General features: G+C 43.2%; 2 long non-coding RNA genes and 1 other non-coding gene across 3 annotated transcripts in view; 2 read left to right on the top strand and 1 right to left on the bottom strand.

The window, feature by feature from the left end:
• LOC140456809 (uncharacterized) overlaps positions 1 to 2900 on the top strand; it is a 3615-nt gene extending 715 nt beyond the window's left edge. The window contains exons 2-3 of the long non-coding RNA XR_011953145.1: positions 1 to 86; positions 2825 to 2900. The exon at positions 1 to 86 is cut by the window's left edge and continues 21 nt beyond it. This is a non-coding gene — a long non-coding RNA (uncharacterized lncRNA). The remainder of the gene's footprint in view (positions 87 to 2824) is intronic.
• Positions 2901 to 18189: 15289 nt separating this feature from the next.
• LOC140456808 (uncharacterized) lies at positions 18190 to 56677 on the top strand. Its single transcript, XR_011953144.1, has 7 exons — positions 18190 to 18265; positions 20755 to 20862; positions 23954 to 24062; positions 29121 to 29227; positions 54436 to 54561; positions 55258 to 55318; positions 55592 to 56677. It is a non-coding gene; the product is annotated as an uncharacterized lncRNA (long non-coding RNA).
• Positions 56678 to 62547: 5870 nt separating this feature from the next.
• trnai-aau (transfer RNA isoleucine (anticodon AAU)) lies at positions 62548 to 62620 on the bottom strand. Its single transcript has one exon. It is a non-coding gene; the product is annotated as a tRNA-Ile (tRNA).
• Between the last annotated feature and the right edge of the window lie 9469 nt (positions 62621 to 72089).

Here is a 72089-nt window from a genome sequence, read left to right as displayed (position 1 = left end):
GCCCTGTTGCTTGTGGAGAGGGTGATGTTTGACTTTCTTGTACAGCTGCAGTTTGTGTGGTGAAGGTGCTCCCACAATGTGGTTGGGTAAGTGGCATTATAGATTGTTCATTCAGCAACAGTGATGATTTGAAAATAATGTCCAAATCAACAACAATTTGTATTTTTATTATGATGCTTATAATTTCACAAAAATGCTCGAGAACTTTAGACATAAGGCCAGAGATGGAGATATTAGGTCAGGTGACCAAAAGCATTGCCAAAAAGCAGGTTTTGAGGGATGTCTTAAAGGTGGAAAGCAGACCTGAGAGGTTTTGGTTGTGAATTTCAGACCATGCTGCTTCAGCAACTGTAGAAACAGCTACACAGGTGAAGTAATGAATTAACAAATGGTTGGGAGTCTCAAAGAAAATAGGTTGTCGAGGTCTCAAAGTGTGTGTGGTGCAGGGATTATTATAGTCAGGAATTAAATCAAGTGTGAGAATTTTAAATTGAGGGATATTGGCCAGGTTAGACTAGATTGGGTTGGGGTATCTGATCAGCATGAATGGGTTGGACCGAAGGGTCTGTTTCCTTGCAGTACCTCTCTATGGCTGTATGCTGTTGTTTATAATTAGGAGCCTTTTGATGAATCAACAAGCAGAGATTTAGACTTTCTTGATATTACAGGGAGGTTGAATGTGGGAAGCTGGCCCTGAGTGTGTTTGGATAATGAAGTCTGGAGATAACACACGATGGATGAGAGATTTCATAAATGAGCTGAGATGAGGGTGGAATCAGCTAGAATTAGTGATCTTGGAGTGGGACTGGGCTGTCACCCTCACCTCGCCTCTGGGATTCAGTTAGTTGTCAGGTTGTGAATTAGGGCGGTAACACAATCGGGAGCTGAGTGGCCCTGGTGGAGCCTAAAATGAGTGTCACTCAGCTGACTGTTGCTGAGCAGTTGCTGCTTGGTAGCCCTGTTGATGACATCTTCCATCACTTTACTGCTGATCGAGTGTGGACTGATAGATGGAAATTGGCTGGGTTGGATTGCCCTCTGTTTTTGCGTTGAACATCCCTGGGCAATGTTCCACATTGTCGATAGGTGCCAGTGCTGGAGTGGTACTTGGCTTGGTGGGTGTCCGGTTCTGGAGCACAAGCCATCAGTATTATTGCCAGAATATTTGCAGGGCCTGTAGCCTTTGCACTACTGAACCATTTCTTGACGTTATTCAAACTGAATCAAACTGGCTTAAAACTCACATCTGTGATGTTATAAACCACTGGAGAAGGCTAAGATGGACCATCCCACTTTGCACTTCTGGCTGAAGATTGCAGCAAATGCTGTCACCTTATCTGGTGCATGGATGAGTGAGGCCCCTCCATCAGTAAGGGTGGGGATATCTGTGATGCTTCCTCCAGTGAGTTGTTTAATTATCCATCACCGTTCACAACTGGGTGTGGCAGAACTGCAGAGCTCCGATCTGTTCCATTGGATGTAAGATCACTTAGCTCTATCATTTGCTGCTGATGCTGTTTGATGTGCAAATAGTCCTGTTTGATAGCTTCAACAGGTTGGCACTTCATTTTTAGGTCTGCCTGGTGCTGCTCATGGCATGCCCTCCTTTCCTGTCCATTGTGATGGGAAGTGCAGGATTTACAAACCCATGAGATTACAGATTGTGCTGGAGAACAGTTATGCTGCTGTTGATGTCCCACAGTGCCTCATAGATACCCAGTTTGAGATCCTACATCTCTTCAAAGTCTGTCCCATTTAGAACAGTGATAGTGCCACTCAACGCAATGGAGGTTTTTCTCAACTTTAAGGCAAGACTTGTGACTCCAAAAGGAATGTGTGATGGTCGCTCGTACTGATACTGTCATGGCCAGATGCATCTGCCGCTGGTCAATTTATAACAATGAGATCAAGTATGTTTTACACTCTTGTTGGTTCCCTCACACCCGCTGTAGACTCAGTTGAGCAGCTATATCCTTTCGGACCTGGCCAGCTCAGTCAGTAATTCTGTTGCAGAGCTAGTCTCGATTGTGGACATTGAAATCCTGTACCCAGAGTAAGTTTGACTCCATTTTATTGCCTCAGTGCTTCCTCCAAATGTTGTTCAACATGAAGCAGAAGTGATTCATCAGCCAAGGGAGGCCGGGACATGGTAATCAACAGAAGCCATGAGACTTCCTGGTCTCCGGAGTCAATGCTGAGTACTCCGAGGGCAAATCCTCCCTGTCTGTACACCACTGTGCCACCAACTCTGCCTGATCTGTCCTGCTGGTGGGACAGGACATATCCAGAGATTTCAGGAGAAAGTGAAGACTGCAGATGCTGGAGATCAGAGTCAAGAGTCTGGTGCTGGAAAAGCACAACAGGTCAGGCTGATGAAGGGCTTAGGCTCGAAACGTCGATTCTCCTTCTCCTCGGAATGCGCCTGACCTGTTGTGCTTTTCCAGCACCACACTCCCGGTATCTAGGGATGGTGATGGTGGTGTCTGGTCATTGTCTGTATGGGATGATTCCGTGAGTATGACTATGTCAGGCTGTTCCTTGACTAGTCTGTGAGACAGCTCTCCACATTTTGGCACCAAAAACCATATCTTAGTGAGGAGAACGTTGCACCTTCGAGAGGGCTGATTCTGTGGTTGTAATTTCTGGTGCCTTGTTAGTTGCCAACTGGTCCATCCAGTTTCATTCCTGGATTGAGACTTTGCAGTGATTAATACAGTGAGTAGCTGGCTGGGCCGCTCTCAGGTTGGCAGGATTTGTTTCGCCATTGACAATGGTTTCATGGAGATCAGGAGATTCCTAATACGTTGTTTTTTCTTGAATTCAGATTCCACCATCTGCCAAGATGGGATTCGAACCAGGACTTCAGTCGTTTGTTTAAATATTCTGGATAAAACCTAAATACATCAGGTTTGTTCACTCATTTTAAATATCACTAACCCTGGTTTTGTTTCTTTGTAAAACACTGCCCATCATCCTGTCTCCTCCATCCTCCCCTCCAACAACGAGTGAGGATCACATGGAGTTTCTCTGTCACTAAGACTGAGGTAATCCGATCTGCTGTTTCTCTCCCTCCCACTAGCCCACTGAGCCCAACTGCCTCACGTGGTGTTCCTGGTTTTTGTCCTAAACCTCCATCTTTCTCCAGTGTCTTGTCAAGCCTTATCAGAGCTCACCTTGACCCTTTACCCTAATCTCGTTAAACTCACTTTCCAACTCTCTTTCCTCCACTGCCGCCTCATCACTCCCCTTCGCCAATTCATCGATATTGTTCCTTGTTCTGTCTGTTGGTCTTTTCTGGTTGTGTCCTTCTCTCCCATTCTGTGAAAAACTAATATTTGACCTCACCGCTGTTGGAAAATCCTGCTCCGTCTCCACTCTCCCTTTCCTTTCTGAATTCCTTGCATTTGGTGTCCCTCAACGATCTATCCTTGGTCTCTCCTGTATCTCACGTACATAGTGCCAGGAGGTGATATCATCCAAAAACACTGTGTTCGGTTTCACATGTACACTGACGATGCCCAGCTCTCCCTCCCCATCATCCCTCTCCATTACTCCACTGTTACTCAGTTATCAAACTGCTTACCACGCTCCCACTACTCGATTAGCTGCTGTTTCCTCCAATGAAACATTGTCACGGTTAAACTTATTGCCTTACCTTTACCTTTCTGCTGAGCCCCTCCCTCCCACTGGGAACTCTCTGAGGGAGAATGACACTCTTCACAATATTGCTGTTATATCTGACCTCAAAATGACCTTTTGATCATACATCCACACCATCACAACATCAGGAATTCCAATCTCTTAAACGTTGCTTTTCTCCACCTCGCCCCAGCTCCATTGCTACTAAAACCCCGTACCCGCGTCTGTGTCGCCTTAAACTTGAATCCAAAACAGAACCCTTGATTCCGTGACTAAAAATCTGGTTTCAGACTCCCCTCTCAGTATTTACCCTCAGACACATCCCCTCTGTATTTATCCTGCCAAACCCCTTAAGAATCCCATCTGTCTCAATGAGATCACCTCTCTTTCTCCAAAATCCAGTGAGTAGAGTCCCAACCTTTTCAGCCTTTATTTAAAAGATAATCCCTCCAAACCAGGGATCATCTCATTGAATCTTCCCTGAAATGCCCCCAATAAAGTGACACATTTCCTTATCTAAAGGGACCAAAACTGCTCTCATTTCTGCAGATATGGTGGTCTCACCAGCACTCCTACACGTTACTCTCAGGTATATACTCCAAACTCTAATACTGAAAACTTTTGAAACAAAACATTCGATTCCCGTTCCTGATTCCCTGTTGTAACTGTGTGGTAGCTTTCTGTGTTTCCTGAACAATTACCCCGGTCCCTTTGTGGTGCAGCTTTCTACAGTTTCCACCATTTAAATAGTACTTTGTTCTTTATTATCTCCTCCAAAATGAGCAACTTCCCATTTTTCCCAAGTTACTCCCCATCTGGCAACTTGTTGCCCCCTTCTCCTGTGCATCTCTCTCTTTTCATAATCCTCTTAGACCTTTCCGGTTATGCCTTTTCTAGGAGATATCCCCCCTTCCCATTCTTCCGAACATTTACTGGGAGCATGGGCAATGGGAAGCAGGCAGAGTTGCCATCTTTTTAGCGATATGCTTTGGAGTGATTGGGAGGATCTTCCTACCCATTGGTCAGGATGGAGACAACTTGCCCATCGTTAGGCATTAGCCTTTCACACCCATGTCTTATTGATGAGGCAGAGCGGCAGCACGGAATGAAAGAAACGAAAGTCATTCTTGTTCCCCATATCCCACTGACGCTTGGATCATTTTCTCCAATGTGTCAAAGAACAGCTGTGTTCAGTCACATGAGATCTCAAGTTGGAATCTCCTAGAAACACACAGATTTCCCTCTGAGTTGACTGCTGATGTCCTCAAGGGTAATATGTACAGTAATCCTGGGCCACGAGGAGGGGATGGTGTGGGTTTCTAACTTGAACTGATAGTGACAGATTTTATAAACTTGTATTACAGGATATTACAGGTGGACATTCAGATGGTAATCTCAGTTAATGTTTTGCCAAACTCTGATTGAATTACTCAGTATATCAGGATCTGGATATTCGCATTGTGTGTGTGAGTATTGTGTTCCAGATCAATCCCATTTGCTGCTTAAAAATTCTCCTTGGAATCATCGCATTCTCTCAAAAGGTCTCCACAAACCTTCAATGTGTCATGTAATCCTTTTATGATGACCTGATGAGTGTAAGGTTTATTACTCGAATGTGTAATTTTTGTATAAGGATGTCTCGGAGAGGGAGCAGAATATTCTTAAAGGGGAGAATAACCATTTTGAAGGGAGGCTGTTGTTTATTGGTATCAATGACATAGGAATAGAAGAGTTCACATTGTTGGATCATTGGAATTTCTTGTGGGGTAGAATTGACCTCCATCAGAAGGATGGATTGTACTGGCACTGGAAGGGAACAGTTGCTAGTGCTATTCAGGAGGCATTAAACCAGTGAAGGAATGTGGGTAAACCCAGAGAGAGAGTGAGGGAAGAGCTCAGTCTGAGGCTGGTACAGTTCAGACGTCAAACAGTCAAGGCAGGCAAAGGCATGGCAGAGAACGAGGTAGGACTGAGCAGTTACCCTGCATTTATTTCAATGCAGGAGGCCCGATAGGTCAGGCAGATGAGCTCAAGGCATAGTTTTGAACATGGCACTGGGATATTATCGCAATTACAGAGGCATGACTCAGGGATAGATAGGGCTAGCACCTTAATGTTCCAGTGTATGGATGCTATAGCAAAGATAGAAAGGGGGCAACAGAGCAGGGGAAGTGGTATTTTTCATTAGGTATAACATTACAGCTGGGTTTCAAGAGGGTATTCCTGGGAGTATATCGAGGCAAGTTATACAGGTGGAACTGAGAAATAAGAAAGGGATGATCTCCTTACTGGGATTGTATTATTGATCTCTCCTCACCCCTTCCCCAATAGTCAGCAGGGAATTGAGAAGCAAATTTACGAAGACATCACTTATCTGTAAGAATAGTATGGTTGTATACAAGACTTGAACTTTTTTATTCATTCACAGATTGAGGGTGTCACTGGCTGGGCCCAAAGGGCAGTCACATTGTTGTGGGTCTGGAGTCACATGTAGGCCCGACCTGTTTAGAATGGCAGATTCATTCCCTGAAGGATATTAGTGAATCTGATGGGTTTTTTTTTCGCAACAATCGACAATGGATTCATGGTCTTTCATAGATTCCTAATTCCAAATTTGTATTGAATTCACATTCCACCATCTGCCGTGGCAGGATTCCCACCCAGGACTCCAGAACGTTATCTGGGTATCTGGATTATCCATCGAGTGATAATCTCACTAGGCCATTTGGCAGGGTGAGTGACTGAGGTATCCGTAGGACAGCACATCAGCACCAAAGATCCCATGGTCTCTGCAGAACTTAGAAAGGGCTGGGAGGGAAATATATTCCTGGAGGTGGGGTCTGACTGTAGGTAGCAGAAATGGCAGAGGTTAATGCGCTGTATCTGGTGATAAGTGAGGTGGCAAGTGAGGACCGGTGGATTATATTCTTCTTGTGGTTGAAGGGGTGGTGTAAAGGCGAAGGTGCAGGAAGTGGAGGATATGCATTGAAGGGCATTGTTGATCACGTGGAAGGGAGATGTGGTCCTTGAAATAGGAAACCTTTCTGGGATGTCCTGGAGTGGAATTGCTTCTCCTGGGAGCAGATATGCCAGAAGCAGAGGAATTGAGATTACAGGATCACGTTTTTACAGGAATATACTCGAGGGTAATCAGGAGAGTAAAAAGGGGACATGACATATCTCTAGGAAATGGTTTAAGGAGAATCGAAAGAGATTCTTTTATCCTTGATGTATTTGTAGAATAACCAGGCAGAGAATAGGGCACCTTAAAGATCAAGAAGGCCATCTATGTAACAACAGGAAGTGGGAGAGATACTAGGCTATTCTGTTCTAGAGAGTTTGGAGAAATAATAGTGATAATTAGAAAAGTGTCCATATTACAGAGGAGGATGTACTGGATCGTTGCAAGATGTATCCCAGAAATTTGTGGAAAGCTAGGAAAGTGATAGCAGTGCCCCTCCCTGAGATATTTATATCATCGTTTGTGACAGATGAGGTGCTGGAAGATGTGTGCCATTATTTTAAAAAGTGGTAAGGAAAGGCCAGGGAGCAAGAGGACAGTCACCCTGACATCAGTGGCAGGCAAGTTGTTGGAAGGGATTCTGAGGGATAGGATTTACATGTATTTGCAAAGACGAGGAATGATTAGTGATAGTCAACGTGGCTTTGTGTGTGGGAAAGTCTCTTTCTCTAACTTGATTGAGTTTTTTTGAAGGCAGACTGTGGACGTTGTCTATATGGACACTGAACAATGTTACACAAAGCAGACTGGTTAGCAAGGTTAGATAACATTGAATGTTGGGAGAACCAGACATTTGGATACAAAACTGGCTTGAAGGTAGGCGGCAGAGGGTGGTGATGTAGGGTTGCTTTATGGGCTGGAGGCCTGTGAGCAGCAGTGTGCTGCAGGAATGGATATAGGGTCCTGAAAGAAATGACTTGGATGTGAATATGAAGTATGGTCGGTAGGTTTACAGAAGACACCAAAATTGGAGGTGTAGTGGACAACGAAGTAGGTTAGTTCAGAATACAACAGGATGTTGATCAGATGAGCCATTGGAGCAAGGAATGGCAGATGGAGTTCAACTTGGATAAATGTGAGCTGTTGTATTTTGGAAAGGCAAATCAGGACAGGACGTATGCACTTAATGGTAAAGTCCTTGGGAGTGTTGTTGACCAAAGAAACCATGGTGTGCAGTTTCATTGTTCCTTGAAAGTGGTGTTGCAGGTAGGAATGCGAGTGAAGGTGGCGTTTGGTACACTTATATTTATTGGTCAATGCATTGAATACAGAAGCTGGGACGTCATATTGTGGCTGGACAGGACATTGATTAAGCCATTCAGGAATTTTGTTTTAAGTTCAAAATTCCCTGTTGTGGGAAGGGGGTTGTGAATCTTGAAAGAGTTCAGACAAGATTTACAATGATTTTGCCAGGTTGGAGGATTTGAGTTAAAGGGAGAGGCTGAATAGGCTGGGGTTAATTTCCCTGGAGAGTCAAAGACTGAGAGGTGATCTTACGGAGATTTATAAAATCACGAGGGGCGTGGATATGGTGAACAGCCAGAGTCTTTTGCCCCCAGGTTAGATGGGTCCAAAACAAGAGCACATGGGCTTAAGTTGAGAGGGCAAAAATTTAAAAGGGATCTAAGGGGCCACGTGTTCAAGCTGAGCTGTGTAGAATGAGCTGCCAGATGAAGTAGTGGAGGCTGACAGAATTACAACATTTAAAAGGCATCCGATTGGGTATATGAATAGGAAGGGCTTCGAATGATACGGACCAATAGCTGACAAACCGGACCCCATTAGTTTAGGATTCCTAGTTGGCATGGACCAGTTGGACCAAAGGTCTGTTTCTGTGCTGTACATCTCTGACACTAATAAATGAAAATAAGAAGTGTTCCTCTTTTGTGGAGAGCTAGCAGAAGCACAGATAATTATCCTTGGAGCTGAGAAGGTTAAGCAATGATTTCAACCAGGTGCAGATTTGTTTCCAAGGTATTTAATTTACAGAAAGAGAGAAGAATTGTTAACAACGTCACAATTTTAATAACTATTTTCAAGTAATTGGCAACTAATGCAGGATGAATATGTGAATATTATTTTATTCAGTAAATTCTGAGCATCTGGAACAGTCTGAATGGCAGCTGGACACAGATTCAGCAGTTATTCATAAACTGAGTTGGAATTTTACTTTTTAAGGAAAGATTTGGGGGGCTATGGGCAAATGGGAGGGGAGTTGGGACAGATTTGCAGCATCTCCAGAGGGAGGGAGTATAGCCCCAATGGGCTGAATAGCCCCCAGCCCCTGTGCTCTGTGATACTGCCCCATTCACTGTGAATGATGAAGCTCATCCCAGGGCAGAGAGGGAGGATACCACCACTCACCTCACAATGGGCCTCAGATGATTGATGTCAGCGCAGGCCAATAGGAGGCAGAGGGTGGGACTGGAGGACCAGGCAGGACCAGTTTGTCTTCCAACCAATCTGAGTGAATGAGGGTATCCTTAAGGCTGGAATTAAAGAAAGGCACATGTAGCAGAGATTTGAGAAACTGGAGAAGATTAGAGATAGGGAGCGTTCTGTGGCTGGAGAGGCATCATATCAATAAGGAAGAGTTGTGAGGCTGGATGAGGTGACAGTGATCGGGAGAGTTGTGAGGATGGAGGAATTTGGAGGTAGTGAGAATTAGAGTCCTAATGTTATACAGCAAGGAAACAGGCCCTGTGGTCCAACCAGTCCATGCCGAACATAATTCCAAACTGAACTAATTGTACCTGCCTCCGCTTGGTCCACATCCATCCAAATATTTCCTATTTATGTACTTATCTGAATGTATTTTAAATATTGTAATTGTATTCACAACTACCACTTCCTCTAGAAGTTCATTCCACACGTGTAATTTTTTTTTAAAACACCCTAATGTCTTTTCTCAAATCTTTCTCATCTCTTCTCAAAATGAATGCCCTCTCTCCCGGCCATTCACCTTTATCTACACTCTTCACGATTTCATAAACCTTTTAATAAGGTCACCCCTCAACCTCCTACACTCCAGTGAAAAAAGTCCCAGCCTCTCCTGATAACACAATCCCTCCATTCCCATTAACATTCCAGTAAATCTCTTCTGAACCTGCTCCGATTTAATGATATCCTTCCTATAACAGCATGACGAGAGCTGGGTTTAGAATTCCAGAAGAGGCCTCCCCAACATCCTGTACAACCTCAATATAACGTCCTAATTCCTATACTCAAAGGTCTGAACAATGAAGGTAAGTGTGCTTGAACACCTTCTTAACCACCCAGTCTACATGTAACACAAACTTCAAAGACGTGAAGCCCTCGGTCTCTTTGTTGCATATCACTACTCAACGCCTTACGTTTAATGAGTGTACGTCCCGCCTTCGTTTGTTTTATCAAGATGAAATATTTTGCATTTATTCCAATCTAAAAATCCTTTGAGTATAAAGGCAGTAGGAGTATAATTAAGAGGGAAATCGGGAGGCAAAAAGGAGACATGAGATAGCTTTGGAAAATAGGGTTAAGGATAATCCAAAGGGCTTTTATAAATACATGAGGAACAAAAGGATAACTAGGGAGAAAATAGAGACCCTCAAAGATCAGCAAGGCAGCCATTGTGTGGAGCTGCAGGTGATGGGCAAGATGGGAAACAAGTATTTTGCATCAGTGTTTACTGTGAAGAAGTACATGGGAGATATAGAATGTGGGGAAATAAATGGTGACATCTTGAAAAAAAGTCCATATTACAGAGGAGGTGGAGGTGCTCAATGAGTGGCTAAGGAGCTGGTGCAGGGGAAAAGGATTCACATTTTTGGATCATTGTGATCAACTCTGGAGTAGAATTGATGGATTGTACCTGATTTGGAAGGTGTCTAATATCGAGGCAGGGAGACTTGTTAATGCTACTCGGGAGGCAGTAAACCAGCGAGGAGTGGGTGTGATCGCAAATAGATAGTGAGAAAAGAGGTATCTCTGAGGGGTACAGTTCAGAAGGTAAATAGTCATTGCAGGCAAGGGCAAGGCACAGAACAAGGTGGGATTTAGCAGTTACACTGCATTTATTTCAATGCAAGAGGCCTGACAGGGAAGGCAAATGAGCTCAGGGTATGGTTTTGAATATGGCTATGGGATATCATGGGTATTATGGAAACGTGGCTCAGGGATGGGAAGGACTGGCAGCTTAATGTTTCCGGGTATAGATGCTATAGGAAGGATAGAAAGGAGGACAAGAGGAGGGGGAGTGGCATTTTTGATTAGGGACAGCATTATGGTTGTGCTTAAGGAGGACATTCCTGGGAGTACGTACAGTGAAGTTATTTGGGTGGAACAGGGAAATAAGGAAGGGATGATCTCCTTATTGGGGTTGTTGCGTGGGTTTCATCTGGGTGCTCTGGTTTCCTCCCACAGTGCAAAGATATGCTGGGGAGGTTTGATTATCCTGGTTGAATTGCCCACAGTGTTCAGGGATATGCAGGTTGGGTGGATTATCCAGGCTGAATTTCCACAGTGTTCAGGGATGTGTCGGTTGGGTGGATTATCCAGGCTGAATTTCCACAGTGTTCAGGGATGTGTCGGTTGGGTGGATTATCCAGGCTGAATTGCCCACAGTGTTGAGGGATGTGGAGGTTGGGTGGATTATCCAGGCTGAATTGCCCACAGTGTTGAGGGATGTGTCAGTTGGGTGGATTATCCAGGCTGAATTGCCCACAGTGTTGAGGGATGTGGAGGTTGGGTGGATTATCCAGGCTGAATTGCCCACAGTGTTGAGGGATGTGCAGGTTGGGTGGATTATCCAGGCTGAATTGCCCACAGTGTTCAGGGATGTGTTGGTTGGGTGGCCCTGGGAAATGGAACGTTACAGGGGGAGGTGAGGAGGCTCTGAGGGTCAGTGTCGATGTGATGGGCTGAATTGTCTCATTCCCCACTGTCGGGATTCTCTGATAATTCTACTAGTTTTAAAAAAGTTACAGAAAATAATAGACCATATCTATAAGTTAGGTTTCTAAATTAGACAAAGGCCAATTTTGACAGCACAAGGGAAGCACTTTCAAAATTTGTTTGCGGGAGGTTATTCCCAGGGAAAGGGATGGCTGGAAAGTGGGAACATAAGAACATAAGGAATAAGAGCAGGAGTTAGCCAACTGGCCCCTCAAGCCTGCTCTGCCATCCACAAGGTCAGGGCTGATCTTTTCATGGCCTCAGCTCCACATTCCTGCTCTCTCACCATAACCCTTAATTCTTTTCCTGTTCACAAATTTACATTTTGCCTCAAAGGCATTCAAGTTGATAACATCAAATGCTGCACTCGGCAGGGAATTCCACAGATTCACAACCCTTTAGCTGAAGAAGCTCCGCCTGAACTCAGTCCAAATCTGCTCCCCCTTATTTTGAGGTTATGCTCTCGTTTCAACCGTCCCCAGTGGAAATAACATTCCAGCTTCCATCTTTCTTACCCCCTTCATAATTTTATTTTTTTGTCTCCAACCTCCCATTCTTCTAAATTACAATGACTATAGAACCAATTTTCTCAATCTCTCCACATACGCAAACCCTCTCAACTTCCAACTCAAACTAGTGAACCTCCTCTGTTCTCCCTCCAGTGCCAGTACACACTTGCTAATGTAAGGACATCAATCCTGTACACAGTACTCCAGGTGTGGCCTCCCCAGCACTCTGTACAGCTGCAGCATAACCATCCCTCTAGCAATGAAGGACAATATTCCCTTCACTGCCTTAATTACCTGCTGCACCTGCAAACCAACTTCCTGTGATTCATGCACAAGGACACCCAGCTCCCTCTGTACAGCAGCCACTGCATGTTTTCACCATTTCATCATCCAGTTTGCTGTTCATCCAACCAAAATGGATGACCTCACATATCACAACTTTGAACTCCATCTGCCAGACCCTTACCCACTCACATAACCTATCTGTATCCCTGTGCAGACTGACAATGCCCTCTGCAGACATTGCTCTACCTCACCTTCGTATCAAATGTGAACTCTGTCGCCATACACTTGGTCCTCAACTCCAAAACATTTGTGTAAATTGCAAACAGTTGTAGTGCCAACACTAATCCAAACACCCGTTTATCCCCATTCTTTATTTTTTGTTGGTTAACCGATCCTGTATCAATGATAATACATTACCCATAATGCTGTGCATCTTTACCTTATACAGCAGCCTTTTGTGTGGCAACTTGTCGAATACCTTCTTGAAATCCAGGTACACCACATCCACCGAGTCCACCTTGTCCAACGCGCTCGTCCTATCCTCAAATAATTCCAGTAAATCCTTAAACATGACCTATCTTTCCTGAATCCATGCTGTATCTGCTAAATGAGACAATTTCTACCCAGATATCTCACCACTAATTCCTTGAGAGATTCAAGCATTTTCTCCACTACAGAAGTTAAGCTAACGGGTCCTTTTTGAAAAACAGTGGCACTGCATTTGCAGCTTCCAGTCTGTCAAAACCATCCCAGAATCCAACAAATTTTAGTGAATTATCACGAGTCTATTTGTTATTGACCCCCCCTCCCCCCTCCCCCCTCCCCCCTCCCCCCTCCCCCCTCCCCCCTCCCCCCTCCATCTCCTTTAGTCCTTGGGATGCAATCCATCAGGGCCAGGAGACCCATCTACCTTTAGGCTGTTATCTTTCCCAACATTACCTCATTACTGGGAATGATTGCCTCTCTGTCCTCCCCTGCCATTGCCTCCATAGGCCTGCAACAACAAGAGTACACAGACAGTATATTCCTGTTAAGGCCAAGGATGGTAGGTGTAGAGAATGCTGTCTGTCGAAAGAAATTGAGGGCCTGGTCAAGAAAATGAAGGAGGCATATGGCATGTACAGAGAGCTGTGTTTGTGTGAATCCCTAGAGGAGTATAGGGGCAATAGGCGTATACTCGAGGTAAACCAGGTGGGCTAAAAGGGGACATGAGATAGCTTTAGGAATTAGGTTTAAGGAGAATCGAAGATGATTGTACAAATACGATAAGGACAAACAAGTAACCAGGCAGAGAATAGGTACCCGCAAAAATCAAGTCTGTCTGGGACCGCAGGAGGTGAGAGAGATTCTGTATGAGTGGAGAGGTTTTACGAACAAAATATGCACATCGGAAAACACAAATTTGAACGTCCCAGTCTCGTGTTTTCAGTAAACAAGGAATTGCCTCAGTGTGGCTGCAGGCATGAGTGCGCGCCGCCATCTTTATTTGGGGCAAAAATTCACTGGACACGTGTGGAGCCACCAGCTTTGTAGGGGGCAAGGTGCAGCCAGGTGCATGTGCAGCCTTTCTCTGGGACAGAGTCATTGGGCAGGATTTACACAGAGCACATTCAAACTCAGAAATGGATGTTTATTTCTGGATTTGTTTTGTCATTCATTTAAATGATTTGGTATCGTAAATGAGTTTGCAGGTCATTCAAAATTGGAGGTATTGTGGATAATGAAGAAGGTTACCTCAGATTACAATGAGATATTGATCATATGGGTTTAATTTAGATAAATGTGAGGTGCTGCATTTTGGAAAAGCAAATCAGGTCAGGACTTATACACTGAATGGCAAGGCCCTGGAGACGGTTTGTGGAACAAAGAGACCTTGGACTGCAGGTTTATAGTCCTTGCAAGTCATGTTGCAGGCAGATAGGATGGTTAAGAAGGTGTTCAGTGTATTTTCCTTTATTGGTTCGAGCATTGAGTATAGGATGTGGGAGGTCATGTTGCTGTACAGGACATTCATTAGGCCACTTTTGGAATATTGTGTGCAGTTCTGGCCTGCCTCCTATCAGAAGGGTGCTGTGAAACTTGAAAGGTTTCAAAAAAGACTTACAAGGATGTTGTTAGGGTTGGAGGATTTGAGCTGTCGGGTGAGGCGTAAAAGGCTGGGGCTGTTTTCCCTGGAGTGCTATAGGCTGAGTGGTGATGTTATGGAGGTTTATACAATCATGAGGGGCATGAATAGAGTAAATGAACAAGGTGTTTTCCCTGGAGTGGTGGTGTCCAGAAGTAGAGGGCATTGCTTTAGGGTGAATGGATAAAATTTCAAAGGGGCCTAAAGGACAACTCTTTCATGCAGTGGGTGGAATGAGCTGCCAGAGGAAGTGGTGGGAGGCTAGTACAATTAAAATATGTTAAAGGCATCTAAATAGACAGATAATATGATTAGGAAGCATTTACAGGGATATGGGCCAAGTGCTGGCAAATGGGAATAGATTAGGTTTGGATCCCTGGTTGGCAAGGATGAGTTAGACCGAAGGGTCTATGTCGGTGCTCTACATCTCTATGACTGTGGGATCATAGCAGCTTGCACTGTTGTGCTTCATCTCTGGGCTCCCTCATGACCACTTTGTCAATATCTAGCTTGCTCAGTCTTGAACAATGGGTGTATTTTTGGTCTGTTTAGTATTTTACCATTACTTTTACAGACATTTTTGTAAGTTAATTTTTCACTGCCACCCAGCCCCTGACCATGTGCTGCTTATTAATTTTTTTCTGGAAAATCTTTGACAGTCAAGAATTCTTTTTTCCAATAAGCAAGTGCATTTTCCTTCTATTTCGAACTATCAAATTCGGCACCATTTTCATTCCCTGTAATCCATTTTGCACTCCCTGAAACATCAACTGTGTTTCTCCTTCCACAGATACCAGTGATTAATGCCAAAGCCCTGCTGCCTGTGGAGAGGGTGATGTTTGACTTTCTTGTACAGCTGCAGTTTGTGTGGTGAAGGTGCTCCCACAATGTGGTTGGGTAAGAGACATTACAGAGTATTCATTACAGCAACAGACATTTGAAGATAATGTTCAAATCAAGAACAGTTTGTAGTTTTATTATCCTGCTTATAATTTCATAAAAATATTATTGGGAACTTTAGACATAAGGCCAGAGAAGGATGATATTAGGTCAGGTGACCAAAAGCATTGCCAAATAAGCAGGTTTTGAGGAATGTCTTAAAGGGGGAAAGCAGACCTGTGAGGTTTTAGCTGCGAATTTCAGACCTTGTTGCTTTGGCAACTGTAAAAGCAGCCACGCAGGTGAAGTAATGAATTAACAGGTAATTGAGCGTCTCGAACAGAATGGGTTGTCGAGGTCTCCAAGGGTGTGAGATGCAGCGAGCTAGGGATAATCACAACCAGGAATTAAATCAAGAGTGAGAATTTTAAATTGAGGGATGTGGGCCGGATGCTGGCAGGTGAGACTAGATTGGGTTGGGATATCTGGTCAGCATGGATGGGTTGGATTGAAGGGTCTGTTTCCATGCTGTACGTCTCTGTGGCTCTATGTTGTTGATTATGAATAGGAGCCTTTTGATGGATCAACAAGTTTTGGTACGAGGGATTACTTGGGCAGCAGAGATTTAGTTTTTCTTGAGATTACAGGGAGGTTGAATGTGGGAAGCTGGCCAGGAGTATGTTTGGATAATGAAGTCTGGAGATAACACAAGGTGGATGAGAGTATATGAGCTGAGACAAGGGTGGAATCAGCTAGAAATAGTGATCTTGGAGTGGGACTGGGCTGTCAACCTCACCTCACCTCTGGGATTCAGCTGGTTGTCAGGTTGTGAATCAGGGCGGTAACACAATCGGGAGCTGAGTGGCCCTGGTGGAGCCTAAAATGAGTGTCACTCAGCTGGCTGTTCCTGAGCAGCTGCTGCTTGGTAGCCCTGTTGATGACATCTTCCATCACTTTACTGCTGATCGAGTGTGGACTGATAGAGGGAAATTGGCTGGGTTGGATTGCCCTGTGTTTTTGTGTTGAACATCCCTGGGCAATGTTCCACATTGTAGATAGATGCCAGTGCTGGAGCGGTACGTGGCTTGGTGGGTGGCAAGTTCTGGAACAAAATCTATCAGTGTTATTGCCAGAATGTTAGCAGGACCCATAGCCTTTGCACTACTGAACCGTTTCCTGATGTTATTCAAACTCAACCGAACTGGTATAAAACTCACATCTGTGATGTTAGAAACCACTGGAGAAGGCTAAGATGGATCATCCCACTTTGCACTTCTGGCTGAAGATTGCAGCAAATGCTGTCATCTTATCTGGTGCGTGGATGTATGAGGCCCCTCCATCAGTAAGGGTGGGGATATCTGTGATGCTTCCTTCAGTGATTTGTTTAATTGTCCATCACCGTTCACAACTGGGTGTGGCAGAACTGCAGAGCTCAGACCTGTTCCATTGGATGTAGGATCACTTAGCTCTGTTGCTTGCTGCTGATGCTGTTTGATATGCAGGTAGTTCTGTTTGGTAGCTTCACCAGGTTGGCACTTCATTTTTAGGTCTGCCTGGTGCTGCTCATGGCATGCCCTCCTTTCCTGTCCATTGTGATGGGTGAGAGCAGGATTTACAAACCCATGAGATTACAGATTGTGCTGGAGTACAGTTCTGCTGCTGTTGATGTCCCACAGTGCCTCAGAGAGATCCAGTTTGAGATCTTACACCTCTTCGAAGTCTGTCCCAATTAGAACGATTATAGTGTCACTCAACACAATGGAGGTTTTTCTCAACTTTAAGGCAAGACTTTGTCTCCAAAAGGAATGTGTGATGTTCGCTCGTACTGATACTGTCATGGCCAGATGGATCTGCCGCTGGTCAATTCATAACAATGAGATCAAGTATGTTTTTCCCTCTTGTTGGTTCCCTCACCACCCGCTGTAGACTCAGTTGAGCAGCTATATCCTTTCGGACCTGGCCAGCTCAGTCAGTAATTCTGTTGCAGAGCTCGTCTCAATTGTGAACATTGAAATCCTGTACCCAGAGTGCATTTGACACCATTTTATTGCCTCAGTGCTTCCTCCAAATGTTGTTCAACATGAAGGAGAAGTGATTCATCAGCCAAGAGAGGACGGGACGTGGTAATCAGCAGGAGCCATGAGACTTCCTGGTCTCCGGAGTCAATGCTGAGTACTCCCAGGGCAAATCCTCCCTCTCTGTACACCACCTCTGACTGATCTGTCCTGCTGGTGGGACCCGGACATATCCAGAGATTTCAGGACAAAGTGAAGACTGCAGATGCTGGAGATCAGAGTCAAGAGTCTGGTGCTGGAAAAGCTCAGCAGGTCAGGCTGATGAAGGGCTTAGGCTCGAAACGTCGATTCTCCTTCTCCTCGGATGCTGCCTGACCTGTTGCGCTTTTCCAGCACCACAATCTCAATATCTTGGGATGGTGATGGTGGTGTCTGGTCATTGTCTGTAGGGGTTGATTTCATGAGTATGACTATGTCAGGCTGTTCCTTGATTGGTCTGTGAGACAGCTCTGCACATTTTGGCCCCAAAATCCAGATATTAGTCTGGAGGACGTTGCACCATTGAGAGGGCTGATTCTGTGGTTGTATTAAATGGTGTCTTGTTAGATGCCGAGTGGTCCATCCAGTTTCATTCCTTTGTTGAGACTTTGCAGTGATTAATACAGTGAGTCGCTGGCTGGGCCACTGTCAGATTGGCAGGATGTTTTTCGCCATTGACAATGGTTCTATGGAGATCAGGAGATTCCTAATTCCAGTTATTTTTTTCTTGAATTCAGATTCCACCACCTGCCAATATGGGATTCGAACCAGGACTTCAGTCGTTTGTTTTAATATTTTGGATAAAGGTTAAATACATTAGGTTTGTTCACTCACTTTAAATATCACTAACCCTGGTTTTGTTTCTTTGTGAAACACTGTCCATCATCCTGTCTCCTCCATCCTTCTCTTCAACAATGAGTGAGGAGCACATGGAGTTTCTCTGTCACTAAGACTGAGATAATCCGATCTGCTGCTTCCCTCCCTCCCACTAGCCCGCCAAGCCAAGCTGCGTCACGTCGTGTTCCTGGTTTTTGTCCTAAACTTACATCTTCCTCCAGTCTCTTGTCAAGCCTTATCAGAGCTCACCTTGACCCTTTACCCTAATCTCACTAAACTACAGACTTTCCAACTCTCTTTCCTCCTCCTCCCCATCAGTCCCCTCACCGATTCACAGACATTGTTCCTTGTTCTGTCTTTTCTGGTTCCGTCCTTCTCTCCCTAAATCCTGCTACATCTCCACTCTCCCTTTCCTTTCTGAATTCCTTGCATTTGGTGTCCTTGGTCCCTTCTGTATCTCATGTACATACTGCCAGGAGGTGACCTTGTGCAAAAGTGCCATGTTGGGTTTCACATGTACACTGACGATGCCCAGCTCTCCCTCCCCATCATCCCTCCCAACTACTCCACTGTTATTCAGTTATCAAACTGCTTACCACATTCCCACTACTCGATTAGGTGCAGTTTCCTCCAATAAAACATTGTAATGGTTAAACCCGTTGCCGGACAAATTCCTTCCCCTTAATGCTGAGCCTCTCCCTCTCACTGGGAACTATGCAGCAGAACTACACTCTTCACAGTATTGCAGTTATATCTGACCCCAAGCTGACCTTCTGATTAGACATCCACACAATCCCAAACACCAGGAATTCCAAACCGTTGCTTGTCTCCTCTTCACCCCAGCTCCATTGCTACTGAAACCCCTTACCGTGTCTGTGTTGCCTTAAACGTGACGAATCCGAAACAGATCCCTTGATTCTGTGACTGACTCAGAATCTGGTTTCAGACTCCCCTCTGTGTTTGCCCTCAGACACATTATTATTTATTCTGTCAAACCCCTTAAGAATCTGGTGGTGGGTCTGATTGTAGGTGGTGGAATGATGGCAGAGGATGATGTGTTGTATCTGGGTGGAAAGTCAGGACTGGGGGTGGGGGCGGGGGGTGTTCTATCCTTGTTGCAGTTGGAGGTGTGGGTTTCAAAGGCAGAGGTGCGGGAAGTGGAGGAGATAGAGTGGATGGTATTGACCATATGGGAGGGGAAATTGCAGTCCTTGAAATACGGGGCCATTTGGTCTGTTCTGGCCTCACTGGAACACTGCAGTAAGCATAAGACAGAGATGTTGGCCTGGGAACAGACTCATATGTTAAAGTGTTAGGCAGCTGGAAGCTCGGGATCTGTTTTTGCAGCAGAACGTGGATCATCAGTCGCCATTTCCGCCACCTCCACTGAGATGCTGCCAGACACAGGTTCCTGTCCCCTCCATTAACAGCTATGCACCCTCCCAGCCAGATCGTAATCCACTCCTTTGTCTTTCCAAATGTTCTGGTCTCTCTTTTGGTTCTGTCCCTGCCTATTATTTACTCTTTAACCCCTATCTCCTGCAGTACAAAGATGTGCAGGTTGGTTGAATTGGCCAAGCTAAACTTCCCATAATGCTCAGGAATGTGTAGGTTAGGTTCATTAGTCAGGAGAACTATACAGTAATATGTCAGGGGAATTGGTCTGGATGGGATACCCTTCGGAGAGACGCTGTGGAGCCTTTGGGCCGAATGGTCTGTTTCCACACTGTCAGAATTCTAATTTTCCCAGCTCCCATCGGATCTGAGGAAGGGCCACTGGACAGATTTCTGTTCCCACATGCTGCCAGACCTGCTGAGCTTTTCCAGCACCTTCTGCTTGTTGTTCCTGATTCACACCATCCATACACAGTCCAGGTTTGATTCAGACAGGGGGAGGATCCCACCACTGACCTCACAATGGGGTCCAGCTGATTGGTGGAAGCTTCGGACCAATAGGAAAAAATGGTGGGACTGGTGGACCAAGTGGAACCAGCTGGTCATCCAAACAATGGGAGTGAATGAGGGGCGTGGCTAGTGGGATGACACGTCACCAGTAACTCTGCCTGTGCAGTGCCACGTGACTCGGCCGTCGGTGAATGTGGGAGACGCAAACAGGGAAGGGAAGATTGGCCTCAGAGACAGGGAGATAATTAGTTACTTTAGACTGGGAAGTTTTAATTACACACTGCGTGGTTCGTAAATCTGAATTAGCAACTCTTAATCCAGCGTTTGCAGCAGATGGGAAAATGGCTGCGGCCCTCAGGCGGTGAAAGGTCCTGGGATATGGCCGCCATTTTTATTGGGGGTAAGGTACAGTGAGGCGTATGTGCATGTCCCCTTCCTACGATTTGGAGGGGGGGCATGCAACTTGAAGAGAGGCATTTACACATCAAGCACATACCAAGAAAAAAGTATGTCTTTATATTCTTCCTGCACTGACTGAGAGTTTTGTTTTGTGAATTCATTTCATAGGATATTAAATCAGAATAATTGAGCCTGGGATCTCAAAATCAAGTTTTTACAGTCAATGGAGTCATCAGGATCTGAATATCATTGGTATTTAACTGTGGAAGGAGAAAGGTTTGTCTGTTCTGTTTGTGAAAAAATATCTCCAATATTTTTGTTAAGCAGAAAGATGTACAAATTCATGGTTGGATCATCCTTTGGGTGTGTGCTCTGTTCTGGGCCCTGCAGCTGAGGAAGGAGGTATTAGCCTGAGAGGGAGCACAGATTTATCCAAATTCTCTTTGTAAGAACTCTCAAATTTAGACCCAATCACCCACTTCATGATGTTAACCTGTAAACTTCATATTTCCAATTACCTGCCAACTTCCCATTAAAAGTCCTTTTGGACTCAAATTCCAGTACCTTTTCAGGTGGAATGTTCCAGCTTCTGACAACTGTCTGTTCATTCAGAAACTGCTGAGGTCCATGTTGACTCTGGGGTTACAAAGGGCTGAATTGAAAGATGAGGTGCTGTCCCTGAGCTCCCATTGAGATGCATTAGAACAGTCCAGGAGGCTGAGGACAGTGTAGGTGTGAGCAGACAATGAAAATGACAGGGCTGCACTGTGAGGGCTGCTTGGCTCAATGAGAGTGTTCTGGAGTTGGGTGTAAACAGACTGATGTGAGATAGGGAGAAGGTGAAGCTGAAACTCAGTTTTAGTTCAGGCCGTTCAGAAATTCACATGGTCCCAATGTGAAAAGCCAGTTTTTAAGTGTTACCTGCGGAGTTCTTGTTAACAGTTTTTAAAGTACTTTTCCTGAGGGCAGTTGAGAGTTAACCACATTGCTGTGGGTCTGGAGTCACATGTAGGCCAGACCAGGTGAGGATGACCGTTTCCTTCCCTACAGGACATTAGTGAACCAGATGGGTTTTCTTACAATCAACAATAGTTTCATGGTCATCATTCTCCTTTCCATTCTAGATTGTATTGAATTCCGATGCTGCCATCAGCCATGTTGGGATTCTGTCCGTAATCCTCGGAACATTGCACATGTCACTTATCTGGCAGGAATACCATTAAGCCATTGCCTCCCTTTTTAGCAATGTTTAAAAGAAAGTTCCATCATTCTACGTGTACAATGTGAGATAAAATATTGCAATGTCCATGTGTCAGCCTCTCCAAAAGGTCAATCAACAGAAATTTGTTTGGGAGTGAAATATTTCACTTTTGGGGGGGGGGGGGTGTTTATGAAACAAAAATGAATCCAAATAAAAATCTTATGCCACGGACATGTAATTTCTGAAGCCGAAGGGCGATTACAGAGACAGGGAGGGTTGTGGGGCCAGAGGGGGACTGTTGTCCAAACATCACTGTGGTGTACATGGACTGCAGCATTTCAGGGAGGCGGTTAACCACCACTTTCTCCAAGACAAGTAAAGGTGGCCAATGAATACTGGTCTGGGCATCAAAGGCAACCCCCAGGGAATAAAACCAAGCAGTGACCTCTCTGAGCTGACTTGCTGTGAAGTTAAAAACCTCTCTGGAAATGGAGTGGGCAGAGAAGAAAAACAGAGACATTTCACAGCTGTCCTCAGAGAGACCTCACTCTTGGAAGTACTCAGAGCCGGGGATCAGCTCAGTGAGTTTCAGTCTCTTCAAATATCAATCTTAGTCGGTTTTATTTTATTAAATCTACAATAGTGAGTCAGGTGAGGATTTCTTTTTAATGTCTTATGGTCTCTTGATTAAATGTTTAAGATATAAAACGTAAGCATTAAGTTATTCTCGGGCAGTATTTTTCGAGCAGTAAGACTGTACCTTTGTCTTGGTCTGTAGATTGTTAAGGTGGAGAGATGGCCTGTTGTAGAGTGGCGTGCTGTTCCTGTCGGATGTGGGAGATTAGGGAGAGTTTCGATGACCCTGATGAGTATGCCTGCAGGAAGTGTGATTGCAAATCCTATTGGATCGCATGGATTGGTGGATGAGTGATTAAAGGCAGTGAGGAATTGACAGGAGCTGAGGGGTGTGATAGGTGGCAGTCTCAGGAATGCAGGATACTGCAGATACTGTCAGGTAGATGGGTTACCTCCAGGAAAGCTAGGAGGGGTAGGTCGGTACTGCAGGAGTCTCCTGTGGCTATCCCCATCTCAGACAAGGATACTGTTTTGGAAAATGAAGGTGGTAATAGACTTTCACGGGAAAGTCGCACTGACAGTCAAGTTACAGGTACTGAGACTGGCTTCTAACACAATGTGAGGTATATCCAGTTCTACACGATCGATGGTGATAGTCAGGGACACAGTCTACCGTTTCTGCTGACAGTGAGACATCAGAATGGGGTGGTGCTGCCCTGGTGCCAGTGTCAAGGATGTCTCACAGAGGGAGCAGAATATTCTCAAAAGGGAAAATACCCATTGGGAGGACATTGTATATTGGTACCAATGGCATAGGAAGGGGAAAGCATGGGGTCCTGACGAGCAGGGAGATTTGCTAGTGCCACTCAGCAGGCATTAAACCTGTGAGGGAGTCGGGGTAATCCTAAAGAGATGGTGAGAAAAGAGGCGAGTCTGAGGCTGGTACTGTTCACCAGTCAGACTGTCAAGGCAGGCAAGAGCAAGTCACAGAATGAGGTGCGACGGACCAGTTGCACTGCATTTATTTCAGTGCAAGAAACCTGACAGGTCAGGCAGGTGGGCTCAGGGTATGGTTTTGAACATGGCACTGGGATATTACCACAATTACAAAAGCATCACTCAGAGATGGACAGGACTAACTGCTTAATGTTCCAGGGTATAGATGCTATAGCGAGGATAGAAAGGGGCCTACAGAGCAGGGAGAGAGGTGTTTTTGATTAGGGATAACATTATGGCTGGGCTTCGGGAGGATATTCCTGGGAGTACCTCCAGGCATGTTATTTGGTTGGTACTGAGAAATAAGAAAGGGATGACCATCTTACTGGGATTGTATTGTAGACTCTCTCCCAATAGTCAGCGGGGAATTGAGACACAATTTTACCGAGAGATCTCAGTTATCTGTAAGAATAATATGGATACAATGATAAGTGGTTTTAACTTTACCAACATGGCCTCGGAGTGCTGTAGTGTTAAGGGCTTGGATGGAAAGGTATTTGTTCAGCGTGTACGAGAACATTTCAGATTCAGTTTGTAGGATGTACCTACTAGAGAAGGAACAAAACCTGACCTGTTTTCTTTATTCATTCACAGGATGAGGCAGTCACTGGCTCGGCCAGCATTTATTGCTGCGTTTACCCAGAGGGCGGATAAGAGTCAACCCCGTTGCTATAGGTCTGGAGTTCCATGCAGACCAGACCAGGTAAGGATGGCATTTTTCCTTCCCTAAAGGTCGTGAGTGAACCACATTGGTTTTTCCAACAATTGACAATGGATTCCTTGTCGTCACTAGGTTTTTTTTTCCCAGATATTTATTGAATTCACGTTCCAAAATCTGCCGTGATGGGATTCAAACCCGGGTCCCCAGAACGTTATCTGGGTCTCTGGATTAAGTGTCTAGCGATAATTTCACTCCGTCATCAGGACATGAGGCAGGGTGAGTGACTGAGGTATCAGTGGGGCAGCACATCAGCACCAAAGATCGCACAGTATTGTGGCTCAGTGGTTAGCGCTGCTTCCTCAGCACCAGGGACCTGGGTTTGATTCCAGCCTCGGGCGACTGTCTGTGTTGGAGTTGGCACATTCTCCCCAGTATCTGTAAGGGTTTCCTTCGGGTGTTCCAGTTTGCTCCCACAGTCTAAAGATGTGTAGTTTAGTTGGATGAACCATGTTAAATTTCCCATAGTGTCTCGATGCAGTATATGAGGTTTTGGGATGTGCAGGCATATCTCTGCTTGATGTGAAAAGATCCTTTTGGGGTTTTGGATAGATGTCAGAGGGAGGTATGGCCGCATGTTTTACATTACCCATGGCGGTAAGGGAGGGTCAAGGGTGTGGAGCGTGGGTTGGTGGGAGGGTGTGGACCGAACAAGGAAGGCGCAGCAGGAATGGTCTCTGCGGAACACAGATAGAGGTGGGGAGGGAAATCTGCCTCTAGTGGTGTGGTCTGACTTTAGGTAGCAGAAATAACAGAGGTGAATGCGCTGTTTCTGGAGATTAGTGGGGTAGAAGGTGAAGACCGCAGGGTTATATTCTTTCTTGTGGCTGGAGGGGTGGGGTAAAGGCGGAGGTGCAGGAAGTGGAGGGTATGTGTTGGAGGGCATTGTTGATCAAGTCAGAGGAAAATTATGGTCCTTGAAGTAGGCCTTTCTGGGATGTCCTGGAATAGGATCCAAAGAGATTAAACAAATATATCACAGACAAAAGATTAACTGGACCAGAGAATAGGACTCCTTAAAGGTCAACAAGGCTGTCTATGGAACCACAGGGGGTGCGAAAGATATGCAAATATTTCACGTCATTTTTACTGGTGAAGTATAAGGAAGCTCGAGAATTTGGAGAAATAAACAGTGATAACTTGGAAAGTGTCCATGTTACAGAGGAGGTGGTACTGGATGTCTTAAATCGCATCAAGGTGGATAAAACCCTGGAACCTGATCAGGTGTATCCTGGAACTTTCTGGAAATCTAGGGAACTGATTGTTGGGCCTCTCCTGAGGTATTTGTATCATTGATAGTGACAGGTGAGGTGCCATTATTTTTAAAAGGTGGTAAGGAGAGGCTATGGAACAAGAGAACAGTGAGCCTGAAGTCAGTGGCAGGCAAGTTGTTGGAAGGGATTCTGAGGGACAGGATATCCATCTATTTGGAAAGGTAAGGAATGATCAGGGAGAGTCAGTGTGACTTTGTACATGCACAATTGGGTCTCACTAACTTGAGTGAGTGTTTTGAAGTGACAAAGAAAATTGATTAAGCCAGGCGTTGAATGTTGTTTATATGGACATTCAACAAGGTTCCACAAAGCAGCCTGGTTCGCAGGGATTGATAACATGGAATGAAGGGAGAACAAGCCATTACAAAACTGCCTTGAAGGTAGGAGACAGAGGATGATGATGGAGAGTTGCTAAGTGGACTGGAGGCCTGTGAGCAGCAATGTGCTGCAAGGATGGATATTGGGCCCTTAAATAAATGACTTGGATGTGAATATATGAGGTTTACAGAAGACACCAAAATTGGAGGTGTAGTGTACAATGAAGAAAGTTAGTTCAGAATACAACAGGATCTTGATCAGATGAGCCATTGGAGCAAGGAATGGCAGACGGAGTTCAATTTAGATAAATGTGAGCTGTTGTATTTTGGAAAGGCAAATCAGGGCAGGACTTATACACTTAATGGTAAAGTCCTGGGGAACATTGCTGAACAAAGAGACCTTGGAGTGCAGGTTCCTAGTTCCTTGAAAGTAGAGTCACAGGGAGGCGGGGTACTGAATGCAGCATTTGGTACCCTCCCCGTTATTGGTCAATGCATTGAACGCAGCTGTTGTGATGTCATATTGTGGCTGGACAGGTCACTGATTACAGCTCTTCTGGAATTCTGTTTTCAGTTCAAATCTCCTTGTTCTTGGAATAAAGTTGAGAAAGTTGAAAGGGTTCAGAAAACATTTGCAAGGATTTTGCCAGGGTTGGACGGTTTGAGCTTATTGGGCAAGGCTGAATAGGTTGGGACTATTTTCCCTGGAGAGTTGGAGGCTGAGAAGTGATCTTATAAAATCATGAAGGGCATGGATAAGGTGAGCAGTCAGGGACTTTTTCCCAAGTTCGGTGGGTCCAGAACTAGGGGGTACAGGCTTAAGGTGAGAGGGAAAAGGTTTAAAAGGGATCTAAGGGGCATCTTATTCATGTTGAGGGCATTGCAAGTATGGAATGAACTGCCAGAGGAAGGGGTGGAGGCTAGTATAATTGCAGCATTTAAAAGGCATCTGATTGGGTACATGAAGAGGAAGGATTTAGAGGGATAAGGGTGAACCGCTGGCAAATGGGACTCCATTAATGCTCTCCGTTATTGGTCAATGCATTGAATACAGAAGCTGGGATGCCATATTGTGGCTGGACAGGACATTGATTAAGCCACTTCTGGAATTCTGTTTTCAGTTTGAATTACTCTGTTCTGGGAAGGATGTTATGAAACTTGAAAAGGTTTGGACAAGATTTACAATAACGTTGCCAGGATTGGAGGATTTGGGCTACAGGGAGAGGCTGAATAGGCTGGGGCTATTTTCTCTGGACAGTCAAAGGCGGAGAGGTGACTTCATGGAGATTTATAAAATCACGAGGGGTGTGAATAAGGTGAGCAGCCGGGGTCCTATTTCCTCAGGTTAGGTGGGTCCAAAACTAGAGCACCTGGGTTTAAGTTGAGAGGGAAAACAATTTAAAAGGGATCTAAATGGCAACGTTTTTAAGCTGAGTGTGGTGTGTGTATGGGAGGGGCTACCAGATGAAGTAGTGGAGGCTGATAAAATCACAACATCTAAAAGGCTTCCAATTGGGTACATGAATAGGAAGGGTTTTGATGGATACAGGCCAATAGCTGGTAAATGGGAATCCATTAGTTTAGGATTCCTTGTTGGCACGGACGAATTGGACTGAAGGTCTGTTTCTTTGATCTTAATAAATTAAGATTCATTCCTCTCTTTTGCAGAGAGCTAGCTGAAGCACAGATAATTATCCTTGGAGCTGAGAAGGTGAAGCAGTGATTTCGATCTGGTGCAGATTTGGTTCCAAGGTCTTGAATTTGCAGAGAGAGAAATTGTTCACACTGTCACAATTTTTAGTAACTACTTTCAAGTACTTGGCAAATAATACAAGGTGAAAATGTGAACACTATTTTATTCAGTAAGTTCTGAGCATCTGGAACAGTCTGAACGACACAGATTCAGCAGGTATTCTGAAGCAGACTTAGAATTTTACTTTTTAAGGAAAGATTTGGGGGGCTATGGGCACATGGGAGGGGACTTGGGACAGATTTGCAGCATCTCCAGAGGGAGAGAGTAGAGCCCCAATGGGCTAAATAGCCCCCAGGCCCTGTGCTCTGTGATACTGTCCCATTCACTGTGAATGATGAAGCTCATCCCAGGGCAGAGAGAGGGATGAGCCCTCCACTCTCATCACAATGGGGCCCGGCTGATTGACGGCAGCTCCAGACCAATGGGAGGAGAATCTGTGTGGTCCTGCAGCCAATGGGATTGAATGAGGGGTGTGGCCAGCAAGACAACACATGTCCATGAGCTGTGCAGGTGCAGTGTCACTGTTTGGGGTTGGGAGAGACAGCAGAGACTGGGACAGAGGCTGTTGGACCTGAATTACAAACTCCCGGGAAATTAAAACCAAAAGAACTGCAGAAGATGTAAATCAGAAACAACAACCAGGAGGTTCTGGAAAAGCTCGGCAGGTCTGGCAGTATCTGTGAAGAGAAATCAGAGTTAAAGTTTCAGACTCAGTGTCCCTTCCACAGAACAGATATTACTGAGAAAAAAAGGTCAGTTTATGTGCAGAAGTTACTGTGGGGGGAGGATAAAAGGAGTAAAGGATAGGTGGGGATAGAGTAAGAAGAGTGGTTGGATAAAGGAGTGGATAACGATCTGGCTGGGGGAGGGTCATTAGCTGTTAATGGAGACTGTTAATGGCTAACCATAGGTCGTGTGTAATGGCAGGCTGTGAGAACGAGGCCTGGTGTGTGGGGTAGGGGGCTATGACATGAGGTTGTTAATTTATGGTTAGCCACTAACTCTCCATTGTAAGCTGTTGCCCACCTATATCACTCCACGATTGGAGCTGCCGAGGACACAAACTTTGGAATATCTTCCCTAAACCCCTCTGTCCGCCTTAAATATGTATCTAAAAATCGTTCTCTTTAATCAACGTTCCCATCATTCATGAAGCATTTTAGGAGATTTGCCAATGTGAAAGGCTCCATACAATGCAGGTAGTTGTTGTTATTGTCTGACATCAGGCGAAACAGGGATGAGCCTCTCTCTCTCTCTCTCTCTCTCTCTCTCTCTGAGACCTGATGAACAACAAAAGCAGGAAGCACTGAGCATGCTCCAGCCCACAATGGGCCTCGGATTATTGATGTCAGCGCAGGACCAATAAGAGTTGGGGAACGGGGCTAGAGGTGCTAGTTGGTCCTTCAACCAATCGGAGTAAATGAGGGGCGGGGCAATACTCAACCATGTCATAAACTTCACTGGCAGCACAGTTTTGTTGTGACCAAGGCATTGGAAATGTGTGAAGGGGAAGGGGAAAGGAAAGACATATTGACCAGGAAGAGAAGGAAATTTTCATAGTATGTGATGAGAGGTTTTACAGAACTTAGTGCACATTGTAAAACACAAATTTGAAAATCCCAAATTCTGCACCATTTTCCCTCCCTCTAATGCATTTTGCACTCCCTGAAATATCAACTGTGTGTTTCTCCCTCCACAGATACCAGTGATCAATGCCAAAGCCCCATTGCCTGTGGAGAAGGTGATGTTTGACTTCCTTGTACAGCTGCAGTTCGTGTGGTGAAGGTGTTCCCACAATGTGTTTGGGTAAGAGCTGTGAGAGATTATTCACTCAGCGACAGTGAAGAGTTGACTGTGTGTGTGCAAATCATCAACAGTTTGTTTTTTTTAATCATATTTATAATTCCACGGAAATACTATTGAGAACTTCTGACATAAGGCAAAAGGTGGGGATATTAGGTCAGGTGATCAAAAGAATTGCCAAATAAGCAGGTTTTCAGGAATACCTTTGAAGGAGGGAAGCAGGTCTGAGGCTGTTAGGGTGGGAATTCCAGACCGTGTTGCCTTGGCAACAGTAGAAACAGCCAGAGCAGTGAAGCAATGAATAAACACATCGTTGGGAGTCTGAAAGAAAATGAGTTGTCGGGGTTTCACAGGTTGTGTGGTGCAGGGAGACAGGGATGTTCACAGCCAGGAATTACATCAAGGGTGAGAATTTTAAATTGTTGCTTGTTAATAGGAGCCTTTTGATAGATCAACAAGTTTTGGTACAAGTGAGCACTTCGGCAGTAGGGTTTTAGATAACTCTCGAGATTACATGGAAGTTGAATGTGGGAGGCTGGCCAGGAGTGTGTTTGGATAATGAAGTCTGGAGATAACACAGGGATGGACGAGTGTTTCAGTAAATGAGCTGAGACTAGGGTGGAGTTGGGTGATGTCACTGATGTAGGAATAGTGCTTTTGGAGTTGGGCTGCTCCTCCTCCTCATCACTCCCCCTCACCAATTCACAGATATTGTTCCTTGTTCTACCTGTCTGTCTTTTCTGGTTATGTCCTTCTCTCCCATTCTGCTACAAACTAATATTTGAACCCACCATTGTTTGAAAAACCTGCTCCATCCTGACTCTCCCTTTCCTTTCTGAATTCCTTGTATTTGGTGTCCCTTAAGGATCTCTCCTTGGTCCCTCCTGTTTCTCACCTACGTACTGCCAGGAGGTGACATTGTCCAAAAGCACCGTGTTAGGTTTCACATGTACACTGTCAATGCCCAGCTCTCCCTCCCCATCATCCCTCTCCATTACTCAGTTACCAAACTGCTCATCGCACTCCCACTACGTGATTGGCTGCAATTTCCTGCAACGGAACGTTGCAATGGTTAAACCCATTGCCTTCAGTTGCTATTACAAATTACTTTCCCTGACTGCTGAGCCCCTCCCTCTCCCTGGGAACTGTCTGAGACAGAACCACACTCTTGACAATATTGCTCTCATATCTGACCCCAAGGTGACCTTCTGATCAGACATCTACACAATCACAAACACCAGGAATTACAATCTCTTAAAACGTTGCTTGTCTCCACCTCACCCCAGCTCCATTGCTACTGAAACCCCTGACCCGTGTCGGTGTTGCCTTAAACTTGTCGAATCCAAAACTGAACCCATGATTCCGTGACTGACCCAGAATCTAGTTCCAGACTCCCTCATGTTGGGAAACATCCTCCCATTGTTTACCCTGTCAAGCTCCTTAAGAATCCTACATGTTACTATGAGACCACCTCTCATTCTTCCCAAATCCAGTGAGAAGAGTCCCAACCTCTTCAGCCTTTTCTTAAAAGATAATCCCTGCAAACCAGGGTTCATCCCAGTCAATCTTCTGTGAAATGCCTCTGATGGAATGATGTATTTCCTTAAATAAAGGGACCAAAACTTCTGTCATTACTCCAGATGTGGTCTGACTCGCACTTTATAAAGTTCCTCTCAGGTATATACTCCAAACAATCCCTTTAAACTTGCACAGATGTTGTTGGAAATGCTCAGCAGGTCATGCAGCATCTGTGAAGAAAGTTCAGTTCACGTTTCGGGTCTGGTCACCCTTCCTCAGATACGTTAACTCTAATTTCTTTTCACAGATGCTGCTAGACCTGCTGAGCTTTTCCAGAAACTTCTGTTTCTCTTCCTGGTTTACAGCATCTTCAGTTGGTTCGGTTTTCATATCCTTTAAACTTCCCATCTCTCTTCTAGAATTTGTCATTTCCAACTTGGAAAAAAGATTCACATTTGTTTGGACTCCTCTACCCTGAGGAAAAAAGAAACCATGACTAGTAACCCTATCATTGCTCCTCATAATTTTATAAAGTTTGATTAAAGCCACGTAAAGTGTCCAGTGCTGCAGGGAAATAGCCTCAGCCTATTCAGCCGCTCCCTATGGTTCAAATGTTCCAATACTGGCAACACCCTAGTAAAACTTTTCTGAACTCTTGCAAGTTTCCCAACAACTTTCCTGTAACAGGGATTCTGGAATTGAAAGCAGTCTGGGGATTCCAAAAGTGGCCGAGCCAATAAACTGTACAACCGAAACATGATCTCCCAACTCCTATCCTCAATGCACTGCCCAATAACAGCTAGCATACCGCACACCACCTTCACTGACCTGTCTACCTTCAACCACACTTTCAAGGAACTATCAACCCACACTGCACGGTCTGTTTGTCTGTCAACACTTCCCAGGAACTTGTCATTAAGAGGTTGAGTCCTATTCTGGTAACATCTTTCTGAAATCAGGGAGACCACAATTGAATACAATATTCTAAAACTGACCTCCCCAATGCCCTACTCAGCCACAACGTGCCCTCCTAATCCCTATACTCAGTGACAGAATCCCTACAGTGTGGAAGCAGGCCTTTCGGCCCATGAGACCATAGCAACCATCGGAACAGCATTCCACCCTAACTCTGTAACCTACCATTACCCAAAGCTCATCCAGCTAATCTGCATATCTTTGGATTTCTGGGAGGAAATTAAGAGCACCCAGAGAAAGCCCACGCAGACACACAGGGAGAATGTGCAAGCACCACACAGACAGTGGAATCGAACCAGAGTACATTTATTGATCAGCACATTCCATTCAATGTTCGTGTCCCAAAATGCCACGTTAAGCACCTGATCTCCCTGAAATTCTACTTTCCAAGAACGATACAGTTGTTCTGAGCCCTTCAGAAAGAATTAAGGTGAGGAGGAGAAAACAGGAACAGGGTTGAGTTTTAGCTCTATAAAATAGCTCTTTATCTTCCCCCCGTCTCCCCCCACTCTGTCCATCCCCCCCCGTCGGCCTGTCCCTACCCCCTACCCTGTCGACCTGTTCCCCCTGCCACCGGCCCGTTCCCCCTGCCTGTTCCCCTCCTCTCATCCCACTTTTTGTCCCCACCCCTCTCTGTCCCCCCTCTCTTTCCCCACCCACTTCAGTCTCACCCCTCTCGATCCACCCACCCCCTGTCTGCCTACCCTCCCTCCCAGTCCCCTGTTTCTGTACTCCCCCACTGCCGGGCAAATATCTTGTCTATTTACCCTATCCATGCCCACCCTGATTTTAAAAATCTCTTTCAGGTCACCATTCAGCCTCTGACGCTCCAGGGAAAACAGCCTATCCAACCCTGGCAACATGCTATAATTCTTTTCTGATCTCTTTAAAGTTTAAGAACATCCATCTGATCGGAAGGAGAACAGAATTATATGGAATATTGATTCAGCAACTTTTGCAATGTCCTGTACAGCCGCAATATGACCTCCCAACCCCTATACTCAATGCTCCGACCAGTAAAGACAAGCAGACCACTGTGGCCTTCACTATCCTATCTACTTGCTACTCTACTGTCAAGGAACTATGAACCTACAGTCCAAGGACTCTTTGTTTAGCAGCACTCCCCAGGAACTTACTATTAACTGTATAAGTCCTGCTAAAGTTTGCTTTTCCAAAATGCAGCAGCTCGCATTTTTCTAAACTGAACTCCTCAGCCCATTCACCCATCTGATCCAGATCCTCTTGTACTCTGAGGTAATCTTTTTCACTGTCTACTACCCCTCCCATTTTGGTGTCATCTGCAAACTCACTTACAATACCTCTTATGTTCACATCTAAATCATGGATATAAATGGCGAAAAGTAGTGGATCCAGCACCGATCCTTGTGACACTCCACTGGTCACAGGCCTCCAGCCTGAAAAGCACCCTCTGCCCTTCTACCTTCGAGCCAGTTCTGTACTCCATGCGATCTAACCTTGCTGACCAGTCTTCCATGAGGAACCTTGTCAAACACGTTACTGAAATCCATGTAGATCATGTCCATGCTCTGACCTCAGCAATCCTCTTTGTTACTACTTCAAAAAAACTGAGTCAAATTTATGAGATATGATTTCCCATGCAAAAGGCTGTTATTAGTATCCAGGATTTAACTCTGTACATTGGGGTCTGCGTTGCCCAGTTATCGATGTTAACATTCTGGATGAAGTTCAAGTATGCCAGCATCTTGTCAGTGACTCTGTATTGAGTCTTGTTAATGTCACCAACACAGGTGAGTTCCTTTTGAAAGGCAGTCCCTGTATCCCTTGCCCACCAGGAAATAGCGTAAGTGTCCTTACCTCTGGACTAGGAGGATCAGGTTCAGAGTTGAGTAACAGCATCTTTGAAGAGGCTGATTAGTAAACCTGCCCAAGCCACCAGGCCATACAGTCTCCCAGCTGTCCCTGCCTGAGCCTCCAAACAGAACCTTCCTGTAGTTTCTCTCCTGTCAGACTCTCCCATTGCTCGGTTTGTCCAGGATCCCCTCCTGCTGCTGCACTGATCCTGTCCCTCACTGACCTGTCCATCCCCCAGTGTCTTCCACATTCATTCACTGTTCACAATCCCATTGTCCCTGTCCTCCAGCCCCGCCCCCTCCCATCGATAGAGATTGCTCAGTGGTTAGCACTGCTGCCTCACAGCACCAGGTACCCGGGTTCGATTCCGGCCACGGGCAACTGTCTGTGTGGAATTTGCGCATTCTCCCTGTGTCTGAGCAGGTTTCCTCCCACAATCCAAAGATGTGCAGGGCAGGTGAGTTGACCATTCTAAATTGCCCAGCGTTTTATTTACATTAGTTAGGGGGCATGGGTCTGTGTAAGTTACTGTTTGGCGGGTCAGTATGGACTTGTTTGGCCGAAGGGCCTGTTTCCATACTGTAGGGATTCTGATATATTGGGCAGCAGCTGCTGTCCATCACCCGGACTCCTGTATGATCGGGAGCACGTGCTGTAGGAGGGGAGACCAGTGCACGGGCGCAGTGCTGACCAATTGTGGGACTATGTGCAGCATAGGTCAGTGCCTGGGAAGGAGGCTGTGGGTGTGAGGGATTAATCTATCATTAGCAGCTTCATCCCTCTGGGAGCAGGACCCAGGGGAACGGCCCTTCTCTTGCTACCCTGACATGTGATCAGACTATCAGTGGTGCAGCGTTTTGCAGAAAGTTATCAGAACTCTTTTGTGAAGATTCAGGGTTGTTATGGAAAGGGACAAGGATGGGCCTGCAATTAGAATTCTAATTTGGCTCATTTTAGTCAGATGGGTCTTGGCCAGAGTGTGCAGGAAACTGTGTATGCAGGATGGTTCTCATCAGGAGCTAGGAAACTAAATTCGAAGAGAGAGTGTGTGAGAACTGGGTGTGGAGGAAAGGAGTGGGGGGATTGGTTTGGATTTCAGTTCACAGAAGAGAGAAATTGTGAGACTGAGGTTTAAAACTTTGGCGGAACAAGGAAACTACAGTTTAATACTACAATTGTCTTTTGAATTTCCATCCTGTATTAACAGTGGTAACTTGTGTGCTCTGTTTTATGGTACTGAAAGGGTGGATTTGCGGATGAGAAATTCAAATTGAACTTCATGTTCAGATCTGATAGTTACTTGATCCGTGCCGATCTGAATATCATTGGCCTTTTCATCTGGAAGGAAAGGTGTGCATTCTGTCCGTGGGCGAATATTTCAAATCTCAGTGTGACTGGAAAAGTACTGCGACACAGCCAAGTCCATGTCAGCATGGTGGGTGTGGAGAGAGAGTTCATTTGTTTTTGAAAGTCTGGACAATCCTGGCACATTTCCCAGGAACAATTAAGCCACAACTTTGCTTTGTAGAAGGACAAGTCTTTAATTAACTATACAACCAGAAAGACACAAGGATACCTGCACCATGGGAAACACTATGAAAACGGGATTGTTGTAAAGGAGTTCATTCTCGATCATGGATTGTAATCCATTGGCATTGTCCCGTCGGTTCCAGCACCGTGGGGAAACACTGGAAATATGATGAATGTAATGTAGGTTTCAGTTATTAAACTGTAAAAAGTGCAGAACAATTTACAAGGGTGTTGCCAGGGCTCAGGGGTCTGAGTTATAGGGAGAGGTTGGACAAATGAGGATTTTGTTTCGAGCAGAGGAAACAGAGGGGGTTCTTTGCGAGAAGTGTATAAGACCATGAGAGGCATGGATAAGGAGAATGCAATCAGGCTTTTTCCCAGGAACTCGAGGATTGAACAGCTTGATTGGATCAGTTTAAGGTTAGAGGAGAAAGAATAAAAGGGAGGCTGAGTGGCAACTGTTTTACACAGAGGGTGGTATGTATATGGAAGGAGCTGCCAGTGGAAGTGGTTGAGGCAGGAACACTCAACAGGTAAAAGGCATTTGGACAAATACATGGATAAGAAAGGGTCAGAAGCAAATGGGCCAAGTGCAGGGAAATGGGGTTAGCGTGGATGGACATTCTGGTCGGCATGGGCCAGGTTGGGCCAAAGGACCTGTCTGTGCTGTCAGATTCTATGACTCTAAGTGCGTTTGCTATTTCTCCCCCTAACTCTGTTGGTATCCTGGGATGTATTCCATCAGGGCAATGAGACTTGTCTACCTTTTAGCTCCATTAACTTGCCCAGCTCTAACTCTTTCACGATAATAGTTATTATCTAGGTCCTCACCTTCCTCAGTCTCCTTATCAATTACTGCCATGCTCTTTGTGTCCTCCACTGTGAAGACTGACTGCTGTGTACTCATATTCGTGAACCCTGCAGGATAGGAATAACTAGGTCCAGAACTCTGAGAGGTCTTTTTTGAGTCTTTATTGATGAGACATTGCAGTTACATGGATAGCATACATACAAAACGCCTTCAGGCAGCATCAGGTAACTCCCCGCCTGTCCAATGTGCCGCTCCCATTCTTATACCTTTATGGTTTGGGACTTTGAATAGAGACTGTCTCTCAGTATTATCTCCATGGCAACGCAAGTTAGAAAGTCTAATTCAGTTCAGCACTTTGTGGTTAAACCACACACCCCTCTCCCACGCCCCCGTGGCTCCCTCAAGTATGTGACAGGCACTTCAGTTTCAGTGGGGCTGTCTGTCAGGTTTCTGATGTGGAGGAGCCAGGGTTGGGATGGACAAAGTTAAAAACCACACATCACTAGGTTATAGTCCAACAGGATTATTTGGAAGTACAAGTTTTTGGAGTGTGATGTGATTTTTAACTTGATCAGGATTATCTCTATGGTAACAGTTAAGTGCTTCAACAATTAGAGGCAATATGTTCCCCAAACAATATGTTCCCCTCTAGCAGTGTAAACTGTTATTCCAGCCCTGGGGATAGCAACTCGTCACTTTTCTCCCCCAATCCCATCTCGCTTTCTGTTGATCTGTAAAGTTTTTCTAATCTCCTTGGTCTTTGCCAATTTGTATGCATTCTATTTCAGTTTCATAGACTCCCTTATTTCCTGAGCCACCCATGGCAGATTATTCCTTTTCCTACAGTCCTTCCTTTTCCCTGATATATACTTTTGCTGAGCACTTCAAAAAAGTTCTTTGATATTCCCGCACTGTCCGTCAACTTTCCCACCAAAAAGTCTTTGTTTCCAGTCTACATTAGCCAACTCCTGCCTCATCCTATTGTCGTCTCCTTTTGTTTAGGCACTGGATCTTGGGATTGGATTTAATCTTCCAACTTTCCATCTTTGTTCTAAGGTCAACCAGACTTATCAGAATTCTTTTATCAGATTACGAGGTGAGGCGATGTTTCCTGGGTGTTTTGGTTTTCATTGTCAGTGACCTTGGCTTTGTAATAAAGTACAGGATAGATATTCACAACAGCGTACTCTGGACACTGCGAATGTACGACGTAATCTGAAACCATAAATCACTGTCTCCCCTCAGTTTAAAATTGCAAAATCATTATCTCCTACACGCTTCCTCCCTACCTAAGATTGGAATGCTAATTTTCCTGACTATCTGTCATTTTCCGAAAATCTCCTTTGGTGAAGGTGGTGATTCTTGGATTCAGCTTTCCAGTTATTACCGCCTCTCCAAGGACACCCTGCTTTATCCTCAATCATAGAATAGAATCCCAACAGTGTGGCAGGAGAGCATTGGCCCATCAAACCCCACCAACCATCCAAAGAACATCCCACCTGGAGCACCCCATCCTTGTAACACTGCATTTCCCATAGCTGATCCACTGAGTCTGCACAATCATGGAGACTGTGGACAAGTCCACACCGACCCGCCGAAGCGCAACCCACCCATACCCCTACATTTACCCCTTACCTAACACTATGGGCACACACAGAAACACAAAAGGCAGCATGTGTACCTGAGTTGAATGAACCTGGACTTAGGAAAATGTGACAACAATCACAACTAGTTAGAATTACAGAATCCCTTAGGCGCACAAAGAGACTATTTGGTCCATTGAGTCTGCAATGACCTGCTGTCCCACGCTACTTCCATAACCCCACATTTAGCATGGCTAACCCAACCCACCTAAACTACACACTACAGGCCATGTTCGCACGGCCAATCCATCAAACTGGCACATCTGTGGGAGGGTCCCATATTATGTCTAAGTGCTCAGGATTGTGGATGAAGGCTCACAAATACTTGAGTCTGACGCAAATCCTCTTTTATTTTCAAAATAAAATCTGGGGGAAATTGCAGCCAGACAGATTTCCAATTATCTCATGAGGAAGAGAATTCAAAACTCGTGCCCCTGACCCAGGGTGCGCAGTGAAGTCACAGAGATCTGGGAACCATCAGAAATGTAACAAGTTGTGTGCAAAGTGGGGGTGAGGCAAGGACAAAAAGACAGTCTGTCACACGGGGGAAGGCAGGAGAGATTAAATTGCACAAATGGTAGTCCCTCAAGGCCATGGGGAATGGAGTTAGGGCTGGGAAAGACACCAGGAAACAAGGTGAGCAGCTGTCAAAGAAATACATTGAAAAAACAGATTATAACAACATAGAGGGCAGAGTACACAGTCTGAAATTGTTGCTCTCATTGGTGAGTACAGAACGCTGTAAAGCCTGGGTCATTCTATTACAGCCAACACATGCAGGATTGGCCAAGTGGCCTCGATCTGTGCTGAACTTTCTGATAAATGTATTCTGACATTTGGAATTCAGGTCGGATGATGTTCATAAATTCTCAAATTGGACTTGAGTTTAATATTCTGGAGAAATGTTAAATAAATCGCAATGATCCCATTCTGCAGACTTTAGTCCACAGCCCTGTGTGTTCCAGCATCTCAGTTACATCCATGTCCTTTTATTCTAATGTGATGCTGGTTACTGCCTCTGCCAGTCCATCAGTGAGTTCCTGCTCGCCTCCATCTCCGAGTGAAATGAATTCTCCTCTCACCTTCTTTCTGAGAATTAGTTTCAATCTAAATCCTCCAGTTTCTGACCTCTCAGTTAATGAATAGCTCCTTCCTATCCACTCGATCTGGATTCCTCAGCATTTTATCACTTCAGCCACATCTCAGCTCATCCTCCTTGGAAATCATCCACAGCCTATCCAACCTTCCCTCAGAGCAGAAATTTTCCAATTGTAGAAACATTCTGATCAATCTCCTGTGTACCCTCTCTGGTGTGATCACATCAACCCTGGAATAAGGGGATCAGATGTGTGCAGTACTTTTACCGCAGTCAAACGAGTGTTCCTGACATTTTCCATGTCACCTCCGTGTTCTTGTGGTTGTCACTCACACAAGAAGTGTCCTGGTTTTCCCACATGGAACTGGATGTGCACTCCATGGGGCTGGGATTCCCTACCATGTGTTTATTTGTTCACCAATCCTCAATTAACTTCAGATTAAAACAAGATTATCAGCTACCCACCAATCAACTTCTTCCATTATACTGAAGTCACCTTAATTTTAAAGTGATTTTAAAAAGTATTACTATCTAAACACAACAGGCTTTAAGTTGCTGATCAAGTATTCAGATGTCTCCACTGTTACAGTCACTTGAAGATTATCTTTACATTCAGCTACATTTGGTGAATTGAACACTGATTGTAAATATATGAATATCAAACGGACTGGAATTTTATAATGATTAATCCAGTCTGACATTCTTGTTGGTTAATATCTTGAAGAGAACTGTCCTCAGAATTCCAGCTGTGCGCTGACTTCATTCACAACTTGATGTGGCTGGACTGCAGATTTAAGATCTGTTCTGTTGTTTCCTGGATTGCTTCACTCTCTATCATTTGCTGCTTATGCTGTTAGGCACACAAGTAGTCTTCTTTGGTAACTTCATCAGGTTAACACCTCATTTTTAGGTATTCATGCTGATGTTACTGACATGCCCTCCTGAATTCTCTCAGATGAATGAGGATTGATACTCTGGTTTGATGGTAAGAGGTAATTTGGGGGATATGCTTGGCCGTGATTCTGTAAGTTTTGTTGGAGTACAATTCGACTGCTGTTGTTGGATGGAAAGAGCTAAACTCTTACACTGTTGGCCCCATATACGACATGCAGTTTCATGAACACTGATAGGCCAAGACATGAAATAGGAGCAACACTGTACAATAATGCAGGATCACAACTGCAGTAAGGGGAGTTTAAGATCCAACTTGACATAGGAGTAGGGAAAGAAGCAGCTAATCAGATAGTGTCTCTTTATGATTATGAGTGAGACAATGAGATTATTGTACTGTTGGAGGTGAGGGTGGAGGAGGTTGGGGAGAAGGAGAGTTCTTCTACAAAAACGAATCTGCCTGAGAGTTGTGAGATAGAATTGATTGCCATGCATTTAACAGAAAGCTAATTGAAACTGGTTTTATCCCCAAAAGATAACAAGACTGATGATGCTTCTAATCATCATCAGAAACAAACCCCAGAATACATGGTTCGGAGATGGATGTCAACAGCCAATCAACATCCAACTCCTGCAATCATTGAGCAAACGTATGTGTGATTACCCAGTTCTGATGAACCAGACAATCACTGTTCACTCTGTGCAGATGGACAGCGATGTGGGGAAGTCTTGGCCGAGTGGTATTGTCGCGAGACAGTTAATCTAAAACCCAAGTTAGTGTTCTGGAGACCTGGGTTCAAAGCCTGCTGCAGCAGATAGGGGGGAATTTGAATTCAATTAAAAAAAAAACTTATGAATTCAGAGTCTAATGATGACCATTAATCGATTGTCAGAAAAACCCATCTGGTTCAGTAATGCCCTTTCAGAAAGGAAGCTGCCATCCTTACCTGGTCTGGTCTACATTGTGACCTCAGACCTACAGCAATGTGGTTGACTCTTACCTGCCCTCTGGGCAATTAGGGATGGGCAGTAAATGCTGCCGGGCCAGCAACATCCTCATCCTGTGAATGAATAAAGGAAAATAAAAATCTGTACCCAGTGTGAATCTGTGCATGGTCAACAATGTTGTGAACATTTCCAAAGCTAAGATCTTTATGTGCACAACTTTATGAGCTACCAAAACCATTGTTCATTACTTGGCGTGAAAAAGAGGAAAAAAGAGGAAAAAAATCGTTCAACTGTGGCTATCAGTAAATTGACTGGTGTCCCAGCAGGATGGATGCCTGAGTGAATCCCATCTCCCCTCCCCCTCTTCCCCCCCCCCCCCCCCCCATACACACAGCAGGTGAACAACTCTTCAGTCTGACTGGTTTGGCCAATTTGCAGGTGGGATGGGTAAAGAATTCCCTTCTGGCATTCCCCACATTTCCAGAGTCGGTCCCTAGTGTGGCTGCACTGGGGTTTTGCCATTTCAGATAAATGCTCGCAGACTGTGACACACACCGTTAGCCCCCTCCCCCCCACCCCCACCCCCCACCCCCCACCACCCCCCTCCCCCCCCCCCCCCAAAGAACCCAGTATAAAACAGTAAACATTATCTCCTTCTGTGGAGGGACAGCCTGTATTGGTCTGAGTAGGAACACTGAGCAGATTTACCTAAATGATAACTTCATCGGTGACCAGAGCAAGTTAAGCAAGTCCAAATAAAATGCATTAAGCACAGAAAGAGACCCATCAAATCCAAGCTGGCTCTCTGTTGCAGAATCCAATATTCTCATTCCCATACGTACCCCAAACTCTGCAAGTTTATTTCCCTCCAAACTGATCTAATTGTTTTTATCAATCATTGATCTTCTCTCTTTGTACCACCATAATAGGCAACATGTTCTGCATATTTCCAGCCAATACAGTCAGCAGAAACACTTGCTCATCTCCCGCTGTCTCAAAACCTTACATCTGACCTTATCTCTTGTGCCATCACCTATCGAATGCAGATATTTTTGTCTGCTATATCTAGGTCTGTTATAATCTTATACAGCTCTATCACAAACATATCCAACTTCTTCACTTCAAAGAAAATCACAATTTCTTCAAATCAATCCAGTGACGGCATTTTCTTCATCAGTGAACCACTCCAGTAAGTCTATACGCCACAGTCTGAAAATCACTCAGATCCTTCATTGTTGATGCCTATTTTGTTCCACAAATCCAGACGATGCAAGTTTTCTGCACAACAGCAGTAGATTTATTATTGGACAGCCGGTGAGAGTTTCAAAGTGTCTCTAAAGTAGCTGAGTGTCTACTTGTAGAGACTCTTCTTCACAAATCTCTGCCTTACCCACAGAGACAGTATATTTAATAGGAATTAGACAAAGCCATATCAGTGCAGAACAGGCCCTTCGGCCCTCAATATTGCGCCGACCTGTGGAATTTTCTCAACTCGTCCCCCTGCACTATCCCAAAATCATCCATGAGCTTATCTAAGGATTGTTTAAAACTCCCTAATGTGGCTGAGTTGACTACCTTAGCTGGTAGGGCATTCCACACACTTACCACACTCTCTGTGTAAAGAATTTGCCTCTGACATCTGTCTTAAATCTATCACCCCTCAATTTGTAGTTGTGCCCTCTTGTGCAAGCTGTCATCATCATCCTAAGAAAATGACTATCACTGTCTACCATATCTAATCCTCTGATCATCTTGTATGTCTCTATCAAATCCCCCCCTTAGACGCCTTCTGTCCAATGAGAACAGATCCAAGATCTCAGCCGTTTCTCATAAGAACTTCCCTCCACACCAGGCATGATACTGATAAATCTCCTCTGCACCTTTTCCAATGCTTCCACATCCTTTTTGTAATGGGGCGACCAGAACTGTAGACAATATTAAAACTGTGGCCACACCAGCATTTTGTATAGTTGCAGCATGATATTGCGGTTCCAGAACTCAATCCCTCTACCAATGAAACCTAACATGCCATATGCCGCCTTAACAGCACTATTCACCTGGGTGGCAACCTTCAGGGATCTATGTACATGGACTCCAACATCCCTCTGCACACCCACACTACCAAGAATCTTTCCATTGACCCAGTACTCTGCCTTCCTGTTATTCTTCTCAAAGTGCATCACCTCACATTTAGCTGCATTGAACTGCACTTGCACCTCTCAGCCCAATTCTGCAGTTTATCTAAATCCCCCTGCAACCTGTAACATTCTTCCAAACTGTCTACTACTCCACAGACTTTAGTGTCGAATGCAAATTTACTAATCCATCCACCTATGCCTGCGTCTAAGTCATTTATAAAAATGACAAACAGCAGTGGTCCCAAAACAGATCCTTGTGGAACACCACAAGTAACTGGGCTCCAGACTGAATATTTTCCATCACCCACCACTCGCTGCCTTCTTTCAGAAAGCCAGTTTCTAATCCAAACTGCTAAATCACCATCAACTCCATGCCTCTGCATTTTCTCCATCTGCCTACCATGTGGAACCTTATCAAAGGCTTTACTGAAGTCCATGTATACCACGTCAACTGCCCTAGTTTCATCTAAATGCTTGGTCACCCTCTCAAAAAACTCAATGAGTTTTGTGAGACACAACCTGTCCTTGACGAAACTATGTTGACTATCTGAAATCAAATTGTTGCTTGTTAGATGATTCTAACTGTTATCTCTTATAATCCTTTCCAAAAACTTTCCTACAATGGAAATAAGGCTCACTGGTCTATAATTACCTGGGTCATCTCTGCTGCCCTTTTTGAACAAGGGCACAACATTTGCAATCCTCCAGTCCTCGGGTACTAAACCCATAGACAATGATGACTCAAATATCAAAGCCAAAGGCTCTGCTATCTCCTCCCTAGCTTCCCAGAGAATCCACGGATAAACCCCATCCGTCCTGGGGACTTGTCTACTTTCACTCCTTCTAGAATTGATAACACCTCTGCGTAACTAACCTCAATCCTTTCTAGTTTAATATCTCGTACCTCATTTTTGTCCTCTACAATATTCTCCTTTTCCTGTGTAAACACCGATGAGAAATATTCATTTCGCACTTCTCCGATCTCTGCAGGGTCCACACTCAACTTCCCACTTATGTCTTTGATTAGCCCTATTCCTACCCTAATCACCCTTTTATTCTTCACACACCAAGAGAAAATTTCAGGGTTATCCTTTATTCTGTTTGCTAAAGACTGCACGTGTCCTCCCTTTGCTTTTCTTAACTCTCTCTTTAAATCCTTCCTAGCTGATCTGTAACTCTCTATTGCTTCATCAACACATAAGCCTCTTTCTTCTTCTTCACAAGAGATACAATTTCTGTAGTAAACCATGGTTTACAAACTCTGTCTGTGCCAGTTGGGTCACCCCACAGCCATTGACTTTCCAAAGAGAACAATCCAAGATTTTCTAACCGCTCCAGGCAATCCAGGCAACATCCTGGTAAACCTGTTTCCACCTTCCCAAAAGCCTTCACATTCTACCTGTAATGTGGTGATCAAAATGGCACACAATCCCCCAAAGGTGGCCTGATTATAGTTTTATATTCACTCCCCTGACAGAAGAAGGCAAGCCTGCCATTCACCTCCTTCACCACTTTCAGGGATCTTTCAGCTTGCAACTGAAGATCCCTCTGTATATCAGGGCTGCTCAGGACCCTTCCGTTTATTGTATACATTCCTCTTGCTTTGTGTCTTCCAAAATGCATTACCTCACACTTGTCTGAATTAAAATATATCTGCAATTTCTCCACAAAACTTTCTGACTCATCTCTTTCTTGCTGTATCCTTTGACATCATTCTTCACGATTCACAACTTCAACAGTTTGTGCCATCTACAAACTTGCTCATTAAAACATTTACATTTTCAAACTTTTCATTTATATACATTACAAGCAACAGATGTTCCAGTTCTGATCCTTGTGGAACAGCACTAGTCATAGACCTCCAGCCAGCAACATGCCCCTGCACAACTGTTGCTGGGAGAAATATCAAAGAGGAGCCTTGAGTTCTGGGTTGAGCAGCACGACCAACGTTTATTCAGAGCTCCTTACTAATACATGATGGGAGAGGTCCCTCTCTGGCTCCCCCAGATAAGTCCAGCATTTTGATGTGTTTACTTCATATGTTCCAGTAATATTTTCCACCTGACCTGAACTCCAGGATTTGGAATGTCAGCTCGGATATTTCCATGTTTCCTTTCCCAGTCTCTGATTCTCTCAGCTCATGCAGCTGCTTTGCCAGTTCTTTCACAAATGTTTTAACCCTATCCTTGTCATTGCACATCTCCGGCCCTCCCACTACCACACATCTCCGGCCCTCCCACTACCACACATCTCCGGCCCTCCCACTACCATACCCTGTGGCATCTGCATAGTCCATCCAGTCACTAATTCAAAGGGGGACAGTCCCATCCGCATTGCTGCGGTTGTCCTCGGTTTCATTAGGCTGGTGGGGAGTACTCTAACCCATCGCTGTCCTGTCTCTGAGAGAGCCTCCATCAGACTAGCTTTCAGTGTCTGCGTCATTCCTTCTACTGTCCCAGAGCTCTGGGGGTGGTATGGGGGTTGGGATTTCTGTTCAGTACCAAACAGGGCACATTGCTCTTTAGCTATGTTCCCTGTAAGATTTGTCCCTTGTTCAGAATCTGCAGGAGAATGCTTCCACCCACTGAGTAAACCTATTTATTGAAACCCAGCAGGATTTCCTTCCCTGGGATTGGGATGTGTGTGTGTAAAATCCATTTGTAATTGTTCCTATGGGCCCCTGGGTCCCTGCTGCTGCCTCCATTTTATTGCTTTCCCCTGGCTCACACTTTGAACAGACTACACACTTTCGACAAAACCTTGCTGTATTTCTCCCTGTTCCAGGCAAGGATTGTAGTGGATCATCTGATATTGCATTTTATCCTCCCCAATATGGGCCAGCCCATGATATGTTTTTAATAATGTTTGTCTTATACAGTGTAGTGGCACTGCTGGATCATCCAGACTCTGTTGTGTCCTATTACTGCCCCACCCTTTTCCCATTCCTGTTTCTCCTGTTGTAGGACTGTTTCTGGGAATATCTTTAAACCTTCCTCTCTCACTTCTGTAGCTACGACCATTGCCATCTCCTCAAATGTCTGCCCTGTTTCAGTCAGTATTTCACATCTAAGATTATTAAAGGATTTGACACTCTGGAGGCAGGAAGCATGTTTCCGCTGATGGGTGAGTCCTGAACCAGAGGACACAGTTTAAAAATAAGGTGTAGGCCACTTAGAACAGAGTTGAGGATAAACTTCTTCACCCAGATAATGGTGGGTGTCTGGAATGCTCTGCCCCAGAAGGCTGTGGAGGCGAAGTCTCTGGATGCTTTCAAGAAAGAATTGGATTGAGTTATTAAGGATAGTGGAATTAAGGGTTATGGGGATAAGGCAGGAGCAGGATACTGATTGAGGATGATCAGCCATCATCATAATGAATGGTGGTGCTGTTTCGAAGGGCAGAAGGGCCTACTCCTGCACCTATTGTCTATTGTCTATTCACCTGCCTTACCCACAAACTCACTGCCCCATTGGTGTGGGGTTTCTACTTCCCTGTGAGCTCTAATCTTCATTATTGCTGCTTCACTGGGAAAGTTAGCTGCTTCCACTAACTCTCTGACCTGTCCTTCATGTTCTACGTGCCCACAGACAGGGTGATGTACCCTCACCGAGCCCAGGCTATCATTTTGTCATGAACTATACCAAAGGCATGCTGTCTGTCTGTGTATATGCTGACTGCCTGACCCCTGGCTAATGTCCGCGCTTCTGTCAGGGCTCGTGATGGTTCTGCCATTTCTGGGTAATTCTCCACAAAAGTCCTCCAATAATTAAACAATCCTAAAGTTTGCCTTATCCCCTTCTTGGTGTGGGGGTGAATAGTTTTGAAATCATGGTCTTTCGTTCCACTGGGATTGTCCCCCTCCCTTCCTGATTTGATCTTCCTGATGTGATGTCCCAGGTACATCTCTCCCTACCTTCCCATGCTCTGTGGGTTAATTTTAAGCCTGGCCTGCCTGACCTGACCCAATACTCTGTGTAATATCCGGATGTGTTCTTTCTCTCCAACTGAGGTAATGAGGTGTTGGTAAGATTAAATCGAAGCACTCCATCAGCCATGTATCGGTGGGATATACTGGAATATTATGAGGTCCCTGAGGTAACTGGATCCAGGTCTATTGCTTTCCTCAGACAGTAAATACTAGCTTTTCCTGACCGTTCTAGGTCTACAGGAACCCATTCACAATATCAAAGGCTGAGACTGTATATTGTTGCAATTTTAATCCATTAAATAAAGTGGTGTGGTTCACTACTGTAGGATACTCTTTAGTGGCAGATTTACTGAGGGAGGTGTAATCAATAGTGAGGTGGGATGAGCCGTTTGGCTTCTGTGAGTTAGTCTGGGATACTGTTGGTCTGACTATTCCCTGCTTCTCTCAATCTGTTACTGTCACAATTATTGCCTCCTCAGCCCCAGCTTTAATGGGATCCGGTTTGCGTGGGGAGTGAGAGGGCCCTCGATCTTTACAGGATCTACAGATATTAACCCGCATTCCTGTTTGAGTTACCCGCCCTGCTGTTTGGGTCCTAGCTATAACTCCACAGATTCCCTGACTGTTCCAGTCTCCCTGCAAGGTAACTACTCTGGAGATGTCGCCTCTCCTTTGCTTCCTGTCCTGGGCCTGGCTAGATTGTTCCCATATTAGAGTTTGTGCCTCTACATCAATAGTTGCTCTGAACTGTTCTAAAATGGGAACTCCCAGAATGGTCCCTTCCTCAGTGTCCCACTCCCATATCTGAATATATTTTGCCGTGTCCATGATCTGCATTGGGACAGATTTATTTCATCCAGCTTCCTTGATTCCCTCTCCAACTGTCCTCATTTTAGTAATTGAGGGGTGAGGGGCAAATCCATGTCGGTAACTGATATAGATGCTCCTTTTATTAATATTTGTTCTGCTGGTTCCCAAACACAGCGTCATGTGCCTACGTGAGCACAGGTACACACACAATGTGAAGATCTATCTCCCTCTCTTTGCCTACGTTCCTTGTCTATGTGCCCTTTCCTGCTTCCCTTGTAACATTGTGAGTCTGGTTACCCTCCCTGTACTGCAGTACCTTCCCTATACAATACTACCCTCCCTGTGTTTCTGAGTTTTTCTCAGCTCTCATGTCCCAATTCAGAATGTGGTTAGAATGATCTCCCACTGGGAGTCCCATGTTTATAATTACAATTAAATAGGGTCCCATGTCATCTTTTAAATACATCAAACCGATTTCATCATCACAGGTTGGGGTTTGGTATTCCCCCATGGTCCTTACACACCTCAGGCTTCCTCTCTGTATGATCCTCGATAATACCCTTGGGTCCCTGGGTCATCAAGGTGATTTTAGCCCATTCAGTCTGTCCCCTCCCCAGTGTATCCCTGTAGTATCTGTAAATGCCTGGAGGCACTCATCGGCTGTGCACTGGGGGGGCGTCGGCTCACACCCTCACCCTCACTTTGCAGAGACAGGTTCTGCTGTACACGTCAGGGTATCTTGGCCTCAGAGATTTTGGCCTAACACCATCATCAGTGAGACTGTACCTCAACTAATTCATCCATATTCTCCCAATAAGGTCCATTACTACCATTTCTCTATCAGGCTGGGTGTGAACACACCAGCATCTGTCATTCAGCAGGTGAACTGTTCATGTTTGGTTTCTGTCAGTTCCCTTTGTTGCTCCCTACTGTCTGTCCAAGTTGACCTTTGATGCCCAGTGGTGCCATGGACCTGGCCTTCTGGGCATTACAGTGTGGTGGGTGATCGCACCCATTGCCGTCCCTCTGTCCATACATGGGCACGTCACCATCTAACCCGTTCCAGTCAGTGTCACCATCCTCACTGCCTTCTGAGGACAGCGGGGCACTGGGTAACTCCCCCCCACTGTAACTACCACCTGGCCCTTTGGCTTTAAGGCCTCACGTCTGAGAGCCAACACCTTCACTTGTTCCTGTTTCCCATAATAATGTAACATATCCTGTCATTCCTGGAATAAAACAGAGCAAAATGTAAATTTGGTTTAACTTAAAATAAGAATAGTTTGACATTCACTCGACATATCTATAGAGGTGAGAATTGTACTGTGATTATTTAAGTGAATTTAATGTGATCATACCGTGAAAATAAACCTGATAATCAACGACAATGAATGAACTGAATAATATGTGGTTATTTGTTCCAGTACTTGCATTGAAAATTCAATTTTATTTTAATGCTTGTCACCCATTACACCATAAGCATTCTTATTAGGGAATAAAGTAATGGAAGGATATCAGAGAAAATAAATAGACTTTAATTTTAGCTACACTGCAATAATGAACCAAAACAATATTTGGAAATATGGGAAAACTACATAACAAACTTTCCAGTGTCTTTATTGACGTGAAAACTATTTTAGTTTGCAGGTTGTTTTGCACTAAGAATAATTGGAAATGAATTGTGATTATGAATTGACCATTTAAAATATATTTTGAAGAGAATAGTCAGATATATTTTTGGAGGAAATTAGGAAAGGAAATAAATATGTATACATTGGTATTAATAGTTTTAAAATGTTTGGAAGTTGACTGGGATTATTTGATTGAGAGAATCTGTATGATTATAAATTTTGAATTCACCTTTTTCATTGCATTGTTGGTTTCACTAGAATCTGTTGTGGTCTAAGCTCTTGTTGCGTGCAATGGACTGTCACTAATAGCTTAATTAACCTGCGAGTCTCAGATTAGGTTTCCTTTGTCTGTAAGTCAGTCTGTAAGTGCGCGACACACCTGCTTTTTCTGAGGGAAAATAGAGATTCCTTTCAAAGGAAATAAGTGGCAGTTTTCACTGAGAATGGTGTCTACCACACACCATCAGCAGGGAAGGGTTTTTCTCACGAATTCCAATCTCTATCTATAAATCTGATGGTACCTGTGTTTGTCAGTTTGTGGAGGATTCAGCCCCTTTGTTCTGAGCTGTTTTTTATACAAGCAGTTGGTTCATTCTGTCTTTGCCAAGAATGTTGTTTACTTTCCCCTTTTACTGTGATTCTGCAGGTTAGAATAGTCTGAGAGTCAATAATGTTCAATAACTGAACATTGAATGGTTTTGACTCTAACAGAGCAGTGGCCTTGTTTTCAGCTCATTATTCACTTTCCATTTCCTGGTTGTGTTGAATGTTACAGAAACAGGCTCTGAGCAATGTTTCCATTCACTTGTGTTGGAGTCACTGACAGCCACGTGGTCAGTCAGTTTCAGGCTGATGGATCAGTTTCTCTGTCCTATTAGATGGTGGTCACTTGCTCAGTTTCCGATGGCTCACCTGAGTGTCAGTCCATCAGCTGCTGAAACCCTCCATCCAGCATTTGTTCCCTCTCACAGTGACTACTCCAATACAGTCGCAGCTTGTCTCCCACATTCACCTCCACATCCTCATGATCACCTCAGATTCTACTGTCTGTGTTCTTGCAGCAAGTTGTGTAAGACACCTACTTCAGTTTTAACCTGATCTATATTATGTTCAGAAAGATCATTTCAAAATGTGATTCACTGCTTCTTCAGGACCTTCCTGAAGAAGGGCTTATGCCCGAAGCGTCGATTCACCTGCTCCTTTGATGCTGCCTGACCTGTGCTTTTCCAGCAACACATTTTCAGTTGTAATTGTAGTAACCAGTTAATTACAAGTTACTGACAAAATATTTTAAGAGAAGCTGCTATTGGTGGTGGAAATGCTGCTGGTTGGTATAAAAGAGGGCTGGGGTGAATACTGTACTCGGTTTTGATGAGAATGTTGAGCAATGTAAGATTCTTTTATCTTTGTTAATAAGAAGAGGCAGAGATTGTAGCTAGGACATCCACAATCATCCACCCTCACCATCACTGATGCTCAGCAGCAGCAGTGCCAATCAAGCGGGCTGCTTTATTCCGGATGGTATCAAGTTTCTTGAGTGTTGTTAGGGCTGCACTCATCCAGGCAAGTGGGGAGTATTCCATCACACTCCTGACTTGTGCCTGGTAGCGTTTGGACAGGATTTCAGGAGCCAGGAGTTAAATTACTCTTGTAGCCACTGTGTTTATGTGGTGAGACCAATTCAGTTCCTGATCAATGATTATCCACAGGATAATGTTGATAGTGGGTGTTCAGTCATGGTAACACCATCGAGTGTCAAGGGATGGTGGTTAGGTTATGTCTTATATGTGATAGCCTGCATTTGTGTGGCATGTGTGTTACTTGCCACCTGTAAGCCCAAGCCTGGATATTGTCCAGATCTTGTTGTACTTGGTCTTGGACTGCTTCAGTACCTGAGAAGTAAATTATTTATTAACATTAAATAGTCACGAGATTATGCAAATAATTCCTGTTCATATCCGCACATTGCACAGTCATGTAGCAAAATTAAATTTCTCCTTCTTACAAGTGTACTGATAGATTTTCGAAAATCTAAGTGTTGCTAATATCTAATTAATGTTCAGTTCAGTAGGGGGTATAAATGTGTAATAATGGCTCAGTACATGAAGTAATGTGAAGATATTGCAATGTACAAACTCACAATGATTGTGAATGTTCAATTTTTATTTTAACCATGGAAACACAGTTGAATTGATTAAATTATATTTCACTTCAATGCTCACATTCATTGTATTTCTAATCACAATAAGAGCAAAATTATTTAAAATTCATGTCACTTTTTTATGGATACAAAATAGAATTAACACCCGTTTGTTCTTTCCTTTACCAATCACAGTGAAGTTTGAGTTGTAGAATGCTAGATTGATACAGCACGGAAACAGGCCATTCAGCCTAACTTGGCATTCCGGCCAGGTTTCCTAAACTAAACCAGTCCCATTTCACTGTGTTTGTCCCATACCCCTTTGGACGTTTTCTATCCAATAAACTGTCCAAAAGTCTTTTAGATGTTGTAATTGTACCAGCCACTGCCCTTCCTCTCACAGCTCATCCCAATATGTGAAACACACTGTGTGGAAAAGTTGCCCCTCAGACCCCTTTTAAATCTTTCCCCCTTACCTTAAATATTATTTACACTGTAGAATCTTTAAGACTGCAAAGTTATTAAAAGTTGAGAGGTATTTAGAAGCAGCGTAATAACATTCAGTCTTTAATCAGTGATGTGAAGCAAATAAATTCAAGATGTTGTGATCACTATAATGAACAACAGTTACAAGTTGAGACAGTGTTGGTTGAAAAGCAATTCAGTCGACACTTAGATATTTTCTAATCAACTCTGAGGTGTTTTGACACATCTCTGTTGAAGGTGGGAATTGAACCCATGGCTCCTGGTCTACTAGTACACATAACCAGAGCCCTCCATAATATTCCCATGCAGGAAGGGCAGGACTATAATCACATACTTACTGTGTTTATTCACAAGTAAAACTGCTCAGATATTTATTGTTATAATTGGACTAGGATTGTATTAGACAGTTCCAGTGTGTAATGGACCGATAAAAAGGATTAGTAATTTCTAATAATGATGGAACGAAGCAACAATGTTCTTAAATAAGCACAAATCTCATGATAATCAAGTAAGTCAATTTGTTTGAAGCAGTTATTCATCTGCATAAATTAAAATTAACCTGCTTTTTAATGCACATGAATTGGAAATAAAGCATTAGTCATTCAATGTGACTACTCAGCGAAAAACAACTTCCCTCATTTTCAAAAAAATGTGATTTCTAAGAATTCAAGATTTATTGTAAAAGCATAGAACAAACATTTGTTAATTCTGGTTTATTTACACAAGGAACACGTGAAATTTAAATAATGCTAAACATGAAAAATACTTAGCTCTTATTGTAATAATCAGAAATGTAGCAATGTTAGAATTGAAGTGAAATACAATCAATACAAGAATGTAAACAAAACTGTGGATGCTGGAAATCACAAACAAACTCAGTAATTGCTGGAAAATAACTCAGCAGGTCTGGCAGCATCTGTGGAGAGAGTTGGGCCCAGTGACCTTTCTTCAGACTGCATTTTTTCTTACAACCAATTTAATCCAGCTAAGATTCCACACTTAAAATTATTTTTGCTAAGATTAAGAGATTGTAGAGTGCAATATTGTTTGTATCAGTTGATGTACTGAGACATAGTTCCACATATACAGCTAGAGATTTTGGATTTCAACAATGATTACCGGTTAGATTTTGGTAATAATTAGTTTTAAAATGGCTGATAACAAATTTAAGAATGATGAGAAAACTCTTATTGCGATGTAATTGTGCAATATGTTGGAAAAAAAAATGAAATATTTATGTGAAAAATAGTTAGCAATTCCTAAATTGATAAGACTGATTAATGATCCTTCCATTAATACGAGAATTCAAATGAAAGAGAATGAGAGAGTTAAAATGAGTGTTGGGTGAGAGAACTTTGGTTGATTGCAGGTGTGTTGACCTGAAAAGAATGTCAATATTTCATTATGATACTGGCTCTAATAATAATGGATTGAACGAAAATGTAAATCTCATGATGGTGTGATAATTGAAATGACAATTAAATAATATTTAATGTGAGAACGCGACACTTAAAATGATACAATATTTTCAAAGCAGTTTGTACTGGATATTCGTTAAGATCAATAAACTCAGAATTAAAATATTGGGTTTATTTTTTTTAAAAAATCGCACTTTAGAAGATTATTCATCAGAATTATTCTGTCATTGAAAAAACCTCATTTCTTCAAGAATTCTGCATTTCCCTCATTTTCTGTCTTTTTTCCACAGGGATCTGTACTGGAACCCTTCTGTTTGTGATGCAATTATATAGAAGTGACATAGATTAAAATCTAATTGGGTGAGTTAATAAGTTTGCAGATGATATAACGTTCAGTGCAGATGGGGACAATGTTGAGTGTTGTCAAATAATGCAGCAGGAAAAAGATAAATTGCAGATATGGGCAGAGTAATTAAAGGTGAAACTTAATCCAGACAAGTGTGAGGTGTTTCACTTTGGAAACTCAAATGTTAAAAAAAGTAGATAGTTAATGGCAGGACCCTAACAGCTTTATTATTCAAAGGGATCTTGGCGTTCAAGACCATGGCTCCCTGAAAGTGACCATGCAAGTAATTAGGTGGTTAGGAAGGCAAATGGCATGCTTGCCATTATTGGTAAGGGAACTGGTTACAAGAGTCACGAAGTCATGTTGTAACATTTTAACATTTTGGTTAAGGCATACTTAAAGTATTGTATTCACTTTTGTTTGCCATGTTCCAGGAAGGGTATGGAGGATTTGGAGAGGGTACAGAGGGCGTTTACCAGGATGCTGCCTGGATTTGGAGAGGCGAGAAAATTTCAGATTGCTTTTTTGTGAAGTGGTGGAGACTGGGGGAAGATTTGATAGAAGTCTGTACAATCATGAGATACGTAGATAGGGTTGACGGTCAGAAAGTTTTTCCCAGAGTTGAAGCGTCAAAAACTATGTGACATGTGTTTAAGGTTAGGAGGGAAAGTTCAAGGTGCATGTTAGGGGCAATTTGTTTTGTACACAGGGAGTGATTGGTGTCTGGAATGAACTTCGAGGGTTGGTGGTGGAAGCAGATACATTAAGGCTCTTTAATGTTCATTTCGATAATTTGGAAGGGTATGGACCAAGGGTAGGCAGAAGGGATGAGTTTCTTTTACATTATGTTCAGCACAACGTTATGGGCCAAATGGCCCATTCCTGTGCTGCACAGATCTTTGAGAGAAAGCTAATGTCTATCTCATATGACATTTAATCTAATCAATGTTTAGCCACTGGTGTCAGAAATACGAAGAAAATAAGTAGATAATGAACTTGACTATAATCTAAAAATATAGTCAATTAAATTTACAGAGGTAATTTTTTGATATTTGTTCTGAATTTTCAGATTAGCAACTTTGATGGAGATGTGTTTAAAATGTTTGCAGTTATTGATGTTCTGACCCAACATTACCCTTGTTAAACTGAAGATTGGACCAGAAACCTGTTAGAAAACTTGAAAATATTCAGCAAGGTGAGATGCACATCATAATTTCTTACTGCCTATACTACAATAACAAAATCTTTCAGGTCTACACCAAAAAGCATTGATTTGCAGCTAATGCTCATTATAAATATCTGAATGCTACTCGTTTCAACAATCAAAGTAATCTCAGCCTCATCGATGAAGAGATATCTTAGACATTTCACTAATAATTACTCTTTATGTTGACACATTGCTCGTTCAAACATTAATGAGATTTCTCATTAATATTCAGTTTAATTATAGCATATTAATAATTTAGTTATTATTAATATCTAATAATTGATCAATCCAGTAAGGGATATAACAGTGGAATTATGGCTCAGTACATTAACTGATGGAAAGATATTGTTGTGTTCACTCTCCCAATTATTGTGAATATCGATGTGTATTTTGATTTGATTTGATTAGATTTTTCTTCAACACGAAGATTTATTGTATTTCTGATCACAGTAATAGTTAAATATTTTAAAGCTAAAAAATTTCAAATTTGTGACCTTTTTGTCAATAAGAAAAAAGAATTTACATGCGTATGTTCTTTTCTTTATCAGAGTAAATTTTGAATTGTTGGAAGTTATACATGTGTGTTAGGAAGGGGAGCTGCCTGCAGCTGAATAGTCACATTGAATGATTTTTTTTTGCGATTACATCCTGCTGCTAATCATTCTAGTTATCTTTTCATTTCAGGAAAAACTGCTTTAAACATATTCCGCAGTTGAATTTTGCATGAATTTACAATAAGCGCATGGTATGTGTATTTATCTTTCTTTCAATTGACATGATTTTAATTTTTAATTAAGAGCATATGTGCTTAGTACCACATCACAGCAAACCCGTTTGGAAATATTGAATCACTTAATGTGTCAGTGTTCTAAAATAGATTACCAATTCATTGTTCGTCCAACAATTACACAGTAATTTAATTTAGGTTTTGTAGCAAATATCGTGAGATTCACATTTCAATTTAAATCATTATTTCGTAGTGCCAATTTTACAAAGAAAAAATTATCTTTTATTCCAGGTCAACACAACCACAAACCAAGCAATGATTCCTCATCCAACACTGACTGGAAATATCTGATATCTTCTCATTTGAATGTTCACAGAAAGCATTGGATTCATATTCAGCCTTACAAATGAAGATACGTCTGATTGTTTTAGACTCCAATTCTACATGTTGCGGATTGTAATATGACATTTCTAATCATTTTAAGTTTACAGTGACTAGTTTTAACACTAATTGTTACTTATATCTAATATGTAATCATTGATCAAATCAGTATAGTCGGCTTTAAGTGTGGAATTAAGTCGCAGTGACGTAAGCATATTGCATGGTACTGTTTCCTAATAGTTGCGAATGTTGATTTTTATTTTAATGCTGAAATCCTTATTGATTTGCTGCTGTAGGGAAGCCCCGAGCAGCCTGCCTTGGAATTAAAACACAAAATGGTGGAGGGGAGATAAATAAGACGAACAGTCTGTTTCAGTCTTAAGTTTAAAAAAGAACATTTTGTACAATCCTACTCCAAGTCCATAAGCATGCCATTCCAGACAGTCATATTCCAGATAGTGATAAGAGAATGCAGGCACACAGAAAAATAACCAACCCTGACTTTCATTAATGAAAGAATGATTGTCCCAGTGAATGAATAAACACCAACTGCAGGATAGAGCCCAGCTAACTTCCACAGCGGCTGTCAGGGAAACAGACAGGGTTTGATTGTCAGAAATAGTTACTATTTTAAAGTATCTCGGAACATTTAAAAAGTTTCTAATTACATATTCTTGAGAATCGTGAATAAGGCAGAGTGAGAGGCCCAAAGGACTGCAGCAATTAATTTTGTAATGTGAGGAAATAAAATGCACAGAGATCCCATGGCCTGGAGATTATAGCACCTGTAAAACACCATGAAGCAATAAGAAGCTCGGGCTATCCATAGCGATGTTCATCCAAGATTAGGTGTTCTACAGGATCGGGTGTCTGTATCATGAGGGAAGGACTGTAACCACATTACATGTGGACATTGTAATACAGAAGGTGTGTAAAAATACTGTTTTTTACTGTGCACGTTACAGTGTGTCATGGACCTCCCTTCCTAGATTGGCCTCGCGGAATGATCCCTCCATTAACTGATTGCAGCATGAATAAACATCTTCCACTTGCCTGAGTTCGGCCTATCTCCTCAGTCTTCATTCCCTGTCAGGGGAAATCACTCTGACTGCTATGGTGACATTTTAATTCAATATAAACACTTATTATCTGTGAAATTATTCCTTGCAGAGCGATATCATTTTCATGTTAATTTTCTTAATTTTTGTTTTCAAGAAAACAATGGAGGAACATCCATTTGTTATTTAGTTCAACTTATACTAAATTTTAAATTATTGACAGGACTACACGTGGAGGTGGCGGGGGGAAGAACGATTCTTCAGCTCAAATGTCACATTAAGTGACAATTTCCGTTTTCAAATCATGTGACCTCCAAAATGATATTTATTTTAATTTCATTTTGAGGTAGTTTTATTTTCTTCCAACATTAGTTGTCAATGAAAAATAATCACACAATTGTTAGTTTTTTGCTACAGAATGACTTCCTGTACCAAATGTCATTAACTCGATGTTCAGTTCATGATGATACTCACTTTCCCATCCTCATTATTTTCTTCCTAGCTCTGACATTTATCTAAACATTTATCATGATAAAAGTTACATTAACAAAATAGACATGAACCAACCAAAAAAAAGTTGAACGATGTTCAATTGTTGCTGAGATTTTTTAATTATTAAAGCCACGTTTTATATTTTAATTTTCAGTTTATTAATCTTAATGAATATACAATCGACATCAGAGCAAAGTGCATTCAAAATATTAAGTCAATTTATCTATCAGGATTTAGAAACAATTATCAATTACAATAATTACGCAATACTTTTAACTTAGGCTTTATAACAAGTACAAAATGCTTTTAATATCTTCCATATTTCTTAGTGTGAGTGCTACAATATTAAAACTTGTTTGATAAGGCCAATACACCCACAAAAGACCAATAATTGCCATTGCAACATCATTTGTAAATATCTGACTTTTGCTCATTTGAAAGGTCACAGTCTTCTCAGCCATTGAAATTCAGAGAACACCAGTTAATTTACACTGCAATATTCCTCTTCGTTTCTTAACGTTACTCAGTGGAATAGTAAGAGGAGATACCTCATTATTCTTAAATTCATTAATAAAATATTTCAAATCGATTTGTTGCCAAAACCTAATAATTGTTCAATTCGGTAAGGGGTGTACATGTGGAACTATGTTTTCATATAATAACTACTGCAAGGACATTGCAATGCACAATCACTCAATCATTCTGAATATTGCTTTTTATTTTAAACTTGGAAACACTTTTGAAGTGATTTGATTGGAAATCACTTCAATGTTAACATTTATTGTGTTTTTAATCACAATAACAATTGAATATTTTTCACGTGCAAAATCATTGAAATCCCCATGAATTTTTTGAAGCACACAAAAAAGGGTTGGCTTCTCTCTTCTTTCATTAAACAACCACAGGAAATGGTGACTTCTTAGAAATCGTATATTTCAGAAAGAATGAAAGTTGTCTTCAGCTGAATAGACACATTGATTGACCAATTCATCAGTTTGTTCCAATTTACATGTAGATCAAAAACATTGTAATTTGCATTTCAGAAAATGTGGAACTTATGAACATATAGAATAATTATATTCATTTTTATTTATAATGCACAGTAATCACACAATTCTGTCAAGTTGTCGTTCCACAAGTGATCATAAAAATCATGTTAAATTAAGACATTTGTTAACTCCCATCATTATTGTAAATTACTACTGAATTTTCAGAAGATTGCACACAGTATCCAACCATTTAATTCCAATCCAATTATCACAATAAACATCTGATTAGTTTTGAGCCCTGCCCAGCCTGGTTGGGAATGTTATGAAGGAATCTTGTGCAACTCTGGTCGTGTCTCTGTTACCAGACCAGAGGATACAATTTCAATTCCCATCTTGCACAGAGCTGTGCCAGAGCAGCTCTGACTGTTGAGAAGAAAATATTTAAGAATCGAATGAATTGCCTTTCAATTCAACATTAGATATGTTTTCATTTGTTGTTCATTCCAATAATCACTGTATCTGCTATATATTTTCTTCAGTCCGCTAATAACAGAATGTATCTAATTCCACTCAATCAATATTCTTTGCAAAATATTTGATAATGTTGCACTCACAAAGATGAAATATGCAAAGTAAAGATATTCCTTGATTTTCTTTTGTTCTGAAGAACTGAGTTCAGACTGCACATAGAACTTGATGCTTCAAAGGTATAAATATGAGAAAAAAAATTAAGTTCTTCTTCAGTTAAATAAACAAATGCCACTTCCTACTATATATCAATTTTTAGTTATTGATCTGTTTATGAGTTGTCTGAAATTTGTTTTTAGTTTTCCATTCATCTATTTATATTGAATGTAAGATTTAAATGTTGTGAAAATATCCGAGTGCATTCATTTGAAAATTGAATTTGCATATTTCTCTCTCATCCAGTTTATTGCATGATGACTTAACAGTGTTTTGTTCAGCAAAGCTAGTGAATACACAAAAATTGTCTCATCTTAAATAAGATCTTTCACACCCAGTTATCAGTCTGTTCCTAATTCATGTAAATATCTAAATTTATTGAAATCAATGTTCACACAAAACAGTGCACACAAAGCGACACAAAGATATTCATCATCAGCTGATTACTATTCAGTGGAATAACCTGAGTGAGTATCTTATTGTTCCTGGGACAAATGATAACAGTAAGCATTTATTTGCTATTCTATGCAGTTAATGCAATTGATTTGCTATATTTCAGCTCAGTCGTTAATGTTGATTTATATTGTTTAAACGAATAATTCTACTTTATCACGGATATTGACTCTACTACAATAACGTTGGGAAGCAAATTTTTGTCAATCTAACAATCTTTAAGCTCCTTTTTTGTTGTGTGTGTACAAGAGACAACTCAAATTATAACCATTTTTATTACAAATTGAACAAATACTGCATTTTAAATTTGTGAAGTTCCTACATTTTTGCAAAAGGGTTAGTCTTTACTGTATATGTCACATTAAAAAAACTGCTATTTCAAATCATGTATGCTACAAAATGATTATTGTTTTCATTTCATTGTAAGAAAAGAACTGCTTTGACCATGTTGATTTTTTTGTCATTTCTATTCCAACATTGTTCATCATTGTACGAAAATGACAATATTATTAAAATTACATATATGCCACATATCATTGACTACATTGTTCAGTTTCAAGCTCACTTTCATGATCTACTAATTCTCTTCCTAATTCTGACACAAGTCTTGAAACATTGATCATAATATTGATCATATCAATTGATGTAACATATCTCTACAAGGAATCCGGTGTGTGGAAATTCACAATTCTTGTATTACGTACATTTTTTACTTAAAAAAGAAGAATTTTGCTCAATAATCACTGAATGGCACATGTTTCTTCAATCCATAAATCTAGGTACAATGTTTTATACCTCAGTTTACTGATGTTAATAAATATCCAATCAACATCACAGCAAAGTGCTTTTGAAATATTGAATCATTTTAATTCTTCAAAAGACAGCATTCATTATCAAGTCATTGCCATTACAATAATGGCACAATTATTTTTTTTAAAAAAAGTCTTTTGAACAAGTATAGTGAGATTCACATTTAGATTTAATTCATTATGTCTTAGTACTAATAGTACAGTCTGAAAATACCTTTATTTTTCAGGTCACCTACCCCACAAAGGAACCAATAACTTCCCATCCAACGTCATTGCAAATCTCTGATGTTTGCTCATTTGAATGATCACGATAATCTCAGCCTTAAAATTCAGGAAAATGTAATTACTTTTCACTGAATTAATTCCAGTTCATTTCCAGACATTGCTCAATCACTTGCAAAAAGAGATTTTTCATTATTCATTAATGTATTGACAGACTTTGATAATTCAATTGTTGCTGATTTATAATAAAAATAATACTTGTTCAATCTAGTAGGTTGCGCAAATGTGGATTTACGGCACAGTACATGAACCACTGTAAAGATATTGCAGTGCACAATCTGTCAATCATTGTAAGTATCAATTTTTATTTTACCTGTTGAAACATAGTTGAATTCAATTAATTACATTTGACTTCAATGCTCACATTTATTGTGTTTGTAATCATAGTACGACTTACGGATATTTCATGCAGCAAAATCAAATGAAAAAGAATTAGCATCTCTTTATTCTTTCATTCAACAATGGCAATGAACTTTGATTTTTTAAATTTTGAACATTTTTGGAAAGAAGGGATATTGTCTTCAGTTGAATTCTTGCATTGACTCACTAATTCACAGTGTCCGCTACTTATTCTCTTTGGGTTCCTATGAAAAGGAATTAACTAGTTGTTCTGATTGTAAATTCTTGGAAAATATTTGAGAATGTTGTGGTTTTAAAGGTGACAAGGCTAAGTGATCGTAAGTCATCAGTTATTTCGTTAGAAAGAGCTTGATTCAAACATTTCGAACACACACACACACACACACACACACATTGTTATTCTGCTGTGTAACAAGGGGGAAAACAAGTCGCTTTCTTCAGCGTTAAGTAAATATATGCCACTTACAAGTGTTCATTATTCAGCTAATTACCTACATTTGTTATTAAAAATTGCAATTCGTCTAAATATTGTTATGACCTTTGATCAAATTAAATTTTTAATTATTGTATATACATGAATTGCCGGGATTTGTTTTTGTCTCCACACACCTATTCGTATTGAATGTAAGATTGACATGCTTTGACAATATCGGAGAGTGTTCATTTGAAACTTATTTTTTCGTATCTTTCACTGATTTTACTTATTGCATAAGATTACATGGTACCTCAGTGGTTAACAATGCTGCCTCACAGCGCCAGGGACATTGGTTTGATTCCTTCCTCGGGTGACTGTGGGGACTTTGCACGTTCTCCCCAAGTCCATGTGACTTTGCTGTGGTGTCCTCCCACAATCCAAACATATGCAGGTTAGGTGAGCTGGCCATGCTAAACCGCACGTTGTCTTCAGGGATATGTGTATTAGTCAGAAATAAATATGAAGATATATGATCGGGAAAAGTGTTTGGGTGGGTTACTCTTTAGAGGGTCATTTTTGGCCTGTTACCACACTGAGGTACAAAGGGTGCTTTCATAGCGTCGCTAGTATTAAGGTGCGCCCCAAGATCTAAGCCATGTTGGAACTGAAACGGAGGAATCGACAGAGAGGCTACAGAATGACATCGCATCCATTTGGATTTCTTTAAATCACTGACGAGCAGGAAAATGTAAACGGGGAGGGCGAGTGGGGAAGTGAGGCAGTTGCAGCTCTGGTGAAAGTCCAAAGGTTCCTCTGAGAGTGTAAATTATTTCATTGCTGTTGCTGATTGAATGAGCCACTGACGTGCGAACTGCTCCAAAATATGATTCAGGACCTCCGGTGCCAACTCTCGCGCGTTGAATAACGACAGACAGCTTTCAAATGAAGCCTTTCAGAGACGACTTTGGGGGACGTTTGACAGACAGACAAGTTCAGGAATCCGTGGTGCGCTGTGACATCAGCGCATCAGCTTCTTCCCTGCCTTTGAACCGGGCCGCCTGTGCAAGGAATGCAAATGCAGTACTGCTTTTCGTGGAAGGATCAGAACGCGGTAACTACACTCTCAAACAGAATGGCATATGATCAGAACCAGGTTAGAGAAAAACGTTATAATGCTTTGCACAGTAATTAAGTGGAGTTGCATTACATTTCACTACGAGAGCAGATTTATTCAAGCAAATTCGAAGGCAGGTTTGCAGATGGGAAAGCAAGCAAGAAAGCTCCGTTCTTGTCCATGTAAAAGGCTGCAGTTGAAGAACAAAGCAGTTTCTGCCCAGTTTCGAACTGGGGACCTTTCGCGTATTAGGCGAACGTGATGACCACTACACTACAGAAACCAGCGGCGGCTACAGCAGTGCAGCTCAGTGGCATTCAGCACTGAAAGTTGAAGCAATTCTACGTTTCACCTTTCTGTTTCCAATAGCTTGTTATTGTCCAGCGTAAATAACATCTTGAAAACGTTAAAAAAAAACACGTGAAATTGATGACAAAATATAGACAAGGATGTCGTCACTGTTTGGACCGTAGGGCGAGGTGGAATAAGCTGGGACGACTTTCCCCGCAGCATAACGGCTGCGACATGATCTTATGGAAGGGTTGTAAACTGAGTATTTATGTGTTTTACCCAAGTTGGGGTGAGTTGAAAAATCGAGAGCATCGGTTTAAGGTGAGTGGGCTGAAATTGACAAAGGACCTGAGGCACATTTCCCACACAGAAGGTTGTGCGTGTTTGGAATGAGCTCCCAGAGGAAGTGGAGGAGGCGATTACACTCAGAAAATTGCAAAGGTAATCGGATGAGTTTCTGGATAGGATGGGTTTAGCGGGATTGGGGCCAAATGCTGGGGAACGGGACTTGTTTAACTTTGGCTATGTGGTGAGCATGGACGAGATACACCGAAGTATCTGTTTCCACGCGGTGTACCCCAATAACGTTGTGTTGCTTACACCGGCTTTAAAGGATTACTTTTTAGCAGAGCTTGCCGTCGCAGTCTGTGGCACAATCGTTTAGTCTGTTCGACTGCTCACGGGAAAGGTAGTATTGTGAAACACTGCAGAAATGAACCACTTCCTTAATTTTGCTCCGACTGACCATACTCCGTGAAATTTTCCCAGACCCTCAGTTGAGGATTTTTGCTGCTGGAAGTTACCTCAGAAACCATGTTAACTCGTAATGTACTGAGCGAATCGCAAAACAGTAAGCATTTAACACGGAACACAAACAAAACTGGCATGCCGAATGCATTTTCAGACAGAGAGATGCATGAATGCTAAATGTGAGACAGTCCGAGGGCATGAGTCATAAAGTAATCTCACAACTAACAACAGGGCAATTCCAAACTACTCTTTCAAACATACTGCAGCCTTAGTGCACCAACACTTCCCAGACAATGCTGAAAAGAGAGAAAGAAAAAACATAATAAGAAGGGGCCATAAAAAGTGAATTTCACCAATCACAGTCTCGATGAGATTACCTTTTTCCTTCCGATGTCTCCAGGACGGAAATGAAGGAAATGGGAGAAATTCAATAACATATGACACCGAAATTCATTGGATCGATTTTCCCATTGGCCAGAAAACCAAATAACGACGAGTCGAGTCGTCGAGTCACCGCAGGACTTTGTTTAACAACAGAGATGAAATAACAGTCTCCATTCGGTTCCAGTAAAAGCACAAATTGCCTGGAATGGCAGAGATGTTTGCGATTTTACACGTGGTACTATACCAGACCACAGTTAATTCGCGGGGAAGCAAACCCATTTTACTTTTGATTTCAGCATCAATGCAGTGGTGACCGAAACAGCATTTTAACAAACTGCAGCGTTGGGGTTAAACAGCAGAAATGGCAGTGGCAGGATTCAAACCCACGCCCCGTTCAAGACTGGAATTTAGACCCAGCGTCTTAGACCGCTCGGGCAAACTACCAGATGGCCATGCTGCCCATTTTCTTGTATTTCCAATTGTGCTCCTGCATAACAACAATAGACAATAGATGCAGGATTAGGCCATTCAGCTCTTCGAGCCTGCACCACCATTCAATATGATCATGGCTGATCATTCCCAATCAGTATCCTGTTCCATCCTTATCTCCATAACCCTTGACTCCACTATCTTTAAGAGCTCTATCCAATTCTTTCTTAAATGAATCCAGAGACTGGGCCTCCACTGCCCTCTGGGGAAGAGCATTCCACACAGCCACCACTCTCTGGGTGAAGTAGTTTCTCCTCATCTCTGTCCTAAATGGTCTACCCCGTATTTTTAAGTTGTGTCCTCTGGTTCGGCACTCCCCCATGAGCGGAAATATGTTTCCTCCTGCCAGAGTGTCCAATCCTTTCATAATCCTATACGTTTCAATCAGATCCCCTCTCAGTCTTCTAAACTCAAGGGTATACAAGCCCAGTCGCTTCAGTCTTTCCGTGTAAGGCAATCCTGCCATTCCAGGAATTGACCTCGTGAACCTACGCTGCACTCCCTCAATAGCCAGAATGTCTTTCCTCAAATTTGGAGACCAGAACTGTACACAGTACTCCAGGTGTGGTCTCACCAGGGCCCTGTACAGCTGCAGAAGCACCTCTTTGCTTCTATACTCAATTCCTCTTGTTATGAAGGCCAGCATGCTATGAGCCTTCTTGAACAGATGCAAAGTCACATGAAAAGGGTTCCATGATCCCTCTCCGACTCGCACAGCTGCTGGGATGTGCCCGGCGACAATGTCAATGTCGCAGCAGATAATGATAGCCCATCAATCCAGACAAAAATCAATGGTAAGCTGAGTCTATCTTCTCGGACTCTTTTCAGCTACAAATGTATCTGTGAGTGCGTGACAATATATGTTCGCTTATGATTTGGTCAAATAACCATGAGCTGCTTGACATTCCTGCAATTTCGATTCTTGCTTTGCTAAATGATTTCACCCATTGCTCGAAACAGGACGACTTTCACGTTTACACGGAACACGAAACACGCCGGACTAGAGGGAAAATGCACAAAGCTGAGCAGGCCGTGTTCCAAATCATACCGTGCAGCATTTATTCAGTCACTGTGTCTGTTTTGCAGAATAAGGGTCCCAAAGAAAGTTCTCTACCCTAAAACCGGAAGTCGCATTACATTCCGAGAGCGACAGATCACATTGTGAGGATGCTCTGACCTCGGGGCCTGTTCGAGATGACACTTTCCGTGCCTTTTACCTTAAACGGGCAATTTGCTGCAGAGATGTTCACTCCTGGACATGAGCCACATGGATACCAACTGAGTCGGAAACCTGTGCGGGAATCGACGAGAAGCGACTCAATACATTTTGCTAACTTCCATGGTGCTTATTAGAAATGGAGTTTCTGTTCACCTCAATCTAAAAGGCAGTTTCTGAACATAGTAACAGAACTCAAAAGGTAATTACCTCACCCCACCGCCACTCCGGAAGAGGTGCTAACTGCCCTTGATTGCTTTTTGTTCTCGATGTGAAGAGCTCTCACGCCTGAGTCACCTTCACGTCTCTGTTTGCTGAGTGAATCACAAAGAAGGAGTTTCACCAGAGCTTCAATTGCCACACTTCTCCACTCGCCCTCCCCGTGAACATTTTCCTGCTCGTCAGTGATTTAAAGAAAACCAAATGGATGCGATGTCATTCTGTAGCCTCTCTGTCGATTCCTCCGTTTCAGTTCCAACATGGCTTAGATCTCGGGGCGCACCTTAATACTAGCGACGCGATGACAGCACAGGTCCGGAGGTTCCTCTCAGAGTGTATGTTTGTTTCATTGCTGTTGCTGATTGAATGAGCCACTAACGTGCGAACTGCTCCAAAACATGATTCAGGACCTCCGGTGCCAACTCTCGCGCGTTGAATAACGACAGACAGCTTCCAAATGAAGCCTTTCAGAGACGACTTTGGGGGACGTTTGACAGACAAGTTCAGGAATTCGTGGTGCGCTGTGACACCAGCGCATCAGCTTCTTCCCTGCCTTTGAACCGGGCCGCCTGCGCATGGAATGCAAATGCGGTACGGCTTTTCGTGGAAGGATCAGAACGCGGCAAATACACTCTCAAACAGAATGGCATATGATCAGAACCAGGTTGGAATAAAACTTTATAATGCTTTGCACAGTAATTAAATGGAGTTGCCTTACATTTCACTCCGAGAGCAGATTCGTTCAAGCAAATTCGAAGGCAGGTTTGCAGATGGGAAAGCAAGCAAGAAAGCTCCGTTCTTGTACATGTGAAAGTCTGCAGTTGAAGAACAAAATAGTTTCTGCCCAGTTTCGAACTGGGGACTTTGCGCTTGTTCGGTGAACAGGATGAGCACTACACTACAGAAACCAGCCGAGGTCGCTGTACTGCAGCTCAGTGGCATCCAGCACTGAAAGTTGAAGCAATTCTACGTTTCACCTTTCTGTTTCCAATCGCTCGTTGTTGTCCAGCGTAATTAACATCTTGAAAAGGTAAAGAAAAACACGTGAAATTGATGACCAAATATAGACGAGGATGTCGTCAATGTTTGGACCGTAGGGCGAGGTGGAATAAGGTGGGACGACTTTCCCTGCAGCGTAACGGCTGCGACAGGACTTTTTTTTCACAACAGCAATGTAATAACAGTCTCCATTCGGTTCTTGTAAATACTCAACCTGCCTGGAACATAAAGCAGCTGTAGAGCTGCTTGCGGTTTTCCGTGCGGGAGGCGAACACTACCATGACAGCACAGACATTTTGAGAAAATCTGCACTCTCCCACACCACAGTTAACTCTGTAGGAGTCATACCCAATTTGTTAAAACCTCAACTTGCCTACAACCTAAAGCAGCTTGAGCCCACGATTTACCGTATGGGACGCAAACACGATCATGACAAGATGGACACTGGCGCCTGTCTCCACAAAGCAAACTCCCGGTTCTGCTTTTTATTTGAACACGCCACAGCCACAGAAACTGCAGTGGGGGGACTCGACCCTCAGCTTCTTTAGTAACTGAGTTCTGAAGCTGGATCCGCCGGCTCCTTGGTTATCCTTCATAGGGCTGATTCAGTTCGAATAGTGAAATTTCCTGTGTCTGATCCGCAGGACACTCTGCAGGATTTTCAGACAGCGCCATCCTCCCTGTGACATGTACGTGCTGGATAACATTCTGTTGTGTCATGTGTCCCGGCTTTGCCAATATCACCGTTGTTTAACTCCCTCCATCCTGTTGGTCGAACTGTGATTCCAGTCAGAATCACAAACGTGTAACAAAACACCTTAGCTGCGCTGGCTCTCTACAGAGATAAATGTGATTCTCTTTTCGTATCATTCACTTGCCTTCTCCCTGTAACTCTACACATTTTACTTTCGACATGAGCATTGAATTAGTTTTTCAACAACTCGATTGAAACTGTGTCTTTGCCAATGTCAGACTCTAACCATTCCCTTTGTGAAAACATTTCTCCTCATGTACATTTTTCTTCTTTTACTAATGTCTTTAAAACTCTGCCGAATCGTTCTCGATCCTTTCAGGCGTAGGGAGCATTCCCCCTTCCTTATTCCCTCTGTCTAACCCACTCATATCTTGGAAAGGTTTAACCAGGCCAGCTTTTGGCCTTCTGCTCTCCAAGGAGACCTGTCCCAACTTTCCAAATGACCTTTATTGTTGACATTCCTCGTACACAGCACCATTCTCATCAACCTGTTCAGCGCTGGTTTCAATCATTTCACGTCCCTACTTCCTGAAGTTTCACCCCCAGAACTGTGTGAATATCTAGATGGTGGATTTACTCAGAGTGGGGTTCTGTGGGTGAACATCCTCTAACACTTGTTTGACTTTCACCACATGTGGTACTGTGCCATGCCCACTACAATGACACTTCTGACCCCGAAACTCAAAGGTATTTCAAAGGGTGCAACTTAATGATTTACATCCTTTTATCAAACAGTTGATCAGTCGACCGGGAAGAAGTGAAACCAAACAACCAAGGCTCGATGGCGATTTGAAGTCAGACATTCTCCCATGCCAGTAGTAACACAAGCTGCTAGGCGAAGATCGTGCCCTAGACACTCTTACATTGCCAACACCAAACCAGCTGAGATTCGGTCAGGTCCAACTATATCCCAATTTGTTCTCGGATTTCTAAGCATCCAAGTATTTTAAGAATATCGCCTTGTCATTCCATCTCCTTGTTCACGGGACAGTGCTGTTTATCCCTTCCGTTTGCACTAAGTTGTCTCCATCGGCAGAGTATTCAGCTATTTCCCTCCACCGGCAAGCAGTGTGAGGAGAGGCAAGCGCGGTTACACTCTAAAGCTCGCTCTCATCGGCACAGTCAGTTCCATCAAGTGCTGGGAATCAGCAAGTTTGATTGGGAGCTTCCTGCAAATATCATTTATCTGAGGAGCGATAAAAGATGTTGAGCTGGTGGGTAAGACACAAATGGACTCCGGACTCTCTACCCTCAAGTAAATTCATGTGAGGGCATTTTTGTGCAGCCTGTTTGCTGTTCAAAATCCATCTTCACACAGCAATCCTGCAGAAAGGTTTTTGTAACAGTAACATCGGCTTCTTTGCTGCAATCGGGCAGCAGTGAATATCTGAGCCCCAACTTTCCCAGATAAAGACAATCCGAGTGAAAGTCTCACTCACTGAGAGCCATCCCCACGTCCCTGAGCTGCGGGGCTGCAGACAGTTTAACGCAGAAAATAGAGTTAACAATGAGACTTTGTTTCAATAGACAATAGACAATAGACAATAGATGCAGGAGTAGGCCATTCTGCCCTTCGAGCCTGCACCGCCATTCAATATGATCATGGCTGATCATTCCTAATTAGTATCCTGTTCCAGCCTTATCTCCATACCCCTTGACTCCACTATCTTTAAGAGCTCTATCCAATTCTTTCTTAAAAGAATCCAGAGACTGGGCCTCCACTGCCCTCTGGGGCAGAGCATTCCACACAGCCACCACTCTCTGGGTGAAGTAGTTTCTCCTCATCTCTGTCCTAAATGGTCTACCCTGTATTTTTAAGTTGTGTCCTCTGGTTCGGCACTCCCCCATCAACGGAAATATGTTCCCTCCTGCCAGAGTGTCCAGTCCTTTCATAAGCCTATACGTTTCAATCAGATCCCCTCTCAGTCTTCTAAACTCAAGGGTATACAAGCCCAGTCGCTTCAGTCTTTCCGTGTAAGGCAATCCTGCCATTCCAGGAATTGACCTCGTGAACCTACGCTGCACTCCCTCAATAGCCAGAATGTCTTTCCTCAAATTTGGAGACCAGAACTGCACACAGTACTCCAGGTTTGGTCTCACCAGGGCCCTGTACAGCTGCAGAAGCACCTCTTTGCTTCTATACTCAATCCCTCTTGTTATGAAGGCCAGCATGCTATTAGCCTTCTTCACGACCTGCTGTACCTGCATGCTTGCCTTCATTGACTGGTGGACAAGAACACCCAGATCTCTCTGAACAGCCCCTTTACCTAATTTGATACCATTGAGGTAGTAATCTGCCTTCCTGTTCTTGCCACCAAAGTGGATAACCAGACATTTATCCACATTAAACTGCATCTGCCATGCATCTGCCCACTCACCTAACTTGTCCAGGTCACCCTGTAATCCCCTAACATCCTCATCACATTTCACCCTACCACCTAGCTTTGTGTCATCAGCAAATTTGCTAATGTTATTGCTGATACCATCTTCTATATCATTTACATATATTGTAAAAAGCTGCGGTCCCAGCACGGATCCCTGCGGTACCCCACTGGTCACTGCCTGCCATTTCGAAATGGAGCCGTTAATCACTACCCTTTGTTTCCTATTAGCCAACCAATTCTCTATCCAATCTAGTACTTTGCCCCCAATCCCGTGCGCCCTAATTTTACTCACTAACCTCTTGTGTGGGACTTTATCAAAAGCTTTCTGAAAGTCCAGGTACAGTACATCCACTGGATCTCCCTCGTCCATCTTCCGAGTTTCACCATCAGCCACTCTGTCCCAGAGACAGGAAGAGGGGCAGCATCAATGTGTGGCGTCACTCAAGCGCCGATAGAAGCTGTTCAGCCCATCGAGTCCATAGAGACTCTCTGACGCTTGTATATCCCTGTGGTTATTCACAGTTGGTGATGTATGTCGCAATAATTTGGAGCTGTCCCTGGATCGCAATTCTGTCTCCAACAAATTGATCCAATTGTAATTCACAGCTTTCATTTCACAGGGAGAACACTGCTGTGTGAAACGGCGTGGGGAATAACTGCAGGGCGTCATGCACATAGAGCACTCTACAACTGATGTGTCTCACCTTCATCAGTTTATTCCCAGCTCTGGCAAAAGATTTTGTGAATCAGATCAGAGCACACCGACAGAGAACAGGAAAAGAGCTTCCAGGACTTCACAAGTGTGTTTCCTCATTTGTGCAAATTTCCCTTGTGTATCGGTATGAAATATTCATTTCAGATACATTGAATGAAAGGAAGCGGAAAGTGAAACAACACGCAATGCATAGAATGGAGATCTATTATAGAGAAACACTGGCGGGTACAGTACACACACTGAAACAAGGAATTGTCAACGAGTAGAGGATGTTTTCAATCCATTAATTTCATGGTTATGAGCCCAATACGCTCCCGCTGGGCCGCTCTGTGAGCGCTGACCATAGCAGCTTCACACAGTCTTCAGCTTTTTGTCTGGCGTGTGGCATGTACCTCAGAGGATGATTTCAAAAGGTCTTCGCAATTATTGTGTGACACTCCGTGGTGCAGATGTGTCCCGGCTGTGTCAATACAACCTGCGACTAACTTGCCACATTCTGTTGATTTAACTGTGATTTCACTCAGAATCACAAAATATGTCACAGTGCAAAGTGAGGGCATGCAACCCACCTTCGCTGTGCTGGCACCAAACAATAAGGAAGTGTCTGGGTAGTTTGATTGGTTGACTTTATTTGATTGTCACGTGAACCTGAGTACAGTGAAAACTTTTGTTTGCGATTGGTAAATGCAGATCATAGTAATCAAGGGTATGCAGATCACAGCGTGAGAAAAACAACATTTTGGACAGATAAAGGCTTTCAGGTTACTCCGCACAGGACGTGCACTCGGCAAAATCCACATTAACAGGATCAGCATCATTTGAAGTTAGGGAATCAATTTCTCCGTCCAGTAACGGTCTCCAAGAAGGCACTGTTGTGTGTCTTTAAGCTTCGGTACCTTAATGTGACCTCGATCCATCACAATTATACCTGAGTCCAAAATGGAGCTGGATGCAAAACTCCAGGGCTCCACTTACATCACCCACCCGAGGCGATATCACACCCAAAACCAAAGGGACAGAACCGCAGCAGAAGCATGATCCATAAATCAGGTGAGTTTCTTTGTTTTTTTTATAAAAAGGTTCTTCTGTTGTTTCGGAGTGAAGGCAGCACTGAGTTTTAATTACAGCTCCTTGCCGCTCTGACTCCCGGTTCCCAGGAGGCTGTGCTGGTCAGTTCCCCCACGAGCGGGCTCCCACCATGGGAGCTGGATCAACTCGTCTTCTATTAGCAATCAGTGTCGTGGGAGAGCAATGTGTGTCCGCTCTTCAGTTTCCTATCAACCAGATTAAGGCTTTTGGAGCGCGGGAGGGGGTTAGAGGGAGTGGGAGTTATGGAACTTCTGGAAAGCTGAACAAAACAGAGATCGTGCATGCACAGGAACTCATTCTCTTGGGAACCTTGTGCAAGTAACGCCATCTGAGACTGATAGAAAAGTGCAGAACTGCTGGGAAAGAGAGAATCTCTCGCAGTCATCGGGAACATGTCTGTGTCCTTCTCGAAGTCACAGCGAGGGCTCTGCTGTCTGACTCAGCATGGGGTGTTACTGCATC

The sequence above is a fragment of the Chiloscyllium punctatum genome, chromosome 31, assembly GCF_047496795.1.
Source record: "Chiloscyllium punctatum isolate Juve2018m chromosome 31, sChiPun1.3, whole genome shotgun sequence".
Lineage (NCBI taxonomy): Eukaryota > Metazoa > Chordata > Chondrichthyes > Orectolobiformes > Hemiscylliidae > Chiloscyllium > Chiloscyllium punctatum.
Note: the sequence above shows the minus strand (reverse complement) of the source record. Positions and strands in the feature narration are given on the sequence as shown.